The sequence below is a fragment of the Taurulus bubalis genome, assembly GCF_910589615.1.
Source record: "Taurulus bubalis genome assembly, chromosome: 3".
NCBI classification, from domain to species: domain Eukaryota; kingdom Metazoa; phylum Chordata; class Actinopteri; order Perciformes; family Cottidae; genus Taurulus; species Taurulus bubalis.
The window spans coordinates 20,019,527-20,091,615 of record NC_136591.1 but is presented as its reverse complement, the minus strand read 5'-3'; the positions used below and the strand labels follow the sequence as shown (position 1 = coordinate 20,091,615).

At 41.9% G+C, this 72,089-nt stretch overlaps 3 protein-coding genes across 3 annotated transcripts; all 3 read left to right on the top strand.

Moving 5' to 3' along the window:
- Window positions 1-28,152: 28,152 nt before the first annotated feature.
- On the top strand, window positions 28,153-41,425 carry lrfn2b (leucine rich repeat and fibronectin type III domain containing 2b; the record flags this gene model as incomplete). Its single annotated transcript, XM_079215628.1, has 2 exons — window positions 28,153-29,543; window positions 40,465-41,425. 2 exons carry the CDS (start codon window positions 28,153-28,155, stop codon window positions 41,423-41,425), a joined length of 2,352 nt encoding a protein of 783 aa, XP_079071754.1.
- A 17,328-nt stretch (window positions 41,426-58,753) lies between these two features.
- On the top strand, window positions 58,754-60,276 carry LOC306734118 (ankyrin repeat domain-containing protein 9). The gene has a single exon (XM_079215452.1). The coding sequence runs from the start codon at window positions 58,825-58,827 to the stop codon at window positions 59,743-59,745; it is 921 nt and encodes a 306-aa protein (XP_079071578.1). The 5' UTR covers window positions 58,754-58,824; the 3' UTR covers window positions 59,746-60,276.
- A 2,600-nt stretch (window positions 60,277-62,876) lies between these two features.
- olfcb1 (olfactory receptor C family, b1) lies at window positions 62,877-69,195 on the top strand (the record flags this gene model as incomplete). Its single annotated transcript, XM_079215710.1, has 7 exons — window positions 62,877-63,085; window positions 64,070-64,361; window positions 65,353-66,195; window positions 66,405-66,620; window positions 67,668-67,785; window positions 67,924-68,849; window positions 69,184-69,195. The coding sequence occupies 7 exons, from the start codon at window positions 62,877-62,879 to the stop codon at window positions 69,193-69,195; spliced, it is 2,616 nt and encodes an 871-aa protein (XP_079071836.1).
- Between the last annotated feature and the right edge of the window lie 2,894 nt (window positions 69,196-72,089).

Sequence of the window (72,089 nt, the reverse complement as noted above, 5' to 3'; positions counted from 1 at the left end):
TGAGCTTTTTCAATGGTTTTTAAAATGTTTTAAAGAGGGACTTGTTTGCAGGCTGTGACAGTGTGTTGTTTGCATTGGGTAACACACAACATGATACATTTAAAAAGTCACAGTTGTAGACACGGTATCCATCCCGAAGAGGCAAACAGGGCCTTTGGTCTTGTTTCGGCAGGTTTTTCACACATTATCCCCAAAGCCTAGGGATTTGGGGAAGTTATCAATCATTAGAAAGGTAAACCAAAATAAAATAAAAATTCCATCAAAGTAGAGTCACGCCGGATAAAGCCATCAGCGAAATGCTCCGCGATGTAACTGAAAAGTGTGACTGATGAACAGGAATTTGTCTCCGCAATCACAACGGCACAGGAGATATTAATGCCGGCTGCAATCTGTCGAGATGACGCTGTCTGCGTCCGACAAGCTGATGCTGGGAGGACATAGGTGGAAAAAGGGGGGAAAAGCATCTAGTTGGCAGTAACGTGGTATTATACACAAATACTTGAAGAACACATCGTTGAACAATGAGCCAAAGAGTTTCACTTTATTAATATCAAACCCATTTTGTATATGGACAGGTGAAAATTGGTAACTTGGGTTTTAACAACAATAGTCTGACATTGGCATTGAACTCAAAGCACTACTGTTCCCCCATAAGTATCTCAGTAATAGAGTTCTCACAGTATGGCTGCATTAGTCGTGTTAACACATATACTGTTTACATCCAGTCATTATTTTCAGTTGCTTCTATAATGCCATTTTAGCACCGTCAGTGAAACCCGACACTTCCTGAAGATTAAATTGCCTCCCTGGAACAGGCAGGATTATGCCCCTGCAGTTGCATGAAGGCCTTTAAGACTACAGGACCACCAAGACGGTGGAATGCATACAATAAGGGACACAGTTTCTAATTGGTCGACAGACTAAAACCAAAACATCTGGAATTGCTAGTGGATGACAATAACTGCTTTCAGCACAAATAATTGGATACATATTCACAGAAGACAGAAGATATTCAGAAGACAGAAGATATTCATGTACATGTTAGATTTATCCTTGTGGATCTATTTTGCACGTCTCCAAAAATACCCTGTAATACCCATAATAGGCTGGATTACAAAGCTTCTGAAAGTCTCTCCCACGCAACGTCTCAGAGATAATACGTGTGACATACAACATACTTGGACCTGTGAGTTATGCTTTAGGGTCGTTGTATTTCATCAGTGGAAAGACAATTGGTTGGTTTGGACGGGAGACATGCAGCAGTAGCAAATACCGTGAGTCAATGGAAACCTTGTAAACAGACAATGAGACATCAAGAATGTTGCAGAGCCTCCGCTGTGCTACGTTTGATCTGCTTCCCCAAATGCATGAGGCCCCGTTGTGTTTTGTCCTGCAGTTTGTGTGTTAGTCCTGCACCGTGCGACTGTGTTGTCGTCTGACAGCTTCAATTAGCCAGGTTACATTGTCCCACAGTCCTCGCTGAATCAAATTCTCCAGATTTTGACTTTCCATCTATCTTCCATCCCCGAATCTACGCGAGCCCACCGCAGGCTGAGCAGCCGAGACCTGACTGATCCCAGTGGCAGCTGTCTCCACCAGCACGCTCACAAGCTGAAGATAATTGTTGATAATTGCAGAGGGAGCCATTATTTTTCAGCATTTGGCCCTCTAGCATCGCACTATGAGTCACTGTGTGCCATGGAGAGGAAGGGAGGGGGGGTGTTGGTGTCACTGAGACACCTGGAGAAAACAAACAGGGATTTGGGGCCTGCATGCAGCCTGCCACAGCTTGACGGCGTCAGAAATATGTCGCCCGCAGAAAAAATGAATGGATCTGCACAGGTGGGACGCAGTTAAGCCTCTAGCAGCCACCGCGGAAACAGAAGAGAGCGCTCGTTTCGTCTTCGTCTTTGTCTCCCCTTCTGTGCTGCACTGAAACCAGCATTTTGTGGTGACTAAGTCTTGCGTTTGCCAAGTGTTGTTATTATTATTCTCTCACGCCACATAGATGCGTCCTCCAATGTTTAACCTGTTGGGTAACGCAGGTGGGAGAGGACGTTAGAGAGGTCAAAACCAATGAAAGACCTTCACACAGGAGACGATGATGTGATAAACTAAATGACGAACAGCGTTTTTCTTTCAATTGCATTCATACTCACCAGCACTTACCCCGGTGAGACTGGAGACCTGTATGCGTTATCTACATTACCCTTAAAAAGGTTGGGAGGGATTAGCATCGTTCTGCAATGCGGTTTACACACCGCCGAGTTGAGTCATTCAAAATGTCATTTAAACCTCCATTGGACTGCAGTTATTTCGCTGTGTTTAATAAAAAATAGGGTCAAAAGGCTCAGACGGGGAGTCGGTCTCAGTGTGTTTGAGACGGGTATCTTAATAAAAACTGTCACCGATAATAACCTCGTCCCCGAGTTGTCTACACATCATTGCGTCTTTGGCTTTCACTTTCATTCCGTGCGTGCTTTCATTCTGTGCGTGCATATGTGTGTGTGTGTGTGTGCCATGTTCACGAGGTGTTTTTATGATTCAGCAAACTCTGAATAGCTTCATTTAATGTTCTGCAAGCTGAAATTCCAATTTATAGACAGAGCATTTTTTTGCTCTCGACCTTCATTAATAGTCAGCAAAAACGTTCTCATGATGAAAATATGTTTGCTATTTATCTGTGTGGGGTTGCCAATCATCCCGTATTTGGAATATAAAAGATGTGATGAGGGAGGAGCTTTGTTCTGTATTTTTGAGAATCAATTTTTGAGAATCAATTCAGTGGAAATATTACATGTTGGACTTCTAAGACAGAAAACTCTCCTCATCCGTCATCCTCACGGTGGGAGATGCGAGAAAATGCCGTTCTGCTTTATACCAAACAATTCATGTTAAACTGTTTATTCTCAACTGAAAGGAAGCTCTTGAGATCTGTTACACAAAAATAGAGAGCTGATAAAACAAATCTGGTTTGTGTGTTTGCTCATCCTACTACATGGGTCTGTAGATACACAACTGCTCCAGTGTGAAGCCGGCAGCAGAGGCGGTTGCTCGACACTGAGGCCATTAATTGTACTCTGTTGCGTTACATTTCCTGCATTTCCTGACCTTGATATGAATACCAGACCCTATTGTCCTTATTTTCTCCGTAAATATAAAATATAAATAATACATATTAAAAAAATGACTCTTTAATTGCTCCCCGACTTTTTTAAATTGTATTGTTCGGTGCTTTCCCATCATCCCCCAGAGTAATACTGCACATCTTTAGAAAGATTAAGACCTAAAGCATCTAACCTGCAATAATAATCACAATAAACACAAGCATTGACATATGCAAGCATATTCAGTCCAAAAAACTGAAAAATGACCTACTTTGACCTTCTTGCTCGCACCATAACATACTTAATATGTAAATGACCGTCTCCTTCCGCATGTGTCATCTGATGCGCTTTCAGACGAGTCTGAGGACCATGAGATCGCAAGACCTCGAAACGTCCCCCCAAAAAACTAAATAACTCCGGTCCTGCTTCGCCGTGCGGAGACACCAATACTGATCAGAGAATGCTTGTGTGCTACTGTTAGACTCCCACAACCTGTACGGTTAAAGGGAAGTTACTTTGACTGACATCCGCCATTGTTAGGGGTATTTATGAGTATTTTAGTGAAACGTTATAATCGCTTAGTCATGTTGAGGAGCTTACAGAATTATTAAAATGTAACAATCTTTTTTTTTAGAGCTCTGGGGCGGCCTTAGGCCGCAACTGTTTGGATCCAGGCGGCGACCTCCGGTTCTGCCGAGCGAAGCCGATGCAGAAGTGTTTTAAAACCAGAATTCTCTCTACTGACCACCAGGGGGAGACTCCTGTGGTTGTATAGAAGTATATGCTTCATGTGTTAACGCTGCATTCTCTCTCCTGACCACCAGGGAGTGACTCCTCTGGCTGTATAGAAGTCTATGCTGCATGTGTTAAAGCTGTGTTCTCTCTCCTGACCACCAGGGGGCGACTCCTCTGGTTGTATAGAAGTCTATAGAAAAAGACTTCTCTCTTGATTTATTCCCTCAGTAAACATTGTAAACATGAGTTTATGTCTCAATCTCTAGTTTCAAGTCATCATCAAGTCATCTTCAATACATCATGATGTTCATTTAGTTAATTATGGTCTGTTTGACTCTAAATGGACCAAGATATGCTTTAGGGCAAATAAAAGCATCAACTATCGCAGTGTGCCAAAGGGGGATGAGATGCGCCTATATGTATTTATGAAGCAACTTTATTACTTCTTTCAAACGTTGAAAAGGCAACGCGAGCCAGATCCCCTCCAACCGCTCTTACATTTCACAATAAAGGCCCCAATGGCAGAGCTTCTTTACGGCACTTTGTATAGGAGACTACTGTGTCTCAATCATAATTGCCCACCTGCAATAATCAAATAATGCAAGAATACTAACAATACATTTGACAATATATTTGATAGAATGTTTTGAGCATGTTTTCAAGAAAAACTAGGTGATACAATTTATTCTCAACTGTTCTCCAGCTATGAAACAACTGCTCTAGCGTGACTTTAGCGTGACTTTGAATTCCTGTATTCTGACAGACTAAACGTCTTCTGGTGAGGCCAAAAAAAGTTCAGCTGAAGTCTGGCTTTCAGTGCCGATTTAGAATAAAGACTTTGGAGGAGATTGTGAGTGTGTAGAGACGGTAAACACCGTTGCTGTGTGTTTTCCTGCATATGCAGCCCTTCACTTTTTTGGGCTCTGCCTTGGCCCAGAACACGTCTTCATCATTATGTGTGGAGGTTTGAAATGAACAATATAATGGCATTTTATCCTCATGCGGTCGACGCTTCCATTGCTAACTATACCCACCGGTCACACACACACACACACACACACACACACACACACAGCTTTTCATTTCACCAATGACTTATTTGACAGTGGAGAGTGTTTACGAGGGAACAAGACAATTTATGCCTCTTTGAATTTTCCTCTTCCGCCTGTGCCAGGGATGCAAACTGCATTCAGAGAGGCCATAGCTCCCCCTCCGGAGGAAGAGTAATTTGTGGGACTTTGGCAAAGTACAGAGCAGATAAATCCCCCCTTATTAATATTTCATTGTGCTTTAATTGCTCTCATTACTTCCAGATCACCCTGCACTCTGTCGATACATTTCTATAAGGGAATAAATTCCTTTTCTTTTACAGTAAGCAGCCGTGAGTACTCTTTCTCCCTCGGAGCATCTTAACAAAAGCAAAGTCAACAAACGGTGAACAGCGGAAAGTGGGTCAGCTTGCTCTCGCACGGTTCACGGTCCACAAAAGGCAGGATCCCTGTGGAGGATCGCATTCATCTCGGAATCATCCCGACAAAACCTCCCCGTCGGTTCCCTGACAGCACCGAGAGAGCTGCAGGAAACCAGTTAACAACAGTTCCTGTCATGTCTCGTTTTAGTTCAGCGCTGCAGTCTGTGGGGTTGCGTGGAGAGCTTGTAATATATATATGAAGTTATATAAGCCTTAAATTGGAATGCTAAAAATAACAATGTTCTCTGTTTTTGAGTTTAAGAGGCTCATGCACATCCAGCGGTAAAAAAAAAAGAGACCAGCTTTTTATTTACTTGCTCAACTGTTGAGCTTTGTCATTTCTGAGCTAATGAGCTTCAGCCGTAATGTTGCAAAGCTCCGCGTCAACGCTTTGATCAAACATTGTTTCCTGTGCGGAGATTGCAGTGTTTGTCACATTCGGGGCTCGGGAATAACGCGGCAGTGCAAGAGGGTGAATGGATTTCTTTGCAGCAGTGAGACTGCAATTATCATCATCCTCGTCTTTGCAATCGTGGCTTCCATACCCAATCTGCCCCACCGGGCTGTGATTACTTCTTTTCTTTTTTTTTTTCTTTAAAAAGGTGATAAATCGTCTGTTTAGTCGGGGTTCCTTAAAAAGCCTCCTGATCAGAGGAAGGAGGGAGAGTGGAGAGTTGCTGGTTCAGATCCCACCATGGGTAAAACTGTACAAAGGAGTGAACCCATTAATTCCCTCATTAATTACATTCCTGTGAAAGAAGCATTGTGTAACACTAATGGGGATTATTTGGCAGCAATAGAATATATTGTTTGTGTTTTAATCAGTGCACAAATCCCCTGAAACAAAGAATCTTAGAGAAAGCCATTTATATCTATATAGGGAGCATCTTTCACGCAGCCCGCCATCTTGCACGGCCATGTTTCCACAGCACGATTACAGCTTAAAAACGTGTTTTTCTTCCCTCTCTCTCACCTCGGCCCGCACGTGCAAAGCTGCTAAAGACTATAGTCCTGTTTTCAACGCTGGGTCGCTGTAAAAAACCCTTGCCAACTAGTGACTTCCATATGGGCGTCCTAGTCATCAGCCTGCCGAGCAAGCCGGCGTGCGCCCTCCACATTCTGCTTCCTGGCTCGAATGTCTGCAGTCGAACACACATGTGAAAAAACGGGTGTTGTCATTCGCACTCAGCGATATCCTCCTGCATTGAAAATAGATACGCGATCCTCCCAAACTGTGCTTGAGTGTAAGTGAGAACACACTCCACGCATGCTCGCCTGCCAGGCTTTTTTGTGTGGGAGGATGTGGGATGTGTCTGACACACAGAGATAAGAGTGAAGTTGGAGAACCAGAAAGGCTTTCTGAGATGGATAGAACACAACCGGGCGGCTACATGTGAAGCACTCTGTGTCCTGAAAGTGCAGAAGGCATGAGCAGCTCCGTGAGGGAAGGAGGAACAATGGCGCTGACCTATAACACAGTAATAGAATGAGTGGGGTGAGCCACGTGTGACGTGTGCGGGTGTTCGGTGCTTCTATATTGGCAGAGTGGAAGCGATGGTGGAGTAGTAAGAGTAGTAGTGATGTTGAAGTGAGACAAATAGCAGTGTGAAGGAGATTTGCGGATCCTCCTGTGATTACATCACAGCTGCATACAGTAAGTAGTCCAGTCCAATAGAGGGTTTAATCTGCTAAATCTCTCCTGAACAAAAGAGGTTGTGCAGTTCACAATAAAGCAACATTGATTGTTTTTAAGCCATGGCTATGCCCTTTAAAATTGTGCAATACAAATGTGTTTTTCAAATAACATCGAGACCTTTAGTACAATCATTTACTGACATAGTTGGTAGGGCCACACCACGATGCCAGGACCAATACCAGTACCTTTAAAGGAAATAGAGTACTTCATTAGATACAACTTTATTTTCTACTTAATTTAAGGGTTTGGATAACAGAAGTAGTATTGAAACAATACCTGCAATCTATCCGTTTGTACCAAGATCTAGAAAAAAGTGAATATTTGTATGACGTGTGATTGGCCCACTACCGCCTATATTACAACCGATACGGACGGCTGAGAACACGGAGACGGCACCAACAACGGCAACAGTGCTGACGAAGCGAACAGCTTCAACCTCTTACGCTTAAACACAAATTTAGCCCTTCGTTGCGGCTTCAACGTGGTTGTGTGAAATTTGGTCGACGTGGAGAAACACAAAGGTCATTCCCGGGAAGAAAAAGTGACGGCCGCTACCAGCGCTACTTCAGGCAGACCAGCAGCAGTTTGATTGAGTAACGGCAAGACGGCGGTGATATCGGGCAGAGCTTCTCAACGCTGATTGGCTGATGCAACTCAGCGTCATGCAAATTTTTCGGCAGAGTTGGAAAACTTCAACTCGCGCAAATTCGCGCCGCGTCAAACATATCATTTGTCCCATTCGCTCCGCCCGGCGGAAAATTTGCTTTTTCGCAACCTATCGCATCTGTGCATTGACTTTGCCTGTAATCTACTTGCGCGTCAAATTTGCAACGTGTTTGGTGTGAACTCAGCGGGATTGAGAGAAGTCAGATCAGATTGACCTTTCTGTTTCTGTCCTTTTTGTTGATGACGTAGGTCTGGCTTTTCTGTTCTTCGAAGCAAGCTTAGATAAATCACCATAGCAACACAGCCAAAAATGTAAACCTGCTCCCGGGAAGGCTTACTGAAATTCACTGGATAAGCTGGCCACTCCCACCGGACAAAAAAGGCAGCTCCCTTCCTCATTGATGAAGGAGCGATATTAGTTATATTAGTTTTATAGGGAGAGAGTTCTACGAGATCGCCGAGATCCATTCTCACATCAGGATGACTTCCTGTACACAGCGCCATAGATTCTGCAGACAAGGAATCATTTATTTACGAGACCTTGAATACATTGAATAGCACAGGCGCAGCCGATTGCCCGTCTCACATAGACATAGACTATCAACCGCTGCATGCCGCACTGTTCTTAAGTTTATTTAGCGCTTAAGAAACTAATGGATGTGTTGAAAGCATTCATAATTATATGACAGTGTCATACATATCATTATTGTAGAACATGATTAAGGTGGACTCATGTTGAGAATACAGAAAATCATACACAATTTATTTTCACTGCTTCAATTGATTGAATTTCTGACTAATAATAAATAAATAACAATAATACATACATACTGTTCCGCATTTACACATATTCAAACTCCTAGTTATATGGTAATCTACACATATATAGTATATGATTCATACGCACATACAGTACATATATCCTCATAGGTATATAGTTATTCATATACTACTTTTAAAGAAATATAATCTGATTGATTTGGGTGATGAAGCACTTAAAATTTGCCGATACATTTTCCCAACACTGACGCATTTAACTTGTCTGATATTTTTGCGACGCTTGTGTCTCGCAGCGGGGGCGGTGTTAAGCTGTGTTCACACCAACAACGTGTCAAAAACGCTGGAATATTCGCAATGCGTTTGCTGCGAATGATTAAGGTATTGACTTCCTCGTATGGGTTCTTGATCATCTCCTGCTTCTCATCGGAGAAAAAAAAAAGAAGGTTCCTCTGAGTTTATTTGCCATTGTACTGTTAGAACATCGTGGTGTCAGTGCTCGATTGTTACCCCTTCTGAAGAGGAGCGGGCGCATTTATCCAGATGACTGACATCTGGCTAGAATTAATGAGACCGTTTCAGCGCGGATCTAACCGAGTTAGCCTGACGTCAATCATCTCGCTAAATTAAACTGGATAATAGGACATTTGCTCGACTTTGTTGAGCCAGGTCCGAGAAATAGGGCCCTGATGAGTCATATATATATACATATATATATATATATATATATATATATATACTCTCCTGATACAAATACACACGGTGATGCACACTTAACTGGAAGTGGTTAAATAAACCACTAAGAGAGCATTGTGGGAAAACTTCTTTCTGCAGAAACTATTGGAAGAAGGGTTTTCCCTCAGATCTATTTTAATACGATGAACTTTTGTTAAACTGTGACGATGATGTCTGAAGATGTTGTTTCATCCTTTTGATTAAAAGCAGTTTTTTTTTGCGACTGTGTGTTCACAGTGGGAAAGCTCAGCTCAGAGTGACGCTGGCAGGCAAGTGGGTTAACTATAGCCCACTGCTTCGCGCTTGCGAGATAATTTCACAAACACAACTCCCCATGCTCTTGCTGGCTCCTCGTGATTGGCCTCAGCGTCAGAGCGCTGAGATGTATGCGCCGAGCCGCATGCATAATGTATGTGTGTTATGACTCGCTTATAGCTTGAGAAGCAAGCGAGTCCCTTTCTTGGCAGCCGAGCAATGCAGAGGAACATCATAAATAATCAGGAGCAGGTGAGAGTAAAGAATATCAAAGGGAGATGACGTGCACCGTGGAGATAAAGTTTAGGTTGTGTGTGTGTACTTAAGAGTGTGTGTGAGTGTGTTTGTGACTTCAGTACTGCACAAACTCACAAACTCAGGAACTCAAGGACCTCGACGTGTACAGTAATACGTATTCGGACCGTGTCGTGGAGACAAAAACTCATCGTGTCCTTGAATGTCCTGAAGCCTTATTGAAGTTGTAATTTACATTTTACAGTTTTGACATAGAGCTCATGTTGGGATCCTGAGTTACACACGTTGAATGAGCAATAGAAATGCTAGTGCTTTGCTCAAGGACAACGTTCAAAGGAACTAGACACACCTCTGACTCCGTCTTCACCACAACATCAGATAAGATAGAACTTTATTTATCCGGAAGTTAATTATTGTGCCAGAGTTTTATCAAAGATTACAACAGAAGAATAAGGAAAAATAATAATATAAGAAAAATATAAACATATATGAACAGGAGATTAATTATTGAGTGTAAAATAAATAATACTGACATCATTACAAAATAGGTAAGGGACAATAAATGAAATTCAACTAAAATATAAAAAGTGACACAACGAGTGTATAAAGTAATACCAACATCGGTGACTAATAGAAACTAAATCATAAAAATATAATGCTGTCAAAAGTTATATTGCAACTTTTGCAGAATTTATGGCAATAGAGGAAGAAAAAAATCTAGGCTTGCAGCCGGGCATTCCTTTAACAAGACATCAGCCGATAAATGTGCCGTTAAGTGGGGTGCCGGGCCCGCAAACTCGACTTTGAGGTAGTCCGTCAGCAAAGGGGAAATAAGCCCTGAATGTTCAATTTGTTCAATGCCAAAAGCTAAAGGTGCTCTTTGCAAGCACACGGGAGAAGAAGAAGAAGGGGTTTTCATTTAAACCCAAATCATGATCTTTTCCTTTAAAGAATGAAGTTTGCCAGGAAACTTTTGCAAATGTCTCCCTCGTGCTGTGTGCAACTTGCCGCTGATGTTTTCTCTTAAAGTCAGACATCTCACTTGTTGCCTTACTTTTCATGCCATCAGCTGACCTTCGGCTCACATGCGACGCAATTTGGAGAGGGGCGGCGGACTCGCCAGGAAGCCGTCCGCGGTGTGTGTTGCCCTTCACTCAGCCGCACTGGCATTTGAGGAGTCTCCTCTCATTGGAGCCTGGTATCTCTCAGTGGTGTCCCTGTTGGGGCTTGACCATCAGAGTCACTGATCTGTGGTGGTGTGATCTACGATGCAGAGAGGGAGGTTAAGAGGGCCGCTGCCGCATCACAGGAGAAGGACTGGCCCCTTTCATATTTTCAGATATCAGAGTGCTGCTTTTTATTTTTTTTATATTTTACTTTTGTCCTGTTTTATCAGTATTTTATACCACATTTGCATATGTGATACCTTTTATCAATATTACATGAAGTGTTTTGAGCCACAGACTAATGCTGGGGAAAACCTTGAAATTCTGTCTCTGCACAGCCGTGGCAGGTGGCATTGTGTGTGTTTGGGTTGTCTTTACGTACACACACAACCTCGGTATTTCTAAAATCATGGCTATGGCCCTACTCAGGCTAAAGGGTATTGCAGTATTTAGAGCAACCCACCATTTCAAACTAGTGTAGAAACAGAATTTCTTTGACATTGGGTGGAAATATTGAAAACCAATGGCCAAAATATAAACTTAGTATGTTTATGTTATGGAAGTGGTTCCATGAACTGTGAATGTTTTCAACTAACAGTGTGGGTCAACATTTTACTGTTCACTCTTGTTTTTCACTTTAAATAAGTTTGAATAAGCAGGAGGTTTGTTTACAACCTGTGTGATAGGGAATGTCTGTTTCTATCTCCACCAGGAGATTATGTGTCCTCGTATGTGTGCGTGAGTGAGTGTGTGCATCACTGTGTATGTCTGTTTGTCCAATGGCTACTGTTGCTACCTATTCACACTTTTTGAAAACATGTTTTACTGACGTTTATTTATGTATGTATGTATGTATGTATGTATGTATGTCATCATGTATGTATGTATGACCATTAGGGCGCCAAATACCAACGCTTTGTCACGGTTTGTTGAACATGTTTATTACGACCTTGGTGGAGTGTCATAGTTTTGGCTCTCGAGTGCTTGAGAAACTAACGCCGAGGGTCCTGACCAATGTTCCCTCTAATTTTTTTCAGCACTGAGCAAAACATTTTTTTTCTGAGCGCACATTTCAGCACTGCGAGCAATTCGCAACAACGCGATCTGCCGAAAATGACCACAAGCCTGCGTTAGCCATAGGGGATTCAAAGAGATGACAGCGAATGCATCAATATGTATACAAGGTTGATATTTATTCAATATCCTTTATAATGGCTGGACTTTGGGAACATTTTAATGATGGTGTTTTACCAGTTTAGTTGAATTTAAAGGATCTTGGTTGAACTTCAATAAGGGGAGGTTATGACTGGTTCACTGGTTATGACTGATAATGATATATATAAAACAAATAAAAGTATCAAAGGTGTTTAGTCATTTCTCAGCAGGTACAACATTTAAGTGGAACTTCATTGAAAGAAAAATACTAATGCAGTGCTTAACAATAATTATAGGCCTATTAAATTGACATGGTGTCATTTTTCCTAAAGGTAGCCTTTATAAACAACTTAATAACTTCACATTCTTCCTATTTAAATATGTCTGAAAGTTTCATCCTACCTGTGTCAGTTTGGACGATTTCATCTAGCCACTCATGTTTGAATATTAGGTAGACCTTTTTCTGGGGCACCTGCTATGCCTTTCTTTTCGCCATGGTAGCCTATAACTGCTGGAGCAGGACCAGCCAAGAGTAGCCTAAACAGCGCCGGCCCGAGCTCATGTGGCGCTCTGGGCGAGCTTCACTCCTGGCGCCCGGAGGAGGACAGCGGGGTGCCAACGGAGGCAGAGCGCTAGCAGAGGTACAGAGAGTGCATGTCGAGAAACGGGACGCTGATTGGCCAAGAAGACTCGACACATCATATCAAAGATCTTATTATTGTGAAGATGGCTCACTCCTATCTCAGAAACACCGACACAAAAAAGATTTTTAACCCCTGAAAAAAAAACGTTTGTGCGGTCTGAAAAATGTGCGCGGTCTAAAAAATCTATTGCGCGGCCACTTTGACTGGCCTGCGTGGCCGCGCACGCGCGCAGCTTAGAGGGAACACTGGTCCTGACCAAGAAACACTTGCAGCCTCAACGTCGAGCCATTGTAGTTTAATTCCTTCAATCAAACATTACAGCAGCGGTCGTTGCACACACTCGTAGACGGAGATTTAAACTCTACAGAGTGCTTTTTTTGAGACAGTGAGCTCACTGTGTACTTAAACAGAAGAATTACTTTGGTGACGCATGCTGTCAACTGATAGAACTGATGTCCACAGCTACAACAATAAAAAACGAAGCATTAGTTTAACTCAAACCTGAATCCAAGCTTGTCAATGTTTCTCTACAGCAGTGGTTCTCAAATTGTGAGGCGCGACTACAGGGGGGTGATGCTGTTTTAAAAAAATATATAAAAATACAAAAATATATCTTTTTTTTTTGTATATAATTTATTTTTATATAATCCTTTATTAATCTCACAGTGGGGAAATTATTCTCTGCATTTTACCAATCCTTAGTAATTAAGGGGCAGTGTGCTGCTGTGAAGCTCTGGGGCTTCAGTGTCTTACACAAGGACACTTCAACATTTAAACTACGGGGAGAACAGGGATGAACCGGCTACTTTGTGGTTTCAGGACGACCGCTCCCCATGAACATGATAACTTCACATAGTACAAAAGTACAAAGTACACGGACATATAACGTCATTTATAAATAGATGGCAAAATGCCTGTACTTTCACGGAAATGTTTACGTTACGCCGGACCAGGTTATGCTTGCGTGACTTAACGATTCTTGCGGTTTTGCTAAAAGCCTACGTGAGGTAGGCTTTTCTTCTGTTGCGTCTCTCAAAACAGAATATAGATCACAGCTCAACATTGAGCATTAATTAAGAGCGGCCGTATCAAATCTACAACCCCGTTTAAAAAATATTTGGAGAGGAAAGCAGCTCACTGCAGCCACTAATACTGATACGTGATAGCTCACATATCTGCACTCATTTAGTTTTGCACAGGCTGAACTGTTATTATCTTGAAAATATATTCAGTGCAAAACAGGTTATTTGCAGCCACAATAAGTACTCTTTTTTTTTGCCAAATATTAGTTTTTTTTGCACACATAGAATTTTATTTGCATTGTTCTAACAAAGTGATTGCACATGTTATTCGTTTTGGTCTGATGAAGCAATCTAGTTTACTTGAAAGGGATTTCAAAGGAGTCACAAAAAGTTGGACCATTTTGCTACAATTTTTTTGGGGCGGTGGGGCCCGAAATTTTTTCTTCCTCCAAAGTGGGGTGTGACAGAAAAAGTTTGAGAACCACTGCTCTACAGTCTTTGTTCGAAAACAATCTCTTTGAGCATAAAACTATTCTCTAGTGATGCTAATGAGTCTGTACTTTAAAGTTCCTCTCCTAAAATGTCAAATCCCACCGCAAAGCATCGCTCCCTACTTTGTATCCGGGAGTGTTCGGGCTCTCTGCCCTGACACTCGGGAGCAAAGTGTCTTTGTTCAAATGCTGGTGTTGGTTCTTTGGAAGCGGTCCCACGATGCCGCTGTCACGCCGAGGAGGATTCTGAGAGACCGTTCAGAGCGCTAAGCAAGAAGGTTAATTAGCTAGACAATAGAAAAAGCAATTTTGGGATGTCACTTCGGCTTCCAGCTGAAATTATTAATCGTTTGAACGGAGCCTCCTGGAAGCGCGGTTGGACCCGATAGAGAAAGCAGAGCGGGTTCAGACGGCGAGCCAACAACTGAACTGTTAACTGTGGAATGATGGCCCACTGTTTTTCTTTCTGTTAGTTAGCTGAATGAGCTGATCTTTACCCCCGAGTGGCTCTTATGAAAACACCTCCCTGTCACTTTTGATAAATGCGATCGGTACACAAAAAACACTCGCAGCTATTCGGAGGAGAACTCAAACTGGCACCGCAGCTGTCAGACACACATTCCAGAGTATCGTGCTTGTGTCTCAGGACACGGTGCATGTGAACGCATGTGTGTGTGTCAACACGTCAGCATCCATACATGATATGTAAAAAAAAAAAGCTATTATTAAATCCAATCATTTTGTCTCATTAATCATCTTAATGCGGGTTCAAGTCAGTGGGGATGCTTTGTGTAGTCACTCCAGGCATCTCAATGTGGTGTCGCCTAATATTTAAGAAGTAGATTCACCACAATGTAGAGCCACAAAGTGGTTTCTGAGGTGTTTTACTTCTCTTATGAAGTTTGGTTCTCCAGATCTTCAATGTTCCTCACCAGTGCAGTAGCGGCTGTAATTCATCCAACATATAGAAAGGCTCGAAACTCATGTGGGTCTCAGAGTAATTATTATTCCTGATAGTTGAAGGGACAGAGATCAGAATAAGCACAATTCATAGAAAACAGCTTTTGTCTATTTTTTTTAGTTTTTCTTAAAATAGTATTGTATTTTGAATGCTCACTGGGTTCTTGTTCCATATTTCTTGTCATGAAAATAATCAATATGTTGTATGGCAGTGATTCTTAACCATAGGGCCGCGGCCCCCCATTGGGCCACGAGCGCCACTTAGAGGGCCGCCAAAAACGTTTCGTTTCCACCTGTGGGCCGCGAGGGCCGCGGGAACGCATTAGTAATGAATTGAAGACACCAGAGATATTATTTTTCATCTACACTGTAACAAGATTACTGTAGAATTTACAGCAAGTTGCTGGCAGCAATTGTAAAATAATTACATACTGTAAAATGAATACACAGTTTTTTTCAACAAAAGTCATTTATTTTAATATTTCAACATTTTAAATAAAACATTAACATTTTGTTTTTAGTTTGTAAAAAAAATTGTTTCGTAAAAAACAACATTTTTTATGGTATTCTTGAACACACAACATTTTAAATGTTCCTCTTTCTTCAAGTTACTATGACAATTTAAACATGTTTTAAAGTAATTTGACAATAAACAGTAAAATTCAAGGACTGGAAGCAATACAATATCCAGGTCAAGGGGGAAATGTATAAAACAATTTGAACTGAAACAAGTAATTGTAGTACAATAAAAAGTCCATGACTGACTTTACAGTATTGAACTGAATCCTCTCCCCTCGCCTTTTCGATGAACTGGAGTCTTCATCCTGGGAAGGAGTCCTCTTCCCTGCAGTGGAAGGACAGAGAGACATTGGTTACTGATTCCCATTAGAAATACCACAATATGTTTCTACTATGACGATGTCAGCGTATGTGGTGTTTTGTCTGGTACTGGGATCTTACCAACATGATGAGCCTTGAGACTCAGCAGGGACACCTGGGCCTCAGCATCAGCCTGGTGGAGGTTTCCTGCAACACAAAATAAACAGACAATAGTACCGTATTTATTAGGAGAGACATGAAAGAATATCTATTATTAAGAATATTTATTTATCAAATAAAGGTGTTTAGGGGGAAAGTGAGAAAGTGAGAAGATAAGCATAGTTTAGTCTGGAAGGTGTGGTTCACATGGGGGGACGGGCACATGAAGCAGGATAGAGATGATTCCCATAACAAACACCTGCTTTTATGGTTTGAAGTTTGAAATGTGTACAACTTTATATATGGGGCTGCGAACAAGTGTGTGTGTGTGTGTGTGTGTGTGTGTGTGTGTGTGTGTGTGTGTGTGTGTGTGTGTGTGTGTGTGTGTGTGTGTGAGTGAGAGAGAGAGGTGGGGATATGATCAGCAATTGTATATGTTTAAATGTCTAGTGTGGAGGATATCATAAGGTCTTGAGGCAATCAGATGTAGAACACAATATTTATGATTGATTGATTAAAGTTGCATATCGGTCGGATTAGACCCGAACACGACAGGAGGGTTAAGCTAGCAGCAACGTATCAACGTTATACCAGCTGGTGCAGTCTGCCCTGTAGAGTTAGCTCAGAAAACACACGCATGTTGTGTGTGTAAAAGTCTTACCTGACCTGTTGTGTAGTTCTGGTTCACCTTCAGTGGTGCTCGGTAACGTTACCCACGTTACGTTGTGCCGCACGGTAGCTAGCAAGAGAGAAAAGAGTCAAAACCTCTCCATGGAGCTACGAGCTAGCCTTAGCTAACGCGCAGCAACACACACACATACACACACGAAGACGGCGTCACACATAAAGGATTCTAATGAATTTACACGTTACACTAAACACATGCCATGTATCAACTATATGAAGCCAAATGATTTATATCACAATATAAAGTGCAAATACTATATTTTGGTAATATTAGTAACACTAATGTTAGCTTACTAGTGCAGGAAAGTGTACCTGCTTCCCTCTTAAAGTCACGTAGCGCTACACGGTGACTTTACTTGAGATGAGTGTGCTGTCATTGTGTTGTAATTAATGTACAGTTACAAATTGCTGGCAAAAAGGAAATATGAAGGAATAATAATGAGCTTCGTTACCTTGCTGTTGCTGAAGTTGAAGTGAGGACTGGTCAGAAATGTTGTAGCTCTTGTTCCAAAATGTTGAGAAGCCTCTCTTTCCTCCCCGTGGTCGAGAGAATAAGTGTCCATCGGCACACAACGTTATAGTTACTGTCATCTTTTGTGTAACACAACGGAGGAAATGCAATGTCGCTTCCCCCCTCTGTCTGAGTGACAGCTAAACCTAACGTCTGTGTTGAAAATAATGTTAAAACAAATTATGGTGTATTCCCGCTCAAAATTACTGTATTGTGATTCACAGCAACAGTTATGACTGTATTGTGAGTTACAGCAACATTTATTTACAGTAAGATTCACCCGGGAATGAATTTTGACCATGATGCATTGCAGATCTACAGCAACATGCTGTATAGGAGTTCTACAGTAAGAATATGGTCAGTATACAGTAATATTACTGTGAAAACTACAGAAACTTGTTACAGTGTACGAGACGCTCAGTTACAATACAGCTTCCCACCACTTAGTGGCGTAATGCGTCAGTCAGTTATTTAACAGGCTCCAATATGCCGAAGAAGAAACTCAGTCAGCCGTTAGCCTGTAGCGAAAGTTATAGAGAAGTATTTAAAACGAAAAAATGAAGACGAACGTGCTGCTGAATACCGCCCCAAACGTCTAAATGTTTGTGCAAATTTAATCCTGACTTCACGAAGTAGGGCTTTGTGAACGGAGGTAACGAGGCGGAGCTCTGAGCCTGTGTGGGGTGTGGGCTAACCAGACCTGGTGCTATGGGCGGGCCGGGCCCGCCCTCGGACTCGGCTGGGCCCGCCCTGGACGAACAAGCCTGTCAGTCACTTATCACACGTAAAAAAAAAAAGAGCGCAACTGTCTGTCGCCGGCGACAGGAGCTGTCACAGGAAGTAACATGCAAACAGGATGCAAAACTAAAATTACCATAACTCCTCAAATGTTTACGCCATCGACGTAATTCCAACAGATTCTGAACGCTAATGCCGTGTTCACACCAAAACAGTTGCGAAATATTCGCGCGTCCAGATTACATGTTAAGTCAATGCACAGCCGCGTTAGGTTGCGAAAAAGCGGATTTTTCGCCGGGCGTCGCGATAGAGGCGAAACGGCGTTGCGAATATTCGCAACTCCGCTTTTTCGCTTTTTCGCCGGCGTTCAAATATTTCAACTCCAGCGAATAATTCGCATGACGCGGAGTTGCGAAAGCCAATCAGCTTTGAGAAGCTCCGCCCGGCATCACCGCCATTACTGAATCTAACTGCTGGTCCGCTGAAGGAGCGCTGGAAACGGCTTCATTCAGACACTCTTCCTGGAGGAGTCGGAGCTGTGTGTGACTACGGATAATATTATGAACCCAGACACGGGGCGGTTGATGTTCCGACGTGTGTGGGACTTCCTCAACAAGTATAAAGCAGAACTAATGGTTATTTACCTGCTGGATGAAGGAAATAGTAAATGTTTTCAAGACACAGAGATAAGCCCCGCCCCCTTTCCCCAGCGATGGTTGCGAAAAAACGGATTAACCACATAGTGCGAATTTTTCACCTGCGGCGCGATATAGGCGAAGTGGCGTTGCGAAAATTTGCAACTGTTTTGGTGTGAACACGGCATAAGAAGCAAAGCTTTCCAATGCCATGCGTGATGCATATTGTATATCCATGGTAACACGGCGACGAGCTTGTCTGTGGGGGAGGGGTGGAAGAGAGCAGGGCAGAGCAGCAGCAGAGAGCAGGGAAGAGAGTTTGACTGGCTTTTCACTGCCTTTTGAGTGGTGTTTTGTTTGGAAATAATATGTTGTGGTTGTAAATAATAGTATTAGTATAGTTTCTGAGAGTTCTGCCACTTGCTGGCCCACCTAAACCCATGTTAATTTTCTATTGTTTATTAGAGAGATATGATGAAAATTCAAATACATTTCTTAACCTTTTACTTTTTACAGAGTGTTTTAAGCCTTTATAACATATAATAATGACAAATACTTGCCAGATTTTTAGATTTCTCCTGAAAAAAGGAGCAAAATCATTTTGATCACAGACAGTCGATGCTCCACAAATGAAAGGCCAACCTGATTATGCTTTCGAGAAAGACTTAACAAAGAAGTTCAGGAGTGAATGGAGGGACACTGTCCTACGCAGATTTCACTTGGCGGCCAACCGTCATCTCCCGCTCTGCTAATGGTGAGTTATCTGGTTTTATCCAGCCTGCTGGCCCTATGGACAAGGCTAAATGATTGGTTGTAGGCCTATGTGTTTGTTCTTTCTTGGAAAAACAAACAAACATGTTCTGCAAAGCAATGTCTTCTTAATTTCTGTTGTAGGCTAGCTGTTGGTAGGCCCTTTTCGTCGTTGCTGCGCTCCGCTCTGTTTCGGACAAACACAGTGTGTTGTTGTTGAGTGTGTTGTTATCGTTATTGTTGTTGTTAATGTTGTTGCTGGACGTGTTAGCCTAATAATTTTACACCTTTTTAGGCCTATTTTTTAAATGTCTTGTTGTGGCTGAATCTGCTATCTGCTGATCTTTCAATACAATATATTGTTGGACTTATGTGTTGCTTGATTGCTGTGTTGATTGATTGCCATAGGCCTACGGTTCATGTCTAATTCTATTGGGTAGGCTGCCTGCTCAGCTGGCCTATTTATTAGCTTGTGAGATTCTAAATAATACCGTCTGTCACCTTTTTGTGCCGGAGTTCGATTATAGGTAAAAGTTGAACTACTATGCTACCATAGGCTGTAAAAAAACCTAAAGAAAACACGTGCCCCCCCAAAGCAACGTAGGGCACCTCGCGGCAGAACTCGCTTGATTCCTCCATGGTGAGGGCAGCGCGACCAGGTCATGTTTGTGCGCTGCGGCACATTAAATAGCCTAGAGTTTTTTTTCAGCGTGAGAAATACGATGTGTGGCGGGAGGGCGTGACTGAAGACCGAAATGCGTGACATTTGAGAGCCCTGCAGATATAAAGAGCAACTTCTCGTTCTGCAAAAAATAAGACACTGCTGAAGCATATCATTCACATCATAGGGCTATATTTTAATTTGTACTTTATTTAAATGTTATTTACAGTTTATTTAATTTGAAAATTATTATTTTGAATTGTGTGCACACTTGTCTGCACACTAATAGTTGCCCAATAATTGTGAACACACAGATATTCTCCTAAAGAAAGTAAAAACCTCACTTGTACTGTCTTAAATATTCAGGTTTGAGGTTTATTAACATTTTTGATGAACCGAGAGCACTGCAGTTGTTCAATAATACAATTAATCCTAAAAAAAACTACTTTCCTAATAATTGTGCAGTGTATTTATTTGATTACCACATATTATTTATCAAATTTCAATTTTTTTCTCAGTTTTTTTGAGAGTTGTTTTTGTTGAAAAATCGCATTATTAGTTATTTTTGTGTTAATACGCCTGACTTGAGCCTTTAAATGAGTTAATGTATTAGCTTGATTTATTCCATGACTTGTTGTCTGTGCAGGTTTACATACACATGATCAATACATGTCTTTGTGATGTTTACATTGCATCATGTCATTTATTTGACAAGGTTTTTGCTTGTTAAACTGTAGGTAGATTTGATTTAGTTAATTTAGTGGTTAGCAAACCAAGAGTGAGATCAATTAGTTAATAAACCAATACAGTGTTCATATTTAAATGGGCCCCAGGCCACTTTGTACTTGAAAAGTTGGGCCCCGAGGTCAAAAAGGTTAAGAACCCCTGTTGTATGGTATCCTGACCATTACTTAATTGTATTAGTAGTATTGGTAGTAGTAGTAGTAGTAGTTGTTGTTATTATACAACATATAAAATACATACCAGTGCATAAGCATGTTTTTGTTTCTGATAACAAGAATGGTTGGGCGTTTGTTTAATGTGTGTGTGTGTGTGTGTGTGTGTGTGTGTGTGTGTGTGTGTGTGTGTGTGTCTCGCATATTCCTGTACCAAACGGTTTTATATTTTGGGTTGTTATTTACGTCCGCATGATCAAGGACGTCGCGGTTGCAGTGACTTGCACTTTTTACCAAACACGCCATTGATGGACTGCTGACTGCTGACCGGCTCACTCACGGCCCTCAAACGGCCCCCAGACACACACAGTTGTTGTGAGCAGTAAGTCTGTGGATTATGTTGAGTGACCGTGTTGGGATTTATGGAAAGAGACATTGCTGTTGAGTTCATCAAATGCATTTTTCTTTCCAGGTATCTCAAACAATAGGCCACACACACCAAAACAATCTAGATTGATAAATACAGGTAGGAGGAAAAATATGGCGTTTGGATTTTTGGGTGAACTGACCCTTTTAAAGCTTATTTTGCCCAGCAGTTACCCTCGCAGCACAGACGGGTTTCGCAAACCCATCATACCTGTCATTCTTTCCATATCTCGTCTCTCTCTCTCTAAACCTCTGCCTGCAGCCCCCTGAACTGCAGCTCCTCTCCGCGGGTCTCAACTTTAACCGTCTCGATTAAGCTCCGCGCTCTGCATTCATCCGCTAAAGTGCAAACTCATTGTAACATCTTGCAGACGCGGCAGCCCTCTAAAGACGATGCTACTTAGAGCTGTTCACAAAAACCCAACAGTGGCAGAATGCTAATAGCAGCTAGTCCGCCATGTCTCCGAGATTAGATTAAATATCAGGGCCCTGATCCTGCTCCTCGAGCTGCTCCGCCGCAGACAAACATTTCAAAACACGCAGACTTACACCCAAATCCCACGGACGTGATAAGTCTGATTGTCACATCTGAGCTGAACCCTTCCCCGGTGCAAAATCTTTGTTGCAGCAGAATACGACGAAACGTGTGAAAGTAAAGTCAATGAAAGTGTTTCGCAACCTCTTTGAAACCCTCTTGAACTTCGGCAGGTTAGTACAGAACAAATTGTTGGTCTGTAGTCTCCGGTTCTGCAACCAACCGTCACGAAATCTCACTACGTCCGTGCACGATCGTGTCACATTCACGTGCTGTAGCAACAAGCAATACATTGATTTCTGTAAGGTGAGGGAGGGCGGACAAACTGACTTACTTTAGTATTTTAGACTTTCCTGCCACACACCAAGCACCTAAAAGAGGAAATGTGTGTTATCTGGAATGTTCATTGTTACAATGTATTTATTTTCAAAGTACCCAACAGCTTCACTAAGTGTATTAGAGGTTTTGTTTTTACCCGGCAGAATTAGCGAACAATTGGCTAATGCTATCATTAGCTTAGCTATTTGTTCATGTGATTTGTGTCTTTCCTTCAACATGGTGGACGGAGCCTCCAATCCAGATGCTGTATCCCTTTTCTGTGGATTCTTTTGGGAATCTTTACAGACTTGTGAGATTGTGTGAGCTCCAAGTAAAACGTTCGGGACCATTTCGCTAAAGCTAGCTGACCTCGTTCCACGGTTCCCAGTTCTCTCCCTGTGCATAATGTTTATTCTCATCAATTCACACACAAATGCAGGAAAGTTCACACATGACGAGCAATTTGTCAATGCAGTTTCAACAATTTACATATAAAAGATTTGCAAATTGCAATATCAAGTATGTTTTGGATGAAACTACATATACATATATATATATATATATATATATATATATATATATATATATATATATATATATATATATATAATTATTTTACTACTATCTCTTGGTACTGTAATCCTGCAATTTCCACACTGCTGGACTAATAACGAATTGTCTTATTTTATCATATATATATATATATATATATATATATATATATATATGAAATTATGTAAAATGGACTTAACTTATTTGATCCTTGGAGTTAATTCAAGTCATGCTCCTACAAGAAAACTTACAAATACCAACCTGAGAGTCAGAGGGAAAGGGGGCATGCTGGGAAGCCTCCCACCACCAGCTGTTTGCTAATGAGGAGCATTCTTGTTCTAGCAATGTAAGGACACAGAGGCTCGTAGAGACGCACACTGCGTTTTGGTGAACATTTTTTCTTAATGTGAAAACGTACGTATTAAGAAAACTTAATAGGACACTTTTAACATCAACTCCAACAGGCTCATTTATGGTGCTTTTTTACTTCAGTACTTTTGTTCTCCGTGTTCAAGTAGTCGTATGAACCCCATTGCGTTATATTACTTCTATTATTTTACACAATTTTTTGTTTTTGTGCCATTTTTTTTGTGCCCTTTTTTACCATATTTTGATCATAACTATGAACATCCAGCATGATCTAAGCAAGATTTCTCAAACATGTCTTTTGGAGCGGTTTGGAGCGGTTGTCGACTTGTACCACCTCCATGTTTCAGACCCTTACCAACATCCCACATACTAATAAAACACCTTTTTGAAAAGATTATGACCTAAATAATCGTAATCTGCAAGGAAATCTTACAGGAAAACAAAGTTTAGGGGTGTTGGCACCTATTTTTAGTTTAAAAAAAGCCTTCTCTCATCGAGGGCTTCTGGATCTTTAAATTAGCATAAGCCTTCCCTCTTGCGCTGTGACATGTTTTTACAAAGGTGGGGGCTACACGAAGAGCACAGGACACAGAAATGTGCAGAGGGAGCAAAGAAAAAAAGACTTTTGCCATTTTTTTGTCGTTCAGGTACTTATAGGGGGTTTATAAGGCTATGGACATCCAACGTTGTAAGGAGTACTTATGAAGGATCTTGTGAAACCGTTTTGGCCGCCGCGGCAAGCTGACGTAGGGTCGTAAGTACTCAGACTTAACGGTTACTTTAATTATTTTTCAAATTATATATATATATATATATATATATATATATATATTCTCACAAGGGTTGCGGTATTGTAGAACTTTAAATGAAGTTAAACAACGCTGTGGTTCCGGAGATAATTAAGGAAGCGTTAAACTTTTTTTTTAAGATTTTCACGTCTGATAATAGGCGCAGTGCGGCTCAGTTGACAACGAGTAACTGAAAATCTATTCTTTGCTGACTTCCTGTGGTTAAGCTTCTCACCTAATGTCCAGGCCCTTGACATCACTGTTGGTTTTCTCACAGGCGCAACGAAGCACATTTCTGAGAGGTAAAATGAAAAAGTGAAAGCTGGCTGTTGAGCAATATGAAATAAATGGGAATGGTCTAGCTTTTAGGTCTACATTCTGCAAAGATGAGCGCTGAGTTTCTCTGAGCTGAACTTTTTGAGAAGCATAAAGACATAGATACAATCTACTAACTGAATATTTCTGACATCCTCCAACTTTGAATGGAATTCTTCATTTCTGCAGCGTTATCGCAATGCAGACTTTGATACCAATACAAAGTTTACTATGTAAAAATGCTCTGTTCTGATACTACAGCAGGAGAGATAGAAACTGGTCTTTTGCAACTCCCCTAGCACAGGGTTTTGACTGCCCATATTGATGTGCTGGTAACGGTTCAACCAGCCGGTGTAGGTGCACTGGGATCCAGTGCTGTGAGGTTTACATTTTACTTCTTCTTTTTTGTTCTTCTTTTATATGAATTTTGCATTTACTGCTGCAGTGTGCTGTCAGGAGACACAATGTGGTTCTGTATATTTCTCTTTTGCCATTCAAACTCAGCTGCTGCCCGTGCAAACTCCATGTACCCTCTGGAGTTTGTGCTGAATTGAAGTTTCAGCTTGCACAACGCAGTCGGTGAAAGCTGCGAATGTTTTTTGGATGAAATCCAATACACACCTAAATCTTTCACAGCGGTGTGGAAGTAGCATTGATATTTTCTGAGACCCATATTTCCGAGTCTATCTGTATGTGACCCGTGTTGGCATGCCTGTGTTGAGATAAGCGTTCCGGTCCCCGTCCACCTCCGGGGCCAGACCGGGCGTGAAAGGCTTCAGCCTGGTCAGCCCTGAGGTCCAGCGGCATCTGTCAGGAGCTGTGATGAGTGTTCACACCAAGGTCTTTGTTGATCACCGCCGTCCAGGCTGTGTTCCACTTAGGAGGGAGGCACCTGCGCGGCGGCCGCCATGCTCGGCTTGTCAGGAGAGAGATCTGACTCCCTGACCTCTGCACCGATCCATCCTCCGCAGAGCGCCCTTGACTTTGACCGGATGATTTACTAAACACTCCTCCTCGGTGCGCTGCTCCGCTCTCTGTGATGGAACGCTTCTATTTGTGCTCCCCAGTCCCCGAGAGCACATTCTGAAGGACTTTGCAGGTCATTTGCAATGTGTCGTATTCTAGGTTTGAAGTTTTGGGGCAAAATAACCAATCAATAGCACATGAAGTATGGGAACCGTTTCAGGCGCTTTGGGGTTCTTAGGTATGGCAGTAATCTGTGCCGGGTTTAAAAAAAATGTTATGCTACATTTTACTCTGTTCATCTAATATTGATTTAAAGTAATAGCATCTGCTGATTCTTGTTCCATATGAAGAGTTTGGTAGATTATCTGTTATGGTGCACCGGAAGCCATGCATTTCATTTTTAGAACAAGATTTAACATATCCTCATGCAATGGTTTGTTTGATATCCTCACTTTTTTTTCCCAACGCAATTCCAGCAACACGTTTGGTTTTTCGCTTGTTACATGCATGCATCCTCTTCAAAATAAACCTCAATTATTCACAGAAAAACTAATTATTTAGGTTTAGGCAACAAGAGTACTTAGTTAGGTTAATAAGAAGAAGATTGTGCTTTTACTGAAGTATAGTTCCGTAATGAATACATACGAACAGGGCTCTCCTGGGTGACATAGTATTTCCATTTGGCCAGATAAATAAAAGTGCAGTTTCTGCCAAAGATTACATGATCATGGATACGGGGTAATAATAAACTGGGATGTTTTTTGGGAACCTCATGGTTTTCCACAGATGCAGTTTGCTCAGTTGATAACATGGTAAACAAGATGTTTATTCAGTTCAACAGGATTTATTTTGCATCAGTGTGTTGTTGTTTTTTTAAAACACTGTCGATTCGTGCTTGAAAATACACACAGAACTTCGTTCAAATCGCCATTATATTTTGTAAATCATCCGTTAACTGAAACTTTTCTTCAATCCATCCCTCAGTCTGTCACACTGATCTTTTTAGCTGCAGCATCACGACCATTAGCTCCTCTTATCACACCAAGCAGGTGATGCTTTTCAGAGAACCTAGCGTTCCGTTAAGGTTGATAGCATTGATATAGTTCATGTTGGCATGTCTTCGGACATTTGAGTGTGGGTGTGTGCAGCCATCTGAAAGAGTGTGTGTGTGCATTCATGTGTGGGTGTGAGCCAGCAAGGAAAAAAGGGATAATCTCAGTTGGAAAGCATGCTGTTTTATTTTATTTTTTTCTCATGCTCTATATCTGCATCTTTGTCCTGAATAATAAAATTGAATAACGACTCTCCATAAAATGATGTGTAAATCTGAGTCATTACATTGTGAGTCAAAAAGATTATGTAAAAAAAAAAATGCATCAATAAAACTGCAGGTGTGTTGTTGTCGCTGCAGTAAAAGTGGGATAACGAGGGGGGACACTGCATCAAGTGTATTAGGCTGGAATGGTCCTAATTCATCTGACTACTGAGATATGTAAATTTATGACTGTCTCATAAAAAGACTGCTTATCACCACATGCAGAATTATCAACACCTGATTGATCTATCCACCCAGAGAAAAGGATCTGGGTCACATGACGTCCCAGATAGTTGAGGCTGTTTCAGACTCCCCGGGTTGGGATAACTGAAAGGCTACATTGTGGAACAAACTGTACAAGACAAACAAGAACTGTATGCAATTGACGGTTGAATAGATATTGTTTTGAATAAAAATGTCCTCATCTTGAGGCTTAATACATCCTGTGGTAACGCATGTGGTTATTGTCCCTTTATTGCTGCCCATGAATATGTGATTTCTTGAAAGGGAAATTGCTATTTCTATTGCATTAGCAAGATTGTTCTCAATTGGAAGTTAATTCAGGCACACAACCTTCAAAGTTGCTAGATCTCTGCACTGTTCACACAACACAACTCGCTGCCTTATAATCGGTAGACGTGACCCAGATGTCTGGTCTCCAAATGTGTCAGGGAAACAAATGCGTGAAGTTACACAGGAAATGACAAAATACCATGTCTGTGGCCAAAATCATGCATGCTGATGTTGTTCGCTCATATGTTGTTCAAATAGTTTCCTTATGTCTTAGCTGCGTCATTGTATTTCTTGGCAAGACCTACCCTGCGTAGCTGGTTGAGACGATCGGTTAATGTTAGTCTTTGACCACAAGTAGTAGGGGTAAGGATAGCCCGTTGGTCAGGGCATAGGAACTGAACCAAAAAGGCTACCTTGATCCCAGCACGCATGGACATCTGGGCCAATCTTAGAGCTTGAATGCGACGCAGTGCTGGTCTTGACAAAAATACAGTGGAGCTTTATTATTTATCAATTTTCCTCTGGGTGCAAAAACAACCTCGGAGCAACATACGTACAGTAAAGTTCCTCTGTCTGGTTTCCTGCGTTCTCATTGGCTGTAGCTCGCTGGGCGCTGGGTCACATGTAGCGTTCCTCAGTGGTGGAAAAGACCTCAAAATTGATATCAGGACAGCAGAAACTCAAACATCTTGGAATACAGAGACCTGAGTCAAACACAAGTCAAATGTTTAGTTTCAGGTTTAGCTCTCGAGTTCTACTCTGCTGAACTTGTAAGATAAGATTAACGTTTAATGATTCCTGTTGGGACCAGATAACAATTTCAAATGAGGCAGACAGCCATTTAAAATAATCCCGTTTTAACACACAAAATTATACAAGATTTTAATATTTCCGGTTCGGCGTAGTTGGGCCTGTAGTTGCATCTCAGATCTTTTAACCCTGTTTGTGATTGTCTCTATGGTCTTTCAGAGGGGCCCTGTTGAATTGATGATGCAGATGAAAGTTACGATAATGTCACTCTGAACTCATCCGTCTTTATTTTTCTGTTTCTCACACAGGTTCCCATGTATGACTCTACCATGGACCACATCATCTACTGCCTGCTGGTCCTGGGAACCACAGTGATGACCACCTATGCATGTCCAAAGTACTGTGTCTGCCAGAATCTGTCGGAATCCCTCGGGACATTGTGTCCCTCCAAAGGCCTTCTTTTTGTGCCTCTGGACATTGACCGCAGCACGGTGGAGCTCCGACTGGGAGGCAACTACATCCTCCGCATTACACAGCAGGACTTTGCCAATATGACAGACCTGGTGGACCTGACCCTCTCCAGGAACACCATTAGCTACATTCAGCCCTTCTCTTTTGCCGACTTGGAAACACTGCGCTCACTTCATCTGGACAACAACCGCTTGATCGAGCTCGGCCCTGATGACCTGCGAGGCATGGTCAATCTGCAGCACCTCATCGTTAACAACAACCAACTTGGGCGCATCCATGACAAGGCCTTCGAGGACTTGGCACCTTCCTTGGAGGATGTGGATCTCTCCTACAACAACCTGATATCTCTGCCCTGGCACTCTGTCCGCCAGATGGTTAATCTGCACCAGCTTAGTCTGGACCACAACCTGTTGGACTTTATTCCAGAGGGCACCTTCGTTGACCTGGACAGGCTGGCGAGATTGGACCTGACCTCGAATCGCTTGCAGAAGCTACCCCCAGACCCCATCTTTGCACGCGCTCAGGACTCAATGATGCTGACTACACCCTATGCACCCCAACTGTCTCTGAGTCTCGGCGGGAACCCATTGCACTGCAATTGTGAAATGCTGTGGCTGAGGAGGCTCGAGAGAGACGACGACCTGGAAACGTGCGCCTCCCCTCCTGCCCTGAAGGGTCGTTACTTTTGGAATGTGAAGGAGGAGGAGTTTTTGTGTCAGCCACCCCTCATTACTCAGCACACCCACAGGATGCTGGTCTTGGAGGGCCAGACAGCGGGCCTCAGGTGCGAAGCAACCGGAGACCCTTCCCCCACCATCCACTGGATCTCCCCTGAAGATCGGCTGCTTGGCAACTCCTCCCGGACCACAGTGTACAAAAATGGAACCCTAAGCATCACCATCACCACCTCCAAGGACTACGGCACCTTCACCTGCATTGCCGCCAACGTGGCCGGGGAGTCCACCGCCTCCGTGGAGGTGTCCATCGTTCAGCTCCCCCACCTCAGCAATGGCACCGGGCAGCCAGCAGCACCGAAGTCACGCCTCTCCGATATCACCGGGACCACCAGGATCAGCAAAGGCGCTCCCAAGAGCCAACCAGAGAGGATCGTGACCGCCTCTGAAGTGACGGCTGTTTCAGCGTTGGTCAAGTGGACGGTGAGCAAATCGTCCCCCAAAGTGAAGATGTACCAGCTCCAGTACAACTGCTCCGATGATGAGGTTCTAATTTACAGGTAAACACTTGCATATTCTTTGAAAACAATCTTGAAGTGCTGCACAGCTTTTGCCAAGTCAAGGAGTTGGGGTGTAGAACAAATCAGATATAAACACAGAATGGTTATTGGATGATGCATAATGTGGCCAGAAACCCAGCTCCTAGTGAGAGATCATTGTGTGTCTGCTGGATGTATGAATAAGTAATAGTTTGCTAAAACATTTGTCACTACAACTTAAAATGAGAATATATCAGATACTGTGTTTATTGCTTGGTCAGCTGCCTCCCAAGTGGCCAAAACAATCAGTTTATTCAGCTATAATAGTAATAATGTATAATGTTCATCTAAATTTAAAGTCATTGACATAATTTGTTTTGGAAACTGCCTTAAACGGCTTTCGGTCTGTTTTGAAATCACAATTTTTAAATTAACAGTTAAATGTATCTAAAGCACTTAGGCTGAGTTCCAGACAACTTGCAATTCTAAAAGAAAAGAACAATGCACATTGTGAATGGGAACTAAAAAGCAATGTAGGCCTATTTTCTGGATTTAATTAAAGTGATTCATACCATCATATAGTAGGTAGCTGGTTTCAGTAAACAGTCTCTAAAAGTTACCTCCTCTGCACCAAAGTTATTTGGGTAAAAATGCCTGAAAAAAGTGTAGGCTGCACTGCTGAAAGTTAAATTGTCTCTCCGCTTGCCAAAGAAAGTTTCTCGTGGTCAGCCATGTTTTTTTTTTATGTTTAGTATTGTGCACCTGGAAAGCTTGGAGGTCAGAATTTGGACATTTCAACTAAAATGCTGACGTACAAGTTCTCTCTGGAACGCAGCATCAGTACATCATCATTACTGAAAAATGAGAACAAGCAAAAACTACAGCACAAAACTATATATACAAAATGTTGTGTTTTGGAAAAGCAACTGGTCTTAAACAAAGATGGATGCATTTTGCTTTTACATTGAACAATGCTGCAGGCTGCAGTCACACGACAAGACTTTGGAATCAGTGTGTGCGAGTGTATATATATAAAAAAAAACACTCTTTTCCCTTCCCCCTCACCTTTTCATCATGTGATGTCTCCCTCACTAAGCACAGAGCTGGGCTGTACTGGGCTATACTGGGCTTGGTTATGCTCGGCAGTCCAGAACCAGGAGGGCAATTTCTGAGCTTAGGAGGCTTCATGAGGGTCTGTTTCGATCCAGCACAAGCTGATGGGGATGAAACCGTATTAGATGAGGCTTGTATTCCACCGCCACAGCCTCTAAAACAAATGTGAAACGAGCCAGAAAAAAATCCAATTACTTAATGCCATATAAATCTCTCCTCAAAACTGTGGAAAGCAAGATATTTAGAGCTGTAGCCTTGGGGTTGTGACCCCCTCCCCCCTTTGTTGCAATATTCTCCTTCATTATGAAGCATATTTTTTAGCCAAATAAAATTGCAGGAATAGTGTTATTCCAGACCTGTATTTAATCATGTCATACAACTCTGGCAAATAGTCACGTAATTCATTATATTCAGTCTTCATATTGTTTCAGTTCTTGCATTTTAATCTGGAAAAATGTAAATATGTAATAATTTGGAAAGATTATATTATATACATTATTCATGTTATGTAAATATTTAAATGGCATACACTATATGTATAAATATGTTCCAAGCTACACAGAACTAATGGAAAAGACAGCTGTTGTAAGTCAAATCCTAATGACGTAATTTCCTGGCAGCAGGCAAAGGACATGAGACAAGTTCGCAGAAAGTTTATATTTTTGAACAAATTGTGCATTTAATCTTTAGGGTAGGGGGACAAGGTTTTGGTATCTGAAGCGGTCTGGTTTCTGTTTGAACTCCTTGTTTTATTGACCAATTACATGTAAGCGGGCTTCAGTTGAATGCTGGGAAAAAAAGTTTGTGTAGAGAGCAAAACCTTTTAGGCCTCTGGTCGAAGATTACATACCCAAACTAAAAAGCGTGTATCTCTGCAACCACTGGGCTATTTGAATACTTTTGGTGTTATAATAAAAGGCTACACATGTGAGATTGTGTTCAGATGTGTAAATATCAGTATATATGTTACTGGCTATGAGTAAATGAAGATAACACACAGCAAAAATAAAAAGGTGTCAGGTCCGCCTTGAAAAAAAAAAACTTTCAGGATGACTATTTCTTTGAAATGATGCAGTTGTGAGGTTTAAACTTCCCCCAAATCATAGCACAATATGTGAACATTATCTCTGCAAAGGTCGACTTTGATAAAGTGAAGCAGAACAAAGTTAGAGAGGGTTTAGTACAGAGAAAATTCAGGCAAGGTCTCATGAGGGCCCATTTGGACCCATTTGGGCTATTTTAATGCTATTTGAATTTTCTCATCTACCAAACCACATATTTCACTTGTATATTGCTTATGGTGTTCAATACATACAAATACAGCAGTTTTGGGCTTTTATTTTTGTTTTTAAATCATAAAACAACCTAGGATTTACAGTTGTCTATAACAATCGCTTAGTTTCCTCCCCGAGGGGTGATTGTTTTTTAAAAGGTACAATGTTGTTTTTTCAAAGAAGAGAGAAAAATATTTTTTTCTTTTTTATCTCCCGTTATCCTCTCAAAAATAGAGGAAGAGCAACCTCCTCTGCCTCTATCGACCGTCCTCCTCTGATATATCAGTGGATATCGTGTAGGCAGTAGCAGAGGTGTCAAGTAACGAAGTACAAATACTTCGTTACTTTACTTAAGTAGAAATTTTGGGTATCTATACTTTACAGGAGTATTTATTTTTCAGACGACTTTTTACTTCTACTCCTTACATTTTCACGCAAATATCATCGTTCAAAAACACACACACAAAACCTCTCCGCCCCGTTGCCCACAGATACGTGCGCGCGCACACAGGTGAGCACTGAGCACACACACCAGCGGACAGAGAGTGTTGAAAAATATGTCGCGTGAAAAGTAGACCGCTATATCTGCGTTTTAAACGCTTCCAGGGTGAAGATGGCAACAGCAGCTCTCCTGTGAGGAGCAACCGGAGTTCTCCTCGCACCGGAGCAGCTCTCCGAACCCGGAGCAGCTCTCCTGCTCCAGGTGAAACGAGCCAAAGTGCTCGTGTCTTCTACCAACAATGAGCTGCTGGCTTCACATATTACAAAAGTATAAAGTACACGGATATAAAACTAAGTCATTAATAAATACATGGACAAATGCCTGTACTTTCGGGTAAATGGTTACGGTACGCCGTTAACAGTTTACACTTGCGCATGCGCGATTTGACGTGACGCTGTGAGCTCCGTGACCTCGTCTTTTCCTGCTGTTGCGTTTCTCAAAATAAAAAAACAGATCTAAGCTCAATATTGAGCATGAATTGAGAGCTGTATCAAATCTACAACCCTGTTTATAACATATGTGTAGAGGAAAGCAGCTCACTGCAGCCACTAATACTGATACAACGTGATGGCTCACATATCTGCACTCATTCCGTTTTGTTTGGCAAAAAAAATTAAAAGCTTATTGTTTTCCACAATGAGCTATTTAGTAGTAACTAAATAGTAATTTTTTGCACAGATAAAACTTACACAAAACATTGTCTGATGGGGCAATCTGATTTACTTGAAAGTGATTGCAATTTTCTTTATTCTGTTATTTATAAAAGCACAGATGAGTCACACAATTATGTTATTTACAGAAAAAGTTTGAGAACCACAGCTTTAAGTGTTTGTGTCGGAGTCGCTGCCGCCGCCTATTTTGCACTATTACAATACTTATAGGCAACTAGTTATCATGTCTTCCGCTCCATGAAACGCATGTTAATGCTCAGTACACATATGGTACTTTAATGTATTTGCATTGTAATAAAATGTGATCATTTTAAATGGGCATATATGCAGTTGAAACGGGTAGCCTAGGGCATCCCACATTTTTAAACATAACATTTTAAAACATTATAGTCATTATGGCCTTTAAAATCATAAAAATTATTGTTTTGGGGGGAGGTGGGGTAGTGCACTATAGGCCCCTGAGACGCGGCTGAAAAGTTTGTCCTTAATGGAAAAAAAAAATCCCCTTAAAGGTATTTTTAAGTATTTTTAAACCCTAGTATCTATACTTCTACTTGAGTAATGAATGTGAATACTTTTGACACCTCTGGGCAGTAGTACATATCTCATACAGTTGTGTAAATATTTCATATTTATAAAATATGCAGCGGCTCTGTGGTGGTTTGTATTCTAAGTTTAGTTGTAGATGAATATCATCGGTAGAAAAGTGAAATGACAAGTTTTGCGTGTGGAGGATGATGTCATTGGGAGCCTCAAACGTAGCCACACAGGAGCCGGTTGGATTCATGGCTTCTCTACTGCGGGGTATTGATCACAGCCCTAGCAACAACAGGACCAAACAAGCTTATTTTGAAATGTCAAGGTTCCTGTGGGAGCCGTTTCAAGAGAAAGATCCTACTGGCGTGTGTTCTTCAGCAAGCAGCAATAAATATAAAGGAATGTGTTTTGAGCATTTCTATTTTTTATGTGAGAGAGAAAATATTTAAACTAGCAGCGCTTTCACTGGATGGACTCTGACAATGTGTCTATCTTCAATGTAAAGTGACCACATTGTCAAATCCCAGCCCCTTTTATTACAATTACGTTCCAAGAATCCTCTCTGTAAAATGTTTTGTGCCGCCATTTCTAAATAGCCCACAGTCAGAATCAGGGTGTCCAGGATTTCCGTCAAGGAAGTCAGGTGACTTTGTGTAAAGAGTGATAAAGGGAGGAGGTCTGACGGGTTAAACTAGCTAAGGACTTTCACCCAGGAGTACGCTGTGTCCCACCTGAAACCAAAGCCTTGACTTATTTTACCATACTTTTGTTTCGTAACTTCTTAACTAAAACACAGAAAACATTGTTTTTTAATGTACAAATGTACTTATTTTACTCATAGATCATGGAGCAGGGTATTTGTAGAAGAACACATTTCATATAAGATACACAAAGCATTGTATGAGGAAACGTACGATCTGCTGATGAAAACTGTGATATGGTTGAAAGCTCCAGAACAAGAGATGAAATAGTTTTTTATCATCAGGATAATTCATTTACTGCATTACAACCAGCCTTTGTAATCATTGCACAGAACAGAGCACAAGTACATTGCTAAGATCACTGAAAGAAGACCAAAAATGAAGGGGCAGCATTCGTAACGTTTCACTAGATCGTTAATAAGTACACTTTACAGAAGTCAGATTTCAATAAAAGACACTTCTTTGTAACTCTACGAGCTTGTAGGAGTCTAATAAAGCATGATAGATCCCTGTCTGTAGTATATTAATACCTGAAAAATCCAAATGCGGCCAGACTGTTTTTTCTTTCCTACTCGCTTTGACTTTTTCGACTGAAGACTTACGTGGTCGTGGGAGGTTTCTTAGAATGCGTCACACATCTTAAGCGGTAATTCATGCAAAGAATAATACCCAGCATTCCCCAATCCGAGCATGTTTAGGCATAAAGGTTATATAAATCTTGCTCATATCATGCTGGATGTTCATAGTTATGATCAAAATATGTTATAAAAGTGATTTTTTTTTCTGAAAAAAATTATATATAATAAGAAAGTAATAGAACTCATTTGGGCTTCATACAACTACTTAAACAGACCTCACTAAGGCCTCTAGAAGGGCTTCTCCTCCCCTCGGGGGGGACTCAGGGCTCAAAAGGGAAGTCAAAGTAACGGTTTCCCCAGGATTGAACAGTGCTAAAAATACAAACATCTTAACAATAAAAGCATGATAATACACAGCGAGCATATGTATAGCATGAATATGAAATGTGCCGTTTAGTATTTGCATATAAAGTAAGTGTGTTACTTTACTGTGTAATTATATATGAGACTGTGCAAAGAAGATTAAGTGTGCAGTCAAACGAAAGAGAACGTGCATGATCGCTTCTCTAAAGCCCCTTTTAGACACGCACCTCATTGCAATAATCTGATGACAATTAATTAATTTTAGTCATTTTGTAAAAGTCATGATAGCGGTCTCTACTGTCTTTTTTCAAGCAAATTTAATGTCGTCAGGTTAAACTGCACAAGGTGAAACATAACAAAGAAATTAATGAATTTAGGATTTCTGTAAGAAATACACCACTTCAATAGATAGATGAATTATTATTATTTGTATTATTATTATTATCATTATTATGTCTGAAGAGCGTGTATGGGGGTTGGGAATATGTGGTATCTTTCTCCAGCTAAGGGGCTGACTCACCAAAGTTCAAAGTCTTATAGATGAAGAAATTCTAAAATCCTCATAATAGAGTTTTCAATGAGAAAGTTTGAGATGGATGGTATGCGGATGGATTTCAAGGAAACGCATTTTTGTTTTATAAAAAGAAGAAAAAAAGGGCCACAACCTCAATTTTGGCAGCAAATGAGATTTTTTTGTCATTTTTGGTTTGTGAGCGTCGGGTCAGAGAAGCGTAAGAGGATCAAGAATAAACTCTTACGTCGTAAACAAATCACAACAGTCTCAGGTGGCGTCTTAGCATAATTTGCTGCACAGTAAAAGAAAAGGACTTCTTGGTAATTTTAGACCATCTGGGGTTCCTGTGAGCCCAGAGGTTGGAAGTAACTAAGTATACATTGCGCTTTGAGGTAATTTTACTTTACTTGGGCATGTCCATGCTATCAGTGAAATGTCAAACTATTTAGTCCACTACATTCATCTAACAGTTTTCGTTTCCAGTTGCATTGCAGATGAGGATTATCTATGTAAAGATGAAACAAGATAACAAATAATTATGAAATGAGCAATTCTGCTTAATGAGTATTACCTTTGATATTTAAGTGTATTTTTCTTTGTCATACCTGAGTAAATTGTTACTGTTTATAAGCTAGTATTCTGTGCTACGTCAAATATTTGAATACAACTGGATTCAACTTTTTTAAATTTATTTTTAAAGACACAGTGTGTAGGATTTGGTAGTATCTATCTCTCTTTCCAACAGGTGATGTGAGCTACTGAATCTGAACCCCATTGCCTTGCTCAAAGGCAATCCTTCCCATAATAACATTACTTTAGGAGCTACGAAACTTCTCGTTTGAGTAGAAAAAATGCTAACTCGTGCAGAAAAAAGCAAATGCCGCAGGTTCCATGTATTCACGCCATCCGCGTCGCTCTCCAGTTTGTAAATTCAACTTTGGCTATTTGATCCATCGAGAAGTTTAGAATTGAAAGCCACTTAACAAAATACATTTGAAGTTGCGCTACAGCCAGTGAATGTTGGCTGTTGTGCGCTCACGTCTGTGGTTGTCTTTATTGCCAGATACACGCAAAGTGTTTACATGAGCTCTGCTGTGTTGTCAGAGTTATCGCAAGCAGAGCCTTTAACACAAACCGCAGGCCTGAGGTGGCGACGTTTTTTTAGCACCAACTTCCTCTTCCTAATGCATTCATCCATTACAGTTAGACGGAGGGGATGTTTTATTGCAACCAGGAGAGATTCAAGGGTATAGACACAGACGCCGAGCGATGCCACGGCCCATTTAATGCTACACAATGCCGGCTGCAGAGGTTTAAGAGAGAGGAGCAGCCAGTAAGAAGCCATTAGGGATTTTGCTTATACAAGCATACTCAAAGTTACCAGCAGCAGCCCGGATGTTTAGGCTGAATCAATGGGGCAGAAGAGTGTTTGGCATGACCTTGTGTGTATTTGTCCAAAGGAAAGAAGAAGAAAAAAGAAGAAATCAGTCCGGATAATGAATAAACATTCAGCCGTTCTTTGCAGCTGTAAAAAAAATAATAATCATGAATTAGTGGTTGGGGACAGGAAAGAGTAACAGCCCGGAGTCACGATTTATTTGTTTTGTCAGCTTTTTTTCTCAGCTGAGAAAATATGGAGAATATTAAAAGTGTAAGTGTAACTGACAAATCTCTCGCGGAGCTCAAAGAAGTGTATAAGCCCATCTCCTCTCCTTCTGCCTCTGCTTTCACTCTGATTAATGCGGCGGCCTCGCGTCATCATCGGCAGATAAGCGGGCCACTCCACAAATTGTCTTTCACAGCCCGAAGGGGAAAGAACTTTTTTTCCATTTTTTTTTCTCCCCCAATGATAAGCGTTGGCATAGGTTTCTGTGGACTTTGGCTGTATTCCTATGAGTTAAAATGAATTAGCCAGCCTATATGCAGACAACCTGGAATCAATTAGACCCAGACACAGGAGCAAAAAGCATCACTGGGCGAAATAATTTCGCTCCCAAAACCCAGGCAGCCAATTATAATAGTGTAATGGACTGTGGCGCACGAGTTGGACAAGTGGAACTTTTTTATTGGAAAGCAGCTTCTTTTTTGTTCAAGCTGTGGTGACTAATTGGGATGAGGCAAAACACTGAGGTTGAACTCATCTGTGATCCTTGTCGCATGTCAGATAAAACGTCCTTTTGATGAAGAGTGTGAGATGAATTGCAAGCAAGTCACAATGAGTAAAAACCAATGCGGGGACCGAAACCTGCAGCTCAGACCTCTCTCTGCGTGCTGCATCTTAATGCTGAAAGACTTCCCAACTAACCCACAAAATATGTTTAACGTCGCTGCCTTAAAAGGCCCATATTGTAGAATATGAGATGTTTTTTTATACTATTATATAAGGCAGGTATTTGTGGATAGATAGATAGATAGATAGATAGATACTTTATTCCATCCATCCATCCATTATCAGTCGCTTATCCGGGGTCAGGTCGCGGTGGCAGCAGGTTCAGCAGGCCCCCTGATGTCCGAGCTCCTTACCTTATCTCTAAGGCTGAGCCCGGCCACCCTACGGAGGAAGCTCATTTCGGCCGCTTGTATCCGAGATCTCGTTCTTTCGGTCACGACCCAGAGTTTGTGACCATAGGTGAGGGTTGGAATGTAGACCGACCAGTAAATGGAGAGCTTCGCCTTCCGGCTCAGCTCCCTCTTCACCAGGACGGACCGGTACAGCGCCTGTTTTATTGCTGCAGCCGCACCGATCCGCCTGTCGATCTCCCGCTCCACCTTCCCCTTACTCGTGAACAAGACCCCGAGATACTTGAACTCCTTCGCTTGGGGTAGGCAGTTTGTCCCCACCTGGAGGGAGCAACAATCCACCGGTTTCCGGCAGAGCACCATAGCCTCAGATTTGGAGGTGCTAACTCTCATCCCTGCCGCTTCACACTCGGCTGCAAAACGCCCCAGTGAATGCTGAAGGTCACGGTCCGAGGAGGCAAACAGGACCACATCATCCGCGAACAGCAGAGAGGCGATCCCGAGACTCCCGAACCGGATCCTCTCCGCCCCCTGGCTGCACCTAGATATTCTGTCCATGAAGGTCATGAACAGGACCGGTGATAAAGGGCAGCCCTGGCGGAGGCCAACACCCACCGGGACCGTGTCTGACTTATTACCGAGGATATGAACACAGCTCCTACTGCAGGCGTACAGAGACCGGATGGCCCGTGCCAACGGGTCCGGCACCCCATACTCCCGCAGCACCCCCCACAAAAACCCCCGAGGTACCCGGTCGAAAGCCTTCTCCAAGTCTACAAAGCACATGTAGACTGGTTGGGACACTGAAAAGGCGTGTCAACCAAGACAACCCAACAATGTCCAGCGCTTTCAGCATCTCAGGGCGGATCTCATCCACCCCTGGCGCCTTGCCACCAAGGAGCTTTTTGACTACCTTAGCGACCTCTGCCAGGGATATGGGTGAAACCACCCCAAAGCCTTCCGGCGCTGCCCCCTCTCCGGGGGACATGTTGGCCGGGTTTAGGAGTTCCTCAAAGTGCTCTTTCCACCGCCCGACGATGTCCCCAGTCCGAGTCAGCAATAAAAATTAGGAAATTAGTTTGTCACAGTAGCAAGCAAGGTTACATAGAAGACACACAAGTGCAAAAATAGTATGTGCAGTAAAAGTATATGAAGTGTGTTTTTTTTTAAACATTCAAGCAGATAAATATTTTCTATTAGTGATGAATTGTAAAAAAAATGTCTCCTTTAAAATTACCTATATTAGTGTTTTTTCTAGCCTGATCATGAGCCTAAAGCTTTTTTTTTGCCCTAGGGCTGAAAAAAAAAAGTGGGTTAATATAATCCTGCCTAGTTTTAATAAACCTACAGAAATGAACACAGAAACAACTGTCCCTCTTAGAAATGAAACAGACATCATGAACAATTTATAATAGAGGTAGATTTCTGGGCGGACAGCGCTGGCAGAGTTCTGACAATGATTCAGCCAAAAGGTGAGACGGGCAGCTTCATTGTGACTGATGTGCGTGTGGATCCCTGCAGGGGGAAGCTGAGTCTGGGCCCGGCCGAGTGATATCATTTAAACAGCAGGCGTGAGGTGTAACTGCAGCGGTACAACCTCCGGTTGTCTGGCCCCGAGCAGCTCGCCTCGGGCAGTTGGAGCTCCGGCTGGATTCACACACACACACACACACACACACACACACACACACACACACACACACACACACACACACACACAAAATGTGTTTCACTCTCTGTCTGCTTATTTATTCATCACCGCTCCAAAGCTCCGATATCAAATGGACCCTCTGTTCACGGCCGCAAGACAGATGGCTATGAGAGATAAAGCCAATTACTGTTGGCTGTCTGTTAAAACAGCGGCCGCAGAGACTAAGCAGTCGAGAGAGAAACTCCAGGGAATGTAAATAGAAATCCTGACTCTCCTTTAATGAAAGATTGTACAGTGGATAGAGCTTGCATTACCTCCTGCGGCAGTTAGTTAAGTCTCCATGTGCTGAAATAACATGTGTACCCTGTGCAGATGCTGATGGTTCAATCATCTATCGCATGTGCTTTGGTTTCAGAGCTGCTTCTGTGTCTTTAAGAGAGATATTAGAAGAGGAAGACCTCTTTACGTTAAGAGAGTAATTAACCTGCAGGTCTTGTTTTCTCCCCGTCTTTGCTCAGGATGATCCCTGCCTCCAGCATAGCTTTCCTGGTGACGAATCTGGTGTCGGGGACGCGTTACGATCTGTGCGTGCTGGCCGCCTGGGATGACACCGCCACCACGCTCACGGCCACCAACGTCGTGGGCTGCACCCACTTCTTCACCCAGGACGACTACACCCAGTGCCAGTCTCTGCCCAGCCAGCTGCTGGGAGGCACCATGATCCTGGTGGTGGGGGGCATCATCGTAGCCACCCTGCTGGTCTTCATCGTCATCCTCATACTGCGCTACAAAGCTGCCGACACGGAACCCCCGGCGGGCAAACTGACCAGCGTCAGTGACACTCACTCTCAGACCAATGGGGGGCGGATCGGGCAAAATGGAGTTCTCATGCCGCTGTCTCAGCCCGAGCCAAAGGTCAAGGTCAAAGTGGCCCTGAAGGACGAGGTGGTGGAGTTCAAGTGTGGCTCCCTCCAAAGCAGCCTCACCTCTTCCTCGTCATCGTCGGGCTCCACAGCGGGGGGCCAGTACAGCCCCAACAGCACACTCGCCAACATTTGGAGGTCGGCTTCCTCCAAGCCTCGGTCCAACCTGGACCACCTGCTCGGGGCCTTCACCGCGCTGGAGCTGCGGGGGGTGCAGGGCTGCGACCCGGGGGCCGCCAGTAGCGCCGTGGCAGCGGGGAAGCCACGCACGGACAGGGAGCCGCTGCTGGGCCGGACGCTGGACTCCAGCCTCAGCCGCCTCCTCATGCTGCCTCTAGACTCCAAGCCAAAGAGGAGCCAGTCCTTTGACATGGGGGATATAACAGGCGCCGGGGCCGCTCAGCTGTGCAGCAAATCACGCAGGCTCAGCAGCATATGGACTAGGAGGAGCCTGTCTGTGAATGGCATGCTGCTGCAGTGCGAGGAGGAGGGGGACACGGGGGGGAGCAAGGGCACGATAGACAGCGCCGACTGGGTGATGGAGAGTACTGTCTAGGGAAGATGGAGGACTGTCAGACACTGCCCAAATGGACCGCCAGCGGCCATGCCAACTCTGGTCTAAGAGCCTTTGACCTGCATGAAGCACACTCATTTTCACACCCTCCACGCCACCGCTCAGACTCGAGTGGGATGGGATGAGGGGTCTTCACAGTCATGGCCAAAAACTAACGTTTTGGAATCAGACCTTTTGGATTGTTTTTGGCACACACTTTGTACAGAGATGGACTTAAATGGCTGGTCGGCCCTCAAGAAGCTGAAGGGGAACGTCAGAGATGTGCTGTCCGTTACGTGCCCATGGACTGCTATTATACTGTATACATTTTAAGTATGTCATAAAATTAAAGTTTTATATTTTTTATTTTGCTGGTCAAATGATCCCTTACTGGTCTCTGCCTTGACACACAAGCAAGGCGTGACCAGTGGTCACATTATAAAATCTGTAAATTCATCATTCATGTCAGTTATCTACCGGTGCAGTTCAACCTCCTCTGATGGAACGGAGAAGTGTGTGTGTGTGTATATATATATATATATATATATATATATATATATATATATATATATATATATATGTATATGTGTATATATATATATATGTGATGCTTTGATTCATGAAGATTTATGAAAAAAGATTTACTGACAAAGCTGTACATGAATATATTTACTTTCTATACAGAGTATATATTTGAGGGGGTCACTCAATAATGCTAACCATATCAAATGTTATGTGACTGCATAGATTTTTTTTAAAACCATTATCTCCTAAACTATGGCTGTACTGTATGTGAAGACTCAGTTAATTGTTTAAAAAAATGCCAAAATATTGAAGCGTAAAGTGGTGCAATGGGCCGGATGTTCCAAGACTGTTTAGTTTGTGTATATTTGTTAGGTCCAATAGAGAAATTAATGTTTTTGTATGGGTTTTCTTGTGAAAAGATGCACTCACTGTTTCGTCACAGAATATCGGCCAAATACCACAAAAATAAACTCGCCCCAGTTCACAGAAATTAATGACACATTCAGGGCAATGTGGGACAAAATCAGGATGTATATTTTTGCAGAATGATTCTGGTTCATTACAACTTGTTTGTAGTTTTGAACATCAATTATATCAGTAATGATTACACTGTAGACAACAAATCTATTGTTGAGATCTGGAAACACGAACACATAAACACAACGAAGCCCAGCAAATAAAGGCAGGCAGACCATCAAAACCACTAGAATACAACATGATGAACCAACAAAAAAAAAACTGAGTAAAAATTATGTAATTGTTTAGTCTATTATGGGCTATTTTAATTACCTTGACCTTGGGTCAGTTGTTACTGTGGTTTTCCTTTATCACTTCCTGCTACACCACCCACAACAATACACCGATTATATTCCAAAATACGTCATCAGGTAACGGTCCATCATCACAGTACAAGTATCCAGAATACAACTCCAAATCATCGTGGAATATAGTAAAGAAGCAAACCATAGACTGTATATAAAGATGAACGACAAAACTGCTAAAACAGCCAAAACACCCCCCTGGCAGCTGGCTGTAGTATAGCTCATAAATCCCGCCCCCTCCATGTTAGTGGATGGGAGAAGGCTCAACCTAAAAATGTAATCACACATTGAAAATACAAATTCCAATGATGGTTTCTGTCATTTTACGTAGTTCTTATCACGCTGATTTATGTTATATCATGATTGACAGCTACTGAGTGCGGAGCCGGAGGCTTGGGAACTGGGAATTGTACATAGAATGGCAAAGCGGAGAGGAGATGTAACTTCAACTTTGTCTGTTTCAAACACGTAGATCTGTATCGACAAACTAACTGTATATATCTTTAGACAGTAAGGTTAGCTCTTCATATCCTGGATTGGCGGCAGACACTCAGATGACGTTTCTGTAACATGAATCCCTCTGTCACAGAACCTGCATCCTTTTGATCACACCTGTATTCATAGAGACATTACGATTTGTTGTTAGCCAAACAACTACTGCGGGGCTAACGTAGCAGCTATGTGGCTCACGCTAACGAGCGCGGGCCCGAGCTCGGCTTTCGATTTGGCACCGGTAGGGGGGGCGTGTGTGGGTGGGACCTCGATACTGCCGCCCCGGCCCCCGTCACCACCAAAAGTACAAGATGGGCAGCTTCCGTATGTATCCCTAAATTGCTCCCGTAGCTGCGCCTACGATGTATGAATGGTTGATAATCCTGATGTGGCACCTTGATGGTAGCTCCTCTCATCAGTGTGTGAATGGGTGAATGATGTCATGCAGTGTTAAAGCGCTTTGAGTGGTCGGAAGACTAGAAAAGCGCCATACAAATACGGGTCCATTTACCATATCCAGGATACTTTGGCTTCACTTTTGTACAGCGGGAGGAAGCGGAGATGCGTCGTCCATCTTTATCCACAGTCTACGGTGCAAACCATACAACCACCATGTCATCAAGCACAGACTGCCCCTTTTTATCGCAATGTTTCCAAGTTGTATAAAACCAGAATTTCCCTTGACAAACCTATATTCATGTGGGGCGAAGTAGCTATAGGTCATTGTTCAGTATCTTTAAAATATGCAGGTCCAGTCACTAAGTCTCTCATTTTGTCTACTAAGGTTGTGAGTTACTGGCATACAGAATACAAAAAAAGTGTGAATTAAAATGTTTGACATCTCTTCAATGCACTGGTCAAGAGTTCATAGAATGTGTTTCATCGGGAGGAGAAATAGGTTTTTATAATGGTTTAAATATGTATTAATGAACCTATTTAATGAAATGTCCGGAAAGTTTCTATTAAACAACATAACGTTGTTTGCTTTATTTGTCTGGTGTTGCATGTTTCTGCCGAACTGACCCATGAGACAGTAAAGTCCAGTGTAAACATCCATATTGTCATTTCTCACGTGTTTTTTGTGATATTTCCGATATGACTGCGTGTGTACAGTGTCTCTATATATTGGATTTTGTTTTGATTTTGTTTGTTTTGTACCATACTCCAATTGGAATATGTGACAGTTGAAGAGGGGAGCAGCAGCAGCTCCACTGTGTTGTTGCAGTGTTGTTGCACATGTCTTACCTGGAGCTGTAAAAGATGTTGGTGTAGTAAAATTTGTTGTTTTTTTGCTACTAAGATAAAAAAAACTAAACAATCTCCTGAGACAGCCATGTGATGTCAGAGCTTTTCCTCTATGAATGCTGCAGTTGGGTTATGTGGGGACTGAGAAACTACAAAAATAAATAAAAATAAAGGTTATAAATCAAAATAAAAAGTTGTCATCAACGTGAGACCCACAGGGTGGAAGTGCACATTTAAAACATTTTAACTTTACTTAAAGCACCCATTTGTCAATTAATATGACTTATAATGACCTTTAAATCCATTATAACAGTGATTATGATGCATTGTAAAAATATTATAATGCCTTACAACTATTAGCATTATAATACATTATGAACATTGCAAAAGAAGTATAATGATACTTCCTAGTTGTCGTTGTAAAATGCTTGATAATGTGTTGTGATTGTTTTAAATAATATAACTATAGTATATGTGCTTATATTCGATTATATTATAATTATAAAGTGCTGCGCAAACAGTGGATCACACCCTCAGTGTCGGGAGTGAGTCATTCCCTCGAGGAGGGAGTTCAAGTATCTCGAGGTCTTGTTCACGGGTGAGAACAAAATGATTAAAAAAAGGGTAAACCCCCCCCCCCACACACACACACACACACACACACACACACACACACACACACACACACACACACACAGTAAAGAGAGAGCTGAGCCGGAAGGCAAAGCTCTCCATTTAGCTCTTCCAACTGGTACGAGGCCCCGGAATAGACCCTGAACACGCTGAAGAGATTACATATCTCGGCTGGAACGCCTCGGGGTTCTGTAGAAAGAGCTGGAAAGCAAAGCTGGGGATCGACGTCTCGGATACCCTCCTAAACCTGCCGCCCCGCGACCCGGCCCAGGGGGGATATGCAGTGTTCTCAGTGGGTTTTAATGCATTATAACTGTGTTTATAATGCAATTATAAAAGCGCTTTTACACGACATGTCATTCACCCATTCATACGGCAATGACACAGCCTACAGGAGCAATTTGGGGTTAAGCGTTTTACCCAAGAAAACATCGACGTGTACTGGTGGAGCCGGGGATTAAACCGGCGATCTACTGATTGAGGAACGACCCGCTCGACCCTCTCTGAGCCGCAGTCGCCCCTGAGGGGCGCACACGCTCTCACACACACACACACACACACACACACATGCCAGAATGCATAATCTCCTCGGTGGGATCATAATAAACAATTTAAATATCTTTGAAATATATCAGCTTTTATCCCGATCCGCGGCCTCTGTTACCCAGCATGCATCGATGTTGTCATGTCTAGCAGATCAATCAATCAATCTGATAGCAAATGTTGCCCACCCAGACCAGGGGGCGGGTCAGATGACGGAATGCGGATCATAATTATTTTACACTTGGAGAGGCAAGCCTTCTTGTTATTGTCTGCTTTTTTGTCAACAATTTAAAATCCGACTCTGAACCATACACATCCGAGCAATTTAGGTATCTATGGCAACCCATCCTGTGAAATCCTCTCTGCAAGTATAAACTCTTGCTTTAGGCTCCAGATATTTGTCTGCAGCCTTAAATTGAAAGTTCGTCCTCTGAAACAGTGTAGTTATTGAATTGTCTTGAGTCACTGTGATGTCACGGTAACATCACCTTTTAATATCACATTTCTTTTAAAATTTGTGATACAATATATATTTTGATGTGACTATGCATGAATTGATAAATAGGATTTGGCGGTCGAATTTATCGTATTTCAGGTTTTTTTTTTCATCAAATCACAAATGATTGTGAAATCTTCCAATTTAAATTCCTCTTCCCCCTCAGAGCTGCTCAGCACAACCCAACCACCCCCCAACCCCCGGGCTATTAATGTATTTTCATCCCACTATTCCTTCCACTCCGTTGGTCAAGTTTCTGCTACGGCACCTGTCAGTCATCTGGATGAGCTGTCACCTTGCCTGAGCGAGTGGCTGAGGCACTTAGCATTTGTGAAGCCACCAGTGGCGCCCGAGGAAAAACACACTATCTGCAATTTACAAAAAAAAAAAACTGCTGAGGTTTGTGATTGTGAATCTCTTGTTGGTCCATCAGCGTTGAAAAGCCAGAGGATTTAGACAGAAGTTCCACTTGCTCATTGTTTTAATCTTTTAAGGTCTCGTGCAGCTACAGGTTGTTGAACAAAACAGAAAATATCTGACAGAGATGCAGCGTAAAACATTAGTGTAAAACGCCAAGAAAGAAGCACTAAAGACGCCTGATTTCTTGGAAGAGAAGTCTCAACATTACGAGTGTGAAGGAAGTCTTTAAAGCTGGTTAACTGGTATTTGGAGGAGCCTATATTGAAGCTTGATCGAGGAGACTAGAGATGTATTTAACCTTTCACCACTCAGGAGGCTCCAGACTAGGTCATTATTCACCGAAATATACAGTATATATCAGTACATTTTCGACCTAGGCCTTCTGTGCCGTCTGATATCGTATACATAAATACGCGCATGACGGGATGCCGCGTCATTAACGGACAATGCATGTAGTTCACATTTAGTTATGTAGCCGAGGGTTTATCTTGCCCCTATGCTTCACTTTATTAATAAAACAACAACACGATGCTGCGTAGTTTGCACAAGACGGCAAGCACGTTTATTCTCGTTCTACACTTCACTAGAACATTTCCTCTCCTCTCCTTTCATTTTTCCATTCACAATAAAAGCCCCAGAAACGTACAACAGAACACTGCTTCCTAGAGAGCTGTTCAAGTACTCAATATAATAGCTTACAGTTATAACAAAACATGACAAAACAATCTAACAATCTAATACACAAGAGCACGAGCCACGATCAGAACGAATTATATTAACTGCCGTAAAATTTGGGTTATATGCGTACTTCTCTGTACTTGTGAACTTGTGAAACGTCATCAGTCCGAGCCCAAGTGCTGTTCCAATTCAAAGTTTGCATCAAGCCAAGCACGGTCCAAATGTCCGCATGTGGCTTGTTCCTCCCGTTTTACCAGGTATGCATCGGAGGTGACTTGTGTGTACTTTGGACGGCCGAATATCCCAGAATGCATTTCACTCCAGCAAACAGAAGAAATGGCAGAGGAGATATCACACATCTGTAAGTTGAAACTTTCTAAATACTACTGCTGTTAAGTCACAGGAAGTAATTTTAGGATGTTTTTAGGCGATAAGTTAGTTGTTTAAGAATCAAATTGGTCTTCGGTTTGTCGAGATTAAGCCAATTTCAAAATTAGCTCCGACGATTTCGGAGTCGCTAGCGGGACCGTCAGTAAACCAGCACCGAGGGCTCAGCGCTCACGGTGCCCGGCTAGAATAGCCTGATCTCGGCAAGTATCTTTGAAAATTTTCAGTGGTATTGACGTCTCTGTTGTACGGTTAAACATGAGCTATAATTTGGTTTGGTTGAATCTAATGAACAATCTTTGGTCTCAATAGTCTATCGTTTGTTTACAGGTAACGTTAAGTCTGTTTTATTATTACAATTACATTTTAATTTAACTTTTGACCAACTTGTTAACTCCTCTCTAACTATATTTTATAAAACCAGGGCCCATATAAAATGAGAAGCTTGTAAATAAACTGTAAATAAATGTAATGTTTGAATTTCAACCCAGGATATTCATTTTGAAAGCAATTGTGTATATTTACAACAACAAACAATTACAAAGTCCGATTGTTTACAGATAGTTATTTACAGTCAGGCAGTTACATTTAAATTAGACAGAACAAGAAGAAGAATATTGCAAAAAGACATATATACATACACTTAATGAACCATTTTCTTCCAGTGGACATAACTTCATCTGGGGAGGTTTAGTATCTACAAGTAGTCATGTTGACCCTGACATGGAGGCAGTCCTTCGGGAGAAGAAATCTGGGCAGCAAGCCTTCCTCTGATCCCGTTCTGTTTTATGTTTATATATGCCTTCTTGTACTCTGCAGGAGGAAGAATCCGGACGTGGCACCCATCGATGGAACCGGCAGCACAGCGGAATGCCTCATGGCCAGCAAGGCGAGCAAAGCCGGCCCCCGCCTCCTCCATCTCCTCTGCTTTGGGGAAATGCACAACTCTATGGAGGATAGCCATCATTTCCTCCACGACGTTGTGGACGATCCTGCACCCTGTGGACAGTGGCATGGCAAAGATGTCTGAGATGACCATGTACGAGGGTCCACAAGCAAGCCAGTAAACCGTCACCAGCACCTCAAGCTCATGGCTCCATCCATTTTAGCCGGGGGCAGCATCAGGACCAGCATGTTGATGCTGTTCCTGGAGAGCCTGAAGACTGGTCTCAGGTCAGACTAGAACTTAGGAAGAATCGGGACATGGTCCTTCAATTGCGCATATCGCTGAACAGGACTTCGGTCCTGTTAAAAAAAAAGGATATTATTTTGAAACATTGTTTATTAATTGTTGCAACATTAATGTATGTAGTATATTTATTTGGGTTTTGACTATTTAATAATAATACATAATAATTTATAAATATGAATTGTTGAAGTCTACCAGTATTAAATGTCCCTCTAATATATGACCTGTGTGGTCAGGTGCTTGCTTATGTTGGAGAAGGTTTATATTTATTTTAGTGCTCGACCGGCAGTGTAAAAACACACACCTATCTTATCAGAGTCCAGAAGTCACTGTAGCCTCCATGATCTCTGTATCGTAGACATGAAATGTCCTGTTTGTGTCTGTCCTGGTTAATGACTAATGCACAAGACACAGATGAGGTTCAGGTACTTTAGTTTAATGTGTAGTGGTGTTTGTGTATCTTGTGTATCTTGATGATTGCGGACCAAGAAGACAAATGCTAGGTGTGTATGTGGAATATAGGCTAATCGATTTAATATTTAAATACTGTTACTGTATCAAACCTCCTCTGTACCTGCCAGTGTATTAGGCCTGGATAGAATATATATATATATATATATATATATATATATATATATATATATATATATATATATATATATATATAAAATCTAGTTTTTGAGGTATTTCCTCCAATATGAAAGAGAATAGATATTAGGTACACCTCCCAGTGTAACCAGTAAAGTACAACAGCAGCAGAAATTACATTGAACTAAATGATCGCGTCCCTAAAACATTAAATCTGTAAAACATGTAATCTGTAATACAATATCAAACTACATACATTTTTCTTTGGGTGTACGAAGTAAACTGTCAAGTCTACCTATAAGTGGGAGGACAGGTTACAAAGAAGAACAATGGGTAGCCTGGTTAACAAAAAGCGTAATGTTAAGAAAGACTTACAAAGCAATAAAGACATGCTATGAAAGGCACGTCTCCTCTCCGTCCTCCGCTGCACCATGGCTCTTCTTTGAAGGATTCGCCTACCGAGTTTGGCCGCCTCCTCTTCGGCTTCTTGATAGAGATGGCCGACCACGATCGCAACCGCAATCCTCCGGATCCGATCCATTATTATGATATATAATATATCTGTAATATATAGATGTGTAATATATATATATATATATATATATATATATATATATATATATATATATATATATTATATATATATATATATATATATATATATTATATATATATATATATATATATATATATATATATTATATATATATATATATATATATATATATATATATATATATATATATATACAATACTAATCAGAAGCAGCTTTATTATAACAATATTATATCTAATATATTAATATATAATATAAAACGTTGTATCCACAGCAATCTTCTATACCTTTTCCCACCACTGGCTCTTTAAACATGCATACGTGAAGAAAGAGCGGCCAACGTGGTGACGTTATCAAGTGAGCTGCCGTTCCAATTCACCGTACCTTTAGAGTCTGGACTCCAAGTCCAGACTCCAAGTCCAAACTCCAAAAGTTCACAAGTCCGTAATTGACCAGGCAATGGCTGCAGCAGGACGAGAAAGTGGCAGCCATGTTCTTTTTTTTCTTTAATTTACTTATTTATTGTAAGACAATACAATACATAGACATAACACCAAGAGGACAACAAACCAGTGAGATACAAGCCAGCAAAACATCATAAAGTCAGGGGATGGGAGAACGGTGTGTGTGTGTGTGTGTGTGTGTGTGTGTGTGTGTGTGTGTGTGTGTGTGTGTGTGTGTGTGTGTGTGTGTGTGTGTGTGCCTGGGCCTTTTTGAGATGAAAGAAAAAACTAAGTACATAGATGAGGGCAGATTTATACATGTGTGTGTGCATGTACATGGGTTTCAATTGGTTTTCAGGCCAAAATATATTTCAATTTTACTATTGATATAGTGGTGGTGTCATTGTTTGTAAAAACATAGTGAAAGATGACCAGATGGAGTGGTTTTCTGTTGTATTGTAAATGATGGAGCCAAGTTCTTATCTCATCCCAAATATTAATTTTCCACACTGAGTTTTTATTACTGATCGCGATGATGATCCTAAACTTTGAATATTAAAAGAAAAGTAAAAATAAAAAAAGGGTGGAATATCTATACAAACTATGAAGCTCCTTTTTCCCCCCGAAAAAGAAATTAAAGACACCGTGTTTGTCTGATGTATGTCTACCCGAAAACTGGATTAGAGGTCATCAGAGTGCGATACAGGGCTGAGAGGGTCAGAGCGGGCCGATGAGGGATTTAGTTCTCGCTTTAGAGGAACTGCACCTGATCGTGGGAGTGCTTCTGTGAAATGATGTGACGCATGGAGCAGCCGATCCAGTGACCTCAGATGAACCTAAAGCTGCTTCTCACGGCTTCTTCGGGCTAAAAGAGACCGTCCGCATGATCCGGCTTTTAAGCGAGGATAAGTGCTGCGTGAGCATCAAAGCCTGATAGGTCTTCCTCTTCGCCACAGAGCTCCATTGTTGTCCAAAATACTATTAAAATACATCAGTGTTGCACTGGGTGACATGCTGCTTCATCACCATGAACAGACACACTGCAGTTCATGGTGACTCACTGTTCTGCTGCCACAAATACTTACCGCAGCGTCACATGGGTTAATCCGCCGCTGAAAATGGTCCCCCAAAAAATGCTTTTTTTTCTGCCATTTGAATAAAACGGTGTAGTATGTGAGTATTGCATGTGCAAAATAATACTTATTTGTACAGGTCATTATCTTCACCAAACCACAAGATAAGAGTGTCTGTACACGCCGGGACCTGAGCCAGCTCCATTCCCTGATGAAGACTATGACATGCACCATTTTAGCCCGTTTACTTTAAATTATTTATATTGTTTGTATCACTAAAGGTTTTTTTAAAGCATGCCCTAGGGTTTGTTTTTGCAACAGTTCAGTCAGCTATTTCTAACCCGTCATCCAGGCCAATGGTTCAAAATACTTTAAAATATGATGTCAACATGTGTATTACACAGACATCTTGTTTCATACAAGTAGACTCTGCTCTTCTTCTTTTTTTTACCTTGCTGCTGCTCATGCTAATGCTGCTGCAGCTGCTGCATTATTTGTTCTTCTTGTTTGCTTATAACTTGCTCTTAAAAACACAAGCACAAAAGTACGTTGTCATTGCAACGTATCACCTGTTGACTTGAAATGACGAGAAAAATTAAAGATTGAGAAAGATACCCCCAAAGTACAGGACGGATGCACAGACCAGACTGAGTGATAACCCCCCTCCTCAATCACCCGTTTATGTGGTGCGCTGGGTGTCAGTCTTGTTGTTTGGTGTTATTTTCCCCCGAAATCAATGGTCGAGTGATGTGACAGCGTGCCAAGATAATTTGTTTCCAGCAGCTTCAGCTAAGTTCTTCTTCTTTCTTTTACCCTTGAAGAAAGTAAAAAATAAAATAAAAAGGCAACCGCTCCCTGCTGACTTTTCTTTAACTAGAAAACCCTTCAAACAAAGTAAATGTAGACTTTTGGGGGCTGTAAATATCCCCTGGTACTTTCTCCTTGTGTGAAGACCCGGAACAGTTTGCTTTGTTTATTCTAAAACATTTGTAGGGTGAGCTGGAGGCAGTGCTAGCTGATGATGAGTGAGCATGTTCTGTTTAAACCTTGAAACCATTCTAGTCATAATACCAGTTGATTCTGCTGCTACAGCAAAATGTAAAGGGATAGAAATCCTCTCTCTTCGGTGTTTCTGATCCGCTGATTAAAGTCGGACCTGCCCTCAATATTTAATAAGGGACGCTGGAGGAGGTGGCACTCTCTATTCCAGAGCAGCCTTCTGAATGGAGTTTTTTTTGTAATTTATTCAACCTTTTTGCCTTTTAAAAACTATAACTCTCAGCCACGGCATCTTTTGTACATTTTACTGATCACAAGGTTGAGCCAAACGTCAGAATTTGTGGATCAGCTTTTAGAAGAATTGAATTCACGTAGCTTAGTTCTTGACTATAGTTACAAAGGGTTTCTTATATATAAAGAAAGTTGTCTCTACTTAGCTTACCTTTAAAGGAACATAGCTGTGAATCATATGTGTTGTATTGCACTATCTAGGTTTATAAAAACTCAGCAAAAATGGCATGCTAGCTAGCGAGGATGCTACAGGCCAACTAGCCTCACATGTAGTCGCTATGTTGGCACACTTCCTTGTGTAAGCTAGCTGTATATGGTTCATAGGTTTTATTTTGCTCTGAATAAACTCAGGACTTCAGAAATAGAAGATTCTGCCTCACATTCCATCTGATCATATGTTGGAACAACCAGTATATGCTGTGTGTGATATACACTGAATATACTGTTGAATACGCCTCTAAGTATACGCATTATGGCCATCTGATGTATGTATGTATCAGTGGCGGGACGTCAGGGCCTTCTAAGCCTTTTCTGCTGGCCTAAGCAGAATAACAAAGTATACATTTGAATTTAAATTTGTTATTCATCACTTTTTTTGTATGTATATATATATATATATATATATATATATATATATATATATATATATATATATATATATATATATATATATACTATTTTTCCCTATTAGCTTATTTTCTGCAGTATATATATATATATATATATATATATATATATATATATATATATATATATATATGCGCTGCAGGCTGGAAGCAGAGCAACAGACGAAGACAGGAGCTGAGCAATGAGAAAATAAGCTAATAGGGAAAAAATAATTATAATACATGTAGTGTATTTGTGAAAAACAATTAAATTATAAAATAGATATAACTTTTAATTATAAAAAATAAAAATAAAATAAATTAAAGAATTAAAAAATTTAATTATTTAAAAGCTGTAACTTTGTGATTCTGTTTAGGCCAGCAGAGAAGGCTTAGCAGGCCCTGACGGCCCGCCACTGATGTGCATGCATGTGTGCATGCATGTGCAGTATATGTGTATTTCTGAATTGAATACATGCATACGTGTGTATGATGATTCAATCTCACTGCTGCAAAAATTATATATATGATTTATTTTCTAAATCTGCAACCTCTGTGGTTTGGGTTTGGAATCAGTTTAGGCACAAAAGAGATTGAGGTTGAGGGAAAGATGAGGGTGGTGGTTAAAATAAAAGATAGCAGACATGACAGCGATCAGACAGGATTCTTATGCACAACAGTCAAGCCCTCAGAGGTTCCAAAGAAATCTTTATTTTACTTTTGTTGACATATTCGAGTCAAAGGTTTTTACAGAGCGAATATTGGATCTCTCTTTTTATCATCCCATAAACTGCCATAAAAAAACTAAACAATTTCCACCATGATTTTAGTAATAAAACGCTGTATGAATGATATATGAACCAATCCCTCTATAAAAACCTTCAGAATATAGATTGGACTCAAACTGGAAAGTTTGGCGGCTGTAAGAACTTCTGAAGTGGAGATTTCTGGCTCAGAGTCTGAGAAAAAACTAATTTTGAGAAAACCCCCTTTCGAGATATGTATTGTCAAATGCCGTACATTTTGCAAGATTATTATTTCTAATAGAAATCACCATGAAACCACAGCTGCTTACTTATATTAGGGCATTTATTTCATCACAAGTTTTCTGACTTTCCACTCGTCAGAGATAAAGAGCGATGATACAGTTGCCAAGGTCCAAAAACGCTGAGGTCAATGTTTCCTCTTTTGTGGTGGATGTTTGCTTTCAAAGACAAATGTCACGCTGCAACGTTCACAGACCGGTGTAAACATGTGAGCCTGAATGAATGGACTCGCCATGTGTCCGTGCTTGTGTCGTCACAGACGCTGCTCCCAGATCAGCATCCTCGAACAGACACTTACCACACTGACAATCTGTCAGAGGTCGTCGGACTTCACATTTTAATTAGCGAGAGAATTAAAACGAATGCCTTTGCAAAGCCAGTCGGGACCCCCGGACAGATGCGCAGATCTCGCATTACGTTTCAAAGCGGGGGACCGAGTGGTTGTTGAGCCAGCTCCACGCTGACGTCTAATTCAATTGAATGGAAGAGTCTAATTACTGAGGATAAACAGTGAACGTGGTCACAGCTGAAACCCGTCACTGACCGCCCTGCAAATGCAAATTCAATCAAAGGCCCATCCAGAGACTGATGAGAGCCCGGTGCTCCAATCAAAGGGATCTTTTGATTAGAGAAGACCATTAGCGGTGGTAATGTGATTAGTCACGCGGAGATATTCACAGCTACACGGTCTGATTTCCGTGTAAGATACTCGTTTCAAATTCCATTGAAAAGATGTGCTTGAAAGTTCTTAAAAAAGCTAGTAAGTGGACCTTGAGTGACAATGTTTCATGCCAAGATAATCCACCACATCTCTTGGCCTTCCTCCCCTAGTAAGTGGACCTTGAGTGAAAATGTTTCCCTCAAGATAAATGTTCTTTGAAAGTCTTGTCGTTTCCTGAGCTTTCCACCACACATCTCTTGGCCTTCCTCAGCTCGCAAGTGGACCTTGAGTAAAAATGTTTCCCTCAAGATGAATGTTTTTTGAAAGTCTTGTCGTTTCCTAAACTTTCCACTACATTTCTTGGCCTTCCTCGGCTAGTAAGTGGACCTTGAGTGAAATTTTTTCTTTCAAGAAAAATGTCTTTTAGAAGTCGTGTCGTTTTCTGAGCTAACTCCTGGTCCTCTCTGATCTTTCTCTGGTCGTGCACTGGTCGATTCTCGGTTGAGAATCCACTGTGTTTGAGACCAAAAGTCAGAAGGACCTTGCATTAAGAAATGTTTTTGTCAAACCACTCATTTTCAAGGATGAACCTTCAAGCTCAAGTTTCAGTGCTCTGTTTTTCTTGTCTGTCCTCAACTGAATTGTTTTGCCACTTCTCTATCATTCATGTTGCGAGTGGTGCGGCCGCTTTCCCGCCCATACTGTGCACGGTAAAGAACCTATGAGGACAGAAACAACGAAGATAATAGAAAGAAAGAGTTTTTCTCCATATTTTCCAAGTCTGAGATTTAAATCAATCTCTTGTATCTTGTTTGTTTGATCGGTACACAAACGGCTTCCTCAGCAAACCAACATCCTGTGCTCTGTACTGAACACACACACACACACACACACACACACACACACAAACACAAGATTGATGTCTATCTTCTTATTTGGAAAGCAAACAGATGAGCCTGTTTCGCAGAATGTAAATTAACTATTTCATGAGAATGTGGTCAAACGGATGTCATGTACACCTACGTGACGAGCCAGACTACAAATACAAATGCACAATAACGTGTTTTTTGTTATTTTAGATAAGATATCCAGATGCAGATCACATGTGGAAATGGGGTCATTCTATTAACATTTGACTCATACGCTTATTTTATTACATTTTGCTTTGTATTTTTCCCGTTGTATTTCTCTGCAACCAATCTCTTGCATTATTCATTCCTTGACCATCCTGTGTCAGATGAGTCGTGATCCGTGTTGTTAGAATCTGTTCCAACTTTGCACCTCTGTCACTGTGTCTACAAAACACTGTAAGTCCACATTCAGTAAGTCACCACTGCCCCGGTGTGATCAAAGACCATTACTACACAGCTCTCAGGCTCTGTATACACTGTGCTGAAGCACACATAATGAAGACAGATACCGTCCCAGAGGAATTGGCTCTTGAAGAGAATATCTTTGTCCTCATCTTTAAAGGGGCAAATACCATTTGTAATGGATAGAAATGTGTTCAAATGTGCAGCGTGTGGATTTGTGACTTCATCACAGGTAACTTTGAGCGTTTCTATACAATCATTGCAATAGTTAATTAATTTATCGCTCATTACCATTGACAGTTAATATATTTCTGTAAATCTCTCAATCTAAAAATTGATACAGTATAGAAAACATGTACATGTGGACATACTTGCATGCATGACTGTATGATGGAGACCTTCATCTTTGAGCTGGTCGAGGTAGCGCTGAACATACTGTTGGCTCTTGTAATTTATAAGAATGCAGGGAAACGCATCCTTCGATGTATTCAAGACTAGAAAAGTCTTAATCGCTACCGGAACTCCTTTGCACACCCGGTATGTAACAGCCTGAAAAGTAAACGTTGACATTTTGTCACGTCGTTTGTTAGTCACGTGACTTGTTTGTGTCGTTAGTCGAGGGACTCGTTTGTCACTCGATAGTCAAGTGAGTCAGTCAAGTTTAAGGCTGTGTCCACACGACAACGTTTCCATTTTAAAACGAACATCTTTTAAAACATAGACGCCTGCGCTCGCTACTTGATTGGGTCTTAGCGGTCACCACGTGTCCTCGCCTGATTCGTCACGCTCCGATCACATGACCCTTAAAGAAAGAAAGCAAACAGCCGCGTCCACCAGCGAAAGTTTGACGTCGTCGTCGGTCCAAGCGAAGAAATCTCTGGTCCCTCTTTTCACAGTTGCCGTTCTTCCTCCGCAGTATTTTCTGCAACTAAACCAACTGCAGTGTGTAGAACATCTACTTCCTGTTTACACCATCACGCGCACACCCAGTGAACGTTACGTGACGTGCGCTTTCAAAGGTTGCCGTGTGGACGGAGATCGTTTTGAACAAAGCTTTTCTAAACCCTAGACACTTCCTTTGAAGGTGGAAGTTTACTTTGAAAGAATACTTGCCGTGTAATGAGTGGAAGCAGACACTCCGTCCCTGCCACGTCCAAAACTGACGTCATCTGACTGTATTAGTTACCTGCTCACTCTCAGTACCCTTGGTGCTTCTGCAATTAAAATCAATTTTGCAGAAACATAACGTGTATGTCTTTGTGCTTTGAGGTTTAAAGTGGACATGTTGCATGACGATGTTCCGACATCTTATATCAGTAGTGCAGGCAGCCTGCCATTGTTCTGCCACCAGAGGGCACCGTATCCTCAGCAGAAGGTTTGTGCTTGTGATTATTGTTCAGACACAGTTTATGTCCTCATTTATGAGAAAAAAAAAAAAAAGTTACTGTGTTGTTGGGCATATACAAATATTAATAAAGTATGAACTAAAGTAGAGTCTAGTCTCGTAGATCTTGTGCAATCTACACACTCATTTAAGACAATGTCACAATAAGGAGTTGAGGTTTTGGAATTACCTCATGTGGAATTACACTGAAGAATAAACTGAATAAATTTAACAAAATGTAATTAAAGTGAACGAATGTTACAAAATTACAGATTTAATTTGAACAATTAGTGGAGTATAGAGGAAGCTCTTTGTGAAAATGCTCATCATAAATTATATACAGTTATAAGTGTTTTAGTATATGAATTAAGCATTTTTTGGTGAATATGCTGTGCTTTTTGAGATTGTACTCATTTAAGATTAAGTATCTCAATTGTAAAAACATGACAACATTGGGTCTATTATTAATAACTATACTGGAATATGTGTTTGATCAAAACTAATGAAGCAACTAAAATATACAATATTCACACACAAATGTTGACTCTATAGCAGTACAACACAACCATCTATGTATCAACTTTATATCCAAATGATTCTAAAAATAATGTAACGTTCTGAAAACTCTCGGTTTCACTTCCGGTTCCAGCTATGACGGCGGTATTAACCCTTTGAAATATATTTTGAACACATTTGTCAATAAAGTTTCCGAAAACTCTTTTGACTTGATTGTGATATGCGCATGCGTATTAGCTCAATGCTGCAGAGAGAGAGAGAGAGAGAGAGAGAGAGAGATTTAATTCCGCAGCTGTTTAAGAGCGCACAGGAATGTGACTCTCTCTCTGTGTGACACTGACACTGTGGAGCCCGGGACCGGGACCGGGAGGCAGCCTCGCTGTTTCTGGAGGAAACTCCCCGGCTCTTGAAGCAATGGCTCCGGGAGCGATGAAGGGACGCAGCGTCGCCCGCTGAGGACGCAAGTTGTAACTCGGGTCGCCGCCTTTTGTCGTCGACATGGCGTCTCTCGACGTCGGTGCGGCGTCGGCGGCTCCGAGCTTTGAGGAGCATTGCGAGTCCTTCCCGCTGCTCTTTTACCGGGCCGTGCGGGACCTGAAGCCAGTCTGGATGCTGGAGGACATGCGCACGATGGAGACGTTTTACCGGCAGGAGGACGCCAGCCACAGGACGTATGCGCCATCGGAGGCGCTGCTCTACGCGATAGTCCACGACCACCAGGCGTACGCGCGCTACCTGCTCACCCGGTACACCGACGAGGCGCTGGCGAGGCCCGGGGAGCGCTTCTGCCGCTGCCTGTCCCCCGCCGCCCCGCACCTGGCCATGGCCGTCCGCTACGACCGGCGCTGCATTCTCGGCCTCATCTTGCAGGAGACCCACCGGAGAGCCGGCGCGCCCTCCTCCTTCTCCTTCTCCCGCGCGGACCGAGCCGGCTGCTTCCACGTGGAGGACGGCCGGACCCCTCTGCATCTGGCCTGCGAGCTGCTGCGACCCGAGGCGGTCGTCATGCTGCTGGGGAGCGGCGCGTCCCCGCACGCTCAGGACTGCGACGGCCTGACGCCACTGGACGTGGTCCTGGAGAAGCTCGGGGGCCGCGGCAAGGAGGGCCACGGCGCGCGTGGCCGGAGGCAGTGTCTGGACAACCTTCTCATGTTCATGCCCACGGTGCACTTCAAGATGAAGGGGGCCCTGAGCAGGGAGCCGGAGCGCTGGAGCGAGCTGCTGGGCGAGGAGACCTACTTGTACCTGACGGAGAGGAGGCCGGCTCCGCTGGCCCTCGCTGCCATGCAGACGGTCCTGCGGCAGCTGAGCCCCGCGACCTTCCCGGACAGCCTGCGCGACCTGCCCATCCCGTCCTCCCTCAAACCCCCGGGCCTGCTTCCCGTGACCCAGCGGGACGGGCACAGGGTGGTGCTGTAGCCTTAGTGTGACTTTGATGCATGCTCTACTATTTATGCATGGTGTGTGTGTGTGTGTGTGTGTGTGTGTGTGTGTGTGTGTGTGTGTGTGTGAACAGCCTGTCCAGGTAACACTTCATTATAGGGCTGCACAAATACACACTAACAGTCAGGGAACACATGAATCTCCAGATGTGACTTCATACACGGATAGCTCACTGGATTTACTGCAGGCTGATTTTAGTCGTGAAAGAACCAGGGAATAAACAGCCATCTTCTTTTCTTTTCTACTAATCCAGACATTAATGAGCAGTTTATTTGTTTATTTGTCTAACCTCATGCTAAAGTGTTACCTACTAATACCACTGCTGTTTAAGCCACTGCATCATATCAGAGGCATGACACGTCTACTGTGTCTTATTTGGGTTTTATTTTAATGTAGTGTTAGAAGTGAAAAGAAAAAAGTGATCTTATAGATCGTTTGAGAAACAGTCAGGTGACTTTAAAAAATATTATCTTTGGATCACATTCTTTTTAAATAAATAGAAATCCAAGTGTTGATCTAATGTTGTCTTTCTTGACTCCATGAATGCCACTGAACACTTGTTGACACAAACAAAGGAAGAAAACAAACCATTTTTCCAGAGCTTTCTACCACTTATAACAGAGTAAACTCTCTATGAAGCCCCAGTGCATTACAAACATACTTAGAATCTGCTTATAGCATTCATAATGCTCTATAACACATTATATAGTATTTTATAATGACGTATAAGGTCAAGCTTCATAATTGCATAATGTATTAATATTCTCATAGTTGTAATACTTGCATTATAATCACAGTAAAGTAGACACAAAACATTGTTATATTTATACTTATACTCCGTCTATTATGATACTTGACTATTATGACGCTTTATAAATTGTGTTGTAAATCATTACAAATATTGCTGTGTGCTTATAACTATAATGATAAAGTGCTATAATCAGATTATAACGCGATACATGTATGTTTGCATAGGTTTCTATAATAATATAAGTTTCAGACATTATGCTTTCCATATGAATTATGCTTACCTGTAGGCCAAACTAATCCCATGAAAGAAATAAGTAGCTGTGGACACCTTGTGTCCTCCCAATGACCTTTTAATGTATTTGTGTTTTAGTTTATTCTGGTATGAGAACCAACATAAACAACACATTACCGTGAAATAATGGGCCTTTGACCTATTTGTTAGTAGGAATACAAAAGGTGCCTTTTACGCCTCACCCTCCCCATGATTAGCTCAGTTCTTTGGGGTTCGTGCTGTTAGGTTGTGGTTCCTAAACTCTAAAAGAAACACTAACGAGTCCACAGCAGTCCGCAATTTTTTTCACGATGCAACGATGAAAAGAGGAGATCAGACGGATAAAAAAAAAAAAATTGCGTGGGATCGGGCTCAGCAAAGCCGTCAAACAGGAGGCCGGTGAACGCTGATCACACAACGACGCTTTTCATATCTAATAAACACAAACTATTAAAGATATTCCAGATCTTTCTGAGCTTGAGTTGTGTATCATTCAAGACCTTAGCGTCGCTCATAGGCCGTCCACCAACCGAAGAGCTGACTGTGTTTCCCTACCCCAGGTCCAAAGGGCGTGTCACCCTCATTTTCTGTCTAGAGAGTCTGTGCCCATCTTCACACAGATCTCCAGCAGATCACTGGAGCTATGAAGTCCCCTTCATGTGCAACATGTTTGGCTGTAATTTGCCTGCAGAGGGTAGTGTTGTCCAAGACTTTCATCACAAAGAGTCCCTCCATGTCGTGATCCCGCAGAAATACAAAGCTGTGTATTGAGTTTCAGAACAAAACATGAAGACACCCACTGGCTTCATTAGATAACTTTTTATTAATTAATTAATTTAGATTTGGGCAATTATTATGTGTAATCTGATGAATGAAGTCAACTATACAACCTGAAGTGAACCTCCACACATTTTTGCTCTAATTTAGACTCGTCCCTTGTCCCGCCGACTTCAATCAAAGAGAGACCATTCACACACAAAAAAACATGCTGACACGGGAAAAACCAGGCCGTTGTCATTCCATGGCATCGAATTTGAAACATTAGAAGGAAAAAAAGTAAAGCAATAAAAAAAACTGTTCATATTCACTTAATGCACAGTTGCATAGGATAGCTACGGAGATAGAAACACAACAGTGCTAGTGAACCTGTGATTTCTGCATTTCGCCACTGTGCTGAAATTTGAACTCCTTATTGAGAATTGTGTGTTAGTAATTGTCAAAAGAAAAAGTGGGTGAATCAGATGTCAGACAAATAAAGACTCTTTGACATCTCTCTTGGCTGATTTTAGGTGTCACGGATTGATCACCTCCGTTTAGTTAAATCATTTCTGAGAGTTTGGCCTAATGTTTTGGTGCCGACATCGAGGCAGCGGCGGCGGCTGCTCTCCACCTGAGCAGAGACACTCTCCCTCTGGGTGTGTTGTAATCAGAGCTTCTCGGGCCGCTCAGTTGAACCGGGTGGACCGGCCCCCAATGACCTCAAACAGGATTAACAGATATGGAGTAACCCTGCAAATTTTTTTATTTATTTTAAACGGTGACAAAAGTGTGTTTGGAAGGAACAGACGGATATTAGTAGAGATAAATTATATTTTTAATCAAATGTATGTCGTTCCACAGCAGTATGTGGAATGCGGCCTTTAGCCTGCTATCTTGTCAAGAGCACTGGGCTCCAACTGGGCTTCAAAAAGCATATACAAATAAGATTGTTTTCATGAGCGTAAAAGCCAAATATATATATATATATTTTTTTTTTTAATTGGTTGACTAAACATTCATTGTGACGCCCACCAGTAAGGGCCTCAGCAGAACCCTGGATCTCCCTTTGGGAACCACAGAAACCGTCCTCCTCGTTACACCATGCATCGCTTGAGTCATTGACAGATACTCTTCGGTACTTTACTTTCTTGCGTCAAAGGAAAGAGGAAGAGGATGACACTTGATGCATGAGACATTCTTTTCAGTGCCGCTCGAAAACAGGTTTCTTTGCACGTCACCGAGTCTTGCACCACCCAAAATCCACATGAGAGAACAGTGTTCATCAACAGCAGAAGTGGGGTTATTTTTCCAACCTCGGCCATTCAGGATGTCGATGTGTGGGCCGCCGTGCAGCTTCTTCTGGACCCTGATCATGCTGAGCAGCATCCCGGCCCATGTGCACGGATGTGACTTTGCTCAGTCGGCGTGCGGGGCTCAGGCTCCCGGGGACGTTGTGATTGGTATTATGCTGCCGTGTCATAGTAAAGTGAAGGCTCTCCAAGAGCGGATCAGACCCGAAAACTTCTACTGCTCTGAGTGAGTACAGGAAAATTAGATGGTCTTAGTATGTCCGTCAGGAAGCATATCTTTCATTTTAAGTGTGTGTGTGTGTGTGTGTGTGTGTGTGTGTGTGTGTGTGTGTGTGTGTGTGTGTGTGTGTGTATGTGTGTGTGTGCTTTTATTAAGATAAAATAAGATAATCCTTTATTAGTCCCGCAGGATTACAGCAGCAAGAGACACATAGTAAAATAAAAAATAAAATAAAAATAAACAGTAAAACAGTAATAGCAGTATTTTATATACAAACAGAATAAAAATGCATTAAACATGTATTTATATTCCACTAGTAATTAAAGTGGCCAAAGTGATTGAAGTGTTATTATTCCCCTCATTATTATGATTTCTCCCAAACTGTTTCTCATACGATATTTTTTTAATCCCCCCACAAATATGTTTGCATTTCATACAGCTATATTAAATTATTAAAAAAAAAAAAAAATGCACTAATGTGACTTCATTCATGTGGAAAGGCATAACCCACTAGGATAATTTTAATAATTATGTGATAGGTGTTAGTGTAATAAAAATCACCTTTTCAATCATTGCTATGTTCCTAATATTTCTTATTTGAAGTATACAGTATAATTTTAAAAGGATATATATCAAGGAAGTCAAACTGATTCAGCTGTGAAAATAGGTTACAAATAAAATGATTACCTCCTTCCAACCTCTCAAGTACCACTATTACATAATGTTTTACCATGGTATGGCTCAAAATCCACAAAACCAGCCTGAAAATGAAGAAAAATCGAACATTGTGACCACGGTCGAAGTCGTCTGATGCAACGCTATGATTGGCCAGTCCGCATTTGAGAGGCGGGACCTAGGTCTGGGTGCGGTCTGTGATCCTGAAGAATTTCATAAATATTTCTCATCTTCAGCATGCAGTATTCTGAAGACAACCCAAAAATGTCTTCCAGATAATTTAACTTTTTTTTTCCTCCCGGTACATTTTTTCAGTTTTGATCATGAGTCCTTTCTGAAAACCTTGGCTGTCATCCATGAAATTGAGGTGATTAATGCAGCAGGCTTCCTCCCGGGAGTGCGTCTTGGATACTTGATGTGCGACACGTGCTCCTCCGCGAGCAAGGCGCTGCAGAGCGTGGGCCACATGCTCGAAATCAACGGCTCCCTTAACGTGATGTGCGACTACACCGACTACAGGCCCCGGGTCAAGATTGTTCTGGGAGCTCTCTACTCTGAGGTGTCCATCGCCGTGGCCAAGCTGCTGAATGTGTACATGGTCCCTCTGGTAAGCCACAAATACTTTCTGATCAGCAAATACGTTTAACTGCCAAGTATTTAGTGCATTTATGTTACATTTGTGTTAGTTAGCCTCGCCCCATGACACAAGCTGGGACGTTTGGTCACCGAATTGTATTGTGAAAAGTAAAAAAGAAGAAAAAAACACACACACACAAAGTTGGTCTGCTGTGTTGCATTGCCTCTGGTACAATGAGGAATTTATTTGAATAATTATTTTGAATATATATATATATATATTTTTTTTTTTTCAAGCGCACAGTTTTGGTTAATGCCTTGCCTTAATGTTAACCCATAAGAACCCAGACCCATGTCTCCTTCAAGGTAAATTATGGGGGACATAATACAGACTAAATAGACCACGTAGAACACATTTCTGACATTGTTTTCAAAATAGTGTTAAATATTTGAAATGTTACATATAAGTCACATTGGGCTTTAATGGTAAAATAAATTGTATTAATAATTACATAATTACAACATGATTTTTTGGTTTTTATTTGTTTTAATATGCTTTGGATTGAACGATATAAAATATGCGAGCTAAATATTATTCAATCAGCCAAATTAACTGAGCAGATCATAATAACTTTTTCGTATTGTGCATATATGTCACACTGGCTTCTTCGTCTGGGTTCTTCGACATTTTTAGGTTAACATCCCGATGTGACGTATGTGTCACAACGATTTTAAGTCATATGCCATATAAGTTATATGCCAGGGCTTCTTGTAATTGTTCCAAAAGTCCGAGCCCATTTAAAAAAACATCACACTAGAATGAACCGAACCATGGCTTAATTGGATCCGGACCGTGGCGGAAGTGAAAAGTCCAAACAAAACGATGTAGGTGTGAAAGTCCCCTAAAATACACTTACTGTTGTCAGTGTACATGATTTTCTAGGCGGATATTTGGGGATTGAGGGGACTTTTGGGTGCAAAATAAATGTAATTCTAATTATTTTTTATAATCTTTTTCTCAGCTGAGCAGCACATCATCGGCACAAGGCCTGAGTAATAAGCTGCGCTTCCCAGTTTTCATGCGCACTATTCCCAGTGATAAGCACCAGACCAAAGCAGTGGCCGAAATCATGCATCACTTCGGCTGGAACTGGGTCGGAGTCGTGTACGGGGACGACGAGTACGGCAGTGCGGCTTACCAGAGCTTCCTCGGGGATGCTGAGGCGAGCGGTGTGTGCTTGGCCTACCAGGAGGTGGTGCCTCATTATCTCGATCATTCGCTCAGCATACAAGGTATCAAGCGGGTCGCCGAGCAGATCCGCTCCTCCAGTGCCCAGGTGGTGCTGCTGATCCTCAAGGCGGAACTGGTGGAGGTCCTCTTTCAGGAAATGATCAGGACCAACACAACAAGGATCTGGATTGCCAGTGATGTCTGGTCCAAGAGCAGGACCCTCGCCCAAATGGAAGGCATCAATAAGGTCGGGGACATCTTGGGCTTTACATTTTTTTCAAAAAAGAGTAAATCATTTGATAACTATCTCAAGAATCTGACAGCAACCCCAGGAGGATACAACCGCTTCATCGAAGAATACAAGAACCTCCGATTCAACTGCAGCTCTGAATGCTTCTCAAGCAAGCCTCCATCGTATTGTCCCTCACCTGAACACCTGAGAATGAAATCGACCAATGCATGCAACTTCCTGTATCCCCAAGAGCAAAATGATGACTATCTCGTAATGGCGCATGATACAAGTAAGACTTTCCTTACCAAAGTAGCAGTGTGGGCCACGGCAAACGCCCTCAAAGAGCTACTAAAGTGCGACAGTTCATCCTGCTCAGGAGAAATTAATTTCCCACCGTGGAAGGTGAGAATGGATATCAACATCAGATGAGAACAGATTTTAAATTGTGTAGCTGCCTTATAATTTAGGAACAACAGCGTAATATGCATTTCTATTCCCGTAAAATCCTTGTGAATAACAGTTTAGGAAATTGGATGCAAAGGTCACCAATGTTAGTTTAATTAATGTAAAAGGACCCATTTCAATTGACATTCTACCCTTTTGCTTTGCAGCTTCTTCAGGAACTGAAGAAAGTTAGGTTTGAGTTGGACAACTACAATTTCAGCTTTGACAAAAATGGTGATTTTGAAGGTTTTTATGATCTTGTCGTGTGGGAACCGGATGGACACCACAGAAAATTTCAAAAGATTGGAAAATACCATGTCGTTGAAAAAGAAATAGAGGTCGATGTGAAAAATGTCATCTGGCTTTCAACAGCCAATACCACGGTAAGACAACAACGTGTTGACAACAGTTACTCACAGATTTGATTGCTCTGGTAGTCACTGTGTATATCCTAACACAGGACAGAAGGTCCGGGGGCCATCACCTCATGCTGTCAACTGCTTTTCAGACTATAAAACTGACTATAAAAGACTATAAAACCCCTGAACCCATGGATTAGGACGTTTTTAAGGGATTATTGCGCTTTGAGAAACTACAACAGGCCAGTTGAAACCTCCCTCTCAAGTTGATCAACCTGTTCGGACGCAGATCGGAACGCTTTAGCCTGAGTTTGCTACGCACGGCTTGCAACTAATTCCAATATAAACATAACTGTGTTTTTATTAGGCGCTGAAGTAGTATAGAAAGTAAGGTAGTCCACACAAGATGGTTGGTCGAGGAGATGGTTGAGTCATACAAACACAGGACTTTCTCCCAGGAGAACCGCTTTTTTTGTTTCCTGCAAAACCAAAAGTTGTAATTTTGTCCTATGAGTAGCTCTTTTTCTAAACCCAACTAATTGGTACTTTTGCTTTAACCTGAACTTCCAGAGAAGATGGAAGTTTTATTTTGAAAAGATGCTAAGTGATACGCAGAGCTGCAGTGTTTGACCCATTGAGTTGAAAATATGTTGTCACTTTATAATATGAACAACTGATTGTAACACCATGAATACAGTCAGGAGGGGTTTTACAGATTTAGTTGTGCATGGCCTAGTTTGTTTGACGTATACTGGGGACCACGAGTATCCTGACCAGTAGGAATGTGGGAAGGAAGTCTGTCATTTGATAAAACAATTTGTTGATCAGACATCTCATTTCAACAACTAGGGCTCACTTTAGGAACACAGGGAAGCTGCAGCTGTTGAATGCTAACTAAGAATGTCTACATTTACAGTAGTAGATATTCTTATATTTTTGACTGATACCATAAACCCCAGTAAGCTGCAGATTTTTATAACCAAGTTTAATGGAACAAAGGCCATGAACAGACTATCTCCCTCCAGACTCCTCAGGCCCAGTTACTCTGGTTCTCTCATTTTGCTCCCTCAGATCCCTCAGTCCAGATGCTCTGAGCGCTGCGCCCCCGGCTCAGTGAAGAAGATCCTGAACATCTACTGCTGTTACAACTGCACGCTTTGTGCGGCGGGGACCTTTTCAGACGACTGGGGTAAGAAGACTCATTGACATGAATAATGCTGTCCACATTAGGTTTATTTTCAACGTAAATTACTGGCTGCTTTTAAAGAAAATTAGATTTCTCGCTAAATAAACCATGATTACGCCTAATTGTCATCTTCTCTCACAGATCTTCATACCTGCAAAGCGTGTCCCAATGGAACTTGGTCTCTCAAGGGTTGGGATCGGTGCATGCCGAGATCTGAGTCCTACCTGCGATGGACAGACACTCATCCCATCATCATGATTGCAGCCGCAGCCTTTGGCATCTTGCTCTTGTTTGTTATCTTGATTGTCTTTTTAGTGTATAGAGATTCCCTACCTATGAAAAGAGCTGAGGTGAGATTGTCTTGTGTTATGATGGCCGGTCTGTCGGTGAGCTTCGCAAGTGTGATATGCTTCATGGGCAAGCCCAGTGTGCACCTCTGCCGGGCCCGCCAGGTGATGTATGCCATGGGCTTCACCCTCTGCGTGTCCTGCGTCCTCGTCAAGGCCTACCGCACCTTCCTGGCTTTCCTTCCCTTCGGTCAGATGACATGCCGCCGACTAAACAAATTCTACAAGCCGACTGTAATCGTCATCGTCATAACTGCCCTCCAGGGGATCATCTGTATTCTCTGGCTTATCTTTGATTCCCCTGATATTAATCCCACACTTCCGTCCCCTCAAAGCATGATCAGACTAATCCAGTGCAGCGAAGGTCCCACATACATAGGCTTTGGCATTATGTTAGTCTACATAGCTCTGCTGGCATTGGTCGGCTTCCTCTTGGCCATCAAAGGCAGGAAGGTTCCGCAGGAGTTTAGTGAAACGGGCTACATCATCTTTAGCATGCTGATGTACTTGTTCGTATGGGTGTGTTTTATCCCTGTGTACATCACCAGCAATGAAAACGCCTCTCCCGTGCAGGCTTCAGCCATTCTGGTGTCCACTTATGGCATCATCTTCTGCCATTTCTTACCCAAGTGCTATGAAGCACTCAGGGGGTCAAAGACGGAAACGCTGGAGAGGATTCTGAAGAGATGGGAGGTCATCGCCACTCTGAAACTTGATTCGGTGACAGACGTTGACATGATTTCACCCTCAGTAAAGACAAACAGGTTTTCCGTATCAAGTACAACAAGTATATTGAGAAATGAGGTCAGCCCTATAAATTCAGAGGTGTTCATAATTGAAAAGATGCATGACAATAGGAAGCAGGAAACAAAATTGTGGAGACGTCGGAGTATATCCATCTAAAAGGTTCCGAGGAAATTTGATATAAACTGTAGTGATATTTTACGATCCAATTTCCCCTTTTAAAAGCCAATATTTTGTCCGATCTTTGTGCTGTAAATCCAAATTAAAATGAGTGCTTTTGCTCTAAGCTGTTGTATTCTCCAATGTACAGACAACCAAATAGGACTCTTGTGTATTGTATACAATAAAAGTAATATTAAAGTAAAAATGCTTTTTAAAGCCGAAGTGAATTGTTTCCATCATATGTGCATCCTTTTCCGTTCATCGTAATCCAGTAAGTCAGCTTTGTGTTAAAAGAACGTTCCTTTTGTGGGAAATTACTGTTTTTCAGGAAGTTCCATATGTATGTATTAGTACACATGTACATGTAAGACTGCTATCCAGTGTACTGTATAATTCATCACGTTTTACTCAGTTGTTTGATACCTTTCAACAGCTGAGGAGGCCCAACTTTCAAACATGGGGGAATTATATATGTGAAGCAAACAATATTAATTCTGTAAGTGTATTTAAGTGAGGAATTCAGCAACTGGATTGACAAACCTCAAAATTGATTTTGTTAGTGAAAGTTTACTAGAATATTTTTCCTGTCTCCAAATCAGGATACAAGAAAAGAAAAAGTTTGTTTTTTTAGGAGCACAGAAGATGCATCCTTGAAAACCCTCCAAACAAAGGATTCATTCCTCTGTAGAATTGGAAGGATCTTCGTCCTTCGGCAAGATTTGATGATGAAGCATCCCTGAAACTTGGCCGTTGAAGGATCCTTTCGTGACTTTGATTAACACCCACTGAGTCAAGAACGCCATATCTGTCAAGGTCAGGGCCGTGCCTCTGGATTTGTCCTTGTTTCCACCCTCTGTATCCATGTCTGCCTCTCTGTGTGTGTTGCTATATTTGAAACTACCGACTACATACAGTACTACCACTAATGCAGTATGCAATACGTACTGTGCCAGAAGGACGCATTGTAAGTCAGAGCAGGTTGATAAATTTACCCCAAAAAAAGCATAAAACATATCGACAAGTTAAAGTCAGATTACCTCGGTGCAGAAATGTGAGATGGGGAGCAGACATGCCATCAGAAACATGGATAATGTTTGAAATGTTGCTTGTGTTAAATATAATTTTCTGTACATGAATAAAACTTGGCTAAGACTCATAAAGCATGAGTTGTTGATTTAATGACACAGGCAACGAAACGTGGAATTTAACCCCAAAAAATCATACAATTAAAGTAATATGATTATTATAAACCATATTAGAAAAATCAATCCCTGCAAACCGCAACATTGAGGCCTCCAGCCCTCGACACAACAATAAGTAAAGAAAAGAATAAGATTCAGGAGTTCCTAAGTGCTTCCATACATTCTGCCTCAATATTCTATAAAAAAAATTACAAATATGCAAACTGGAATGTGCGAAGGCCTGAGATTAGTATGGCAAAAAGATCTCGACATCGAGATTAGAGAAGATGTATGGCGAGAAATTATATCAAAGGTAGAATGGCCTACAAGGGATGCACGAAGCAAATTTACTCACTACAAAATTGTACATAGATATTATTTTACACCTCTGAAACTATATAAAATGGGCTTGATGCAGGATAATAAATGTTGGAAATGTAACGTAGAAATGGCCACTTTTCTACATGCTATGTGGGAATGCTCCAATGTGTTGCCTTTTTGGAAGGTAGTACTGAACAACCTAGAAGGGTGGCTCAAACAGCCTTTACCAGAATCGCCACAATTCTGTTTATTAGGGGACACATCGTTAGTGCCACCAGGCATTACCAAAGCAGAGATTAGACCAGAGGTGGGCAAACTATGGCCGGATTAAAATGCATTTTAATCCGGCCCGCCGAGTATTGTAATTATTATAACATAAAAAAAAAAGAAGTTATAGTAAAGACCGCTGTAGCGCTTCCGTTCCCAAGTTCAGTTTCCCGAAGCACGATGACCACACCAGACCAGCGTTGATGTTTCTTCATGATTATTTATTGCACAGCGCTCTTTTAGGCTTTTCGTGTGTGTGTTCTGCTGCAGCAGAAAGACCGCTGTAATGCCTTCTGCTGCGCACACGGCTCTGCTGCAAAAGAACACACAAACGAAAAGCCTAAAAGAGCGCTGTGCAATAAATAAGCATGAAGAAACATCAACGCTGGTCTGTTGTGGTCATCGTGCTTTGGGAAAATCAAGTCGGGAACAGAGAGGCGTTACAGCAGTTTGTACGCGCCGTGCGGACCGCTGCCTGCCGTGTTCTGCTGAACTAGAGCGACACACAACACTTGCTGTGCTGCGCTGGTCAATTCCACCCCTCCCCCACTGATCCCACAGACAAGGGCGACACTTTTTAATTTTTTTATTACCGTAATATACCGCAAAACACTAAAAAGCTCCGCTTCTTAGCGGTCAGAATCCTTTTTAATTATGTCGTAAAGCGTTAACTTTAGAGGAATTACGGTAATATGAATCACTTTCTGTCGCCGGAGACAGGGTTTGTACTACAACAGTTTTAGAGTTGTAAAATTAACTGACAGCTGCATGCAGAGTATTTTTCCTCAGTATAACTAACATAACTAACCACATTCGACCCACAGAACTGCGCCACCCTGCGCGCTCATGTCATGTGACATATTGGGTTCTGTCTGTCAGCCTCCTGCCATCCTCCTGCATTGATCCCTTCTGTCACAATGAGTGGACCCAAGAAAAGAAAAGTCGACAGTGAGTGCCAGGGCTCTCAAGTTTTTAAGACAGGTAAGAGTGACATCTCTCTCTCCCCCCGGACGGAGGCGCGGCCGGAGGGTGGGGGGTGGAGGGATTACATTTCACCCAGATACAACAGATACGTTTTTCTGATTGGCTATTCGTGTAGCCCATTTTTATTGATTGGCAGGGGATTCGGGGGAGACGTGCTTGATTCCTCCATGGTGAGGGCAGCGCGACCAGGTCATGTTTGCGCGCTGCGGCACATTAAATAGCCTAGAGTTTTTTTCAGCGTGAGAAATACGATGTGTGGCGGGAGGGCGTGACTTAAGACCGAAATGCGTGACAGTCACGC

Excerpts from the sequence above, each read along its gene's own strand:
- LOC306734118 (XM_079215452.1), top strand. The coding sequence starts at position 58,825 with ATGGCGTCTCTCGACGTCGGTGCGGCGTCGGCGGCTCCGAGCTTTGAG.